Here is a 72,089-nt window from a genome sequence, read left to right on the forward strand (position 1 = left end):
GTGATATCCAAATCCTTCCCCTTCCAAACCTTAGACCCTTCCTTTATCATGAGATGTGATATCCAACTCCTTCCCATTCCAATCCTGAGACCCTTCCGATATCATGAGATTTGTTATCTCAATGCTTCTAATATCAAACTTGAGACCCTCCCTATAGCATGAGATGTGACACCCAAGTCCTTCCCATTAGAATCCTGAGACCCTTCCGATAGCAGAGATGTGATATCTCAATGCTTATACCAAACCTGAGACCATTCCTATGGCCTGAGATGTCATATACAACTCCTTCTTATTAAAATCCTGAGACCCTTCCTATAGCATGAGATTTGATATCCAACTCCTTCCCATTCCAATCCTGAGACCCTTCCTATAACATGAGATGTGATGTCTCAATGCTTCTAATACCAAACCTGAGATCCTTCCTATAACATGAGATGTGATATCCAACTCCTTCCCATTCCAATCCTGAGACCCTTCCTATAGCATGAGAAGTGATATATCCATGCTTATACCAAACCTGAGACCCTTCCTATGGCCTGAGATGTCATATACAACTCCTTCCCATTCCAATCCTGAGACCCTTCCTATAGCATGAGATGTGATATCCAACTCCTTCCCATTCCAACCTGAGACCCTTCCTATAGCATGAGATGGGATATCCAACTCCTTCCAAATCCAATACTGATACCCTTCCGATAACATGAGATGTGATATCCCAATGCTTCTACCAAACCTGAGACCCATACTATGGCATGAGATGTGATATCAAACTCCTTCCCATTCCAATCCTGAGACCCTTCCTATAACTTGAGATGTGATATCCAACTCCTTCCCATTTCAATTCTGAGACCCTTCCTATACTATGAGACGTGATATCTCAATGCTTCTAATACCAAACCTGAGACCCGTCCTATAACATGAGATGTGATATCCAAATCCTTCCCCTTCCAAACCTTAGACCCTTCCTTTATCATGAGATGTGATATCCAACTCCTTCCCATTCCAATCCTGAGACCCTTCCGATATCATGAGATTTGTTATCTCAATGCTTCTAATATCAAACTTGAGACCCTCCCTATAGCATGAGATGTGACATCTAAGTCCTTCCCATTCCAATCCTGAGACCCTTCCTATAGCATGAGATGTGATATCTCAATGCTTCTAATACCAAACCTGAGACCCTTCCTATAACATGAGATGGGATATCCAACTCCTTCCCATTCCAATCCTGAGACCCTTCCGATAGCAGAGATGTGATATCTCAATGCTTATACCAAACCTGAGACCCTTCCTATGGCCTGAGATGTCATATAAAACTCCTTCCTATTCCAATCCTGAGACCCTTCCTATAACATGAGATGTGATGTCTCAATGCTTCTAATACCAAACCTGAGATCCTTCCTATAACATGAGATGTGATATCCAACTCCTTCCCATACCAATCCTGAGACCCTTCCTATAGCATGAGAAGTGATATCTCCATGCTTATACCAAACCTGAGACCCTTCCTATGGCCTGAGATGTCATATACAACTCCTTCCCATTCCAATCCTGAGACCCTTCCTATAGCATGAGATGGGATATCCAACTCCTTCCAAATCCAATACTGATACCCTTCCGATAGCATGAGATGTGATATCCCAATGCTTCTACCAAACCTGAGACCCATACTATGGCATGAGATGTGATATCAAACTCCTTCCCATTCCAATTCTGAGACCCTTCCTATAACTTGAGATGTGATATCCAACTCCTTCCCATTTCAATTCTGAGACCCTTCCTATACTATGAGACGTGATATCTCAATGCTTCTAATACCAAACCTGAGACCCGTCCTATAACATGAGATGTGATATCCAAATCCTTCCCCTTCCAAACCTTAGACCCTTCCTTTATCATGAGATGTGATATCCAACTCCTTCCCATTCCAATCCTGAGACCCTTCCGATATCATGAGATTTGTTATCTCAATACTTCTAATATCAAACTTGAGACCCTCCCTATAGCATGAGATGTGACATCTAAGTCCTTCCCATTCCAATCCTGAGACCCTTCCTATAGCATGAGATGTGATATCTCAATGCTTCTAATACCAAACCTGAGACCCTTCCTATAACATGAGATGGGATATCCAACTCCTTCCCATTCCAATCCTGAGACCCTTCCGATAGCAGAGATGTGATATCTCAATGCTTATACCAAACCTGAGACCCTTCCTATGGCCTGAGATGTCATATACAACTCCTTCCCATTCCAATCCTGAGACCCTTCCTATAGCATGAGATGTGATATCTCAATGCTTATACCAAATCTGAGACCCTTCCTATAGCATGAGATGTGATATCCAACTCCTTCCCATTCCAATCCTGAGACCCTTCCTATGGCATGAGATGTGATGTCTCAATGCTTCTAATACCAAACCTGAGATCCTTCCTATAACATGAGATGTGATATCCAACTCCTTCCCATTCCAATCCTGAGACCCTTCCTATAGCATGAGAAGTGATATCTCCATGCTTATACCAAACCGGAGACCCTTCCTATAGCATGAGATGTGATATCCAAATCCTTCCCATTCCAATCCTGAGACCCTTCCTATAGCATGAGATGTAATATCTCAATGCTTATCCCAAACCTGAGAGCCTACCTATAGCATGAGATGTGATATCCAAGTCCATCCCATTCCAATCCTTAGACCCTTCCTACAGCATGCGATGTGATATCTCAATGATTCTAATACCAAACCTGAGACCCTTCCTATAACATGAGATGTGATATCCAACTCCTTCCCGTTCCAAACCTGAGACACTTCCTATAGCATATGTGATATCCAACTCCTTCCCATTCCAAACATTAGACCCTTCCTATAGCAAGAATGTAATATCCAACTCCTACCCATTCCAATCCTGAGACCATTCCTATAGCATGAGATTTGATATATCAATGCTTCTAATACCAAACCTGAGATCCTTCCTATGACATGAGATGTGATATCCAAATCCTTCCCATTCCAATCCTGAGACCCTTCCTATAGCAAGAGATGTGATATCCAAATCCTTCCCATTCCAATCCTGAGACCCTTCCTATAACATGAGTTGTGATATCCAACTCCTTCCCATTCCAACCTGAGACCCTTCCTATAGCATGAGAAGGGATATCCAACTCCTTCCCAATCTAATCCTGAGACCCTTCCGATAGCAGAGATGTGATATCACAATGCTTATACCAAACCTGAGACCCTTCCTATGGCATGAGATGTGATATCCAACTCCTTGCCATTCAAATCCTGAGACCCCTACTATAGCATGAGATGTGATATCTCAATGCTTCTACCAAACCTGAGACCCTTCCTTTAGCATGAGATGTGATATCCAAATCCTTCCCATTCCAATTCTGAGACCCTTCCTATACCATGAGACTTGATATCTCAATGCTTCTAATACCAAACCTGAGACCCATCCTATAACATGGGATGTGATATCCAAATCCTTCCCCTTCCAAACCTTAGACCCTTCCTTTATCATGAGATGTGATATCCAACTCCTTCCCATTCCAATCCTGAGACCCTTCCGATATCATGAGATTTGTTATCTCAATGCTTCTAATATCAAACTTGAGACCCTCCCTATAGCATGAGATGTGATACCCAAGTCCTTCCCATTAGAATCCTGAGACCCTTCCGATAGCAGAGATGTGATATCTCAATGCTTATACCAAACCTGAGACCCTTCCTATGGCCTGAGATGTCATATACAACTCCTTCTTGTTAAAATCCTGAGACCCTTCCTATAACATGAGATGTGATGTCTCAATGCTTCTAATACCAAACCTGAGATCCTTCCTATAACATGAGATGTGATATCCAACTCCTTCCCATTCCAATCCTGAGACCCTTCCTATAGCATGAGAAGTGATATCTCCATGCTTATACCAAACCTGAGACCCTTCCTATAGCTTGAAATGTGATATCCAACTCCTTCCCATTCCAATTCTGAGACCCTTCCTATACCATGAGACTTGATATCTCAATGCTTCTAATACCAAACCTGAGACCCATCCTATAACATGGGATGTGATATCCAAATCCTTCCCCTTCCAAACCTTAGACACTTCCTTTATCATGAGATGTGATATCCAACTCCTTCCCTTTCCAATCCTGAGACCCTTACGATATCATGAGATTTGTTATCTCAATGCTTCTAATATCAAACTTGAGACCCTCCCTATAGCATGAGATGTGACATCCAAGTCCTTCCCATTAAAATCCTGGGACACGTCCGATAGCAGAGATGTGATATCTCAATGCTTATACCAAACCTGAGACCCTTCCTATGGCCTAAGATGTCATATACAACTCCTTCCCATTAAAATCCTGAGACCCTTCCTATAGCATGAGATGTGATATCTCAATGCTTATACCAAATCTGAGACCCTTCCTATAGCATGAGATGTGATATCCAACTTCTTCCCATTCCAATCCTGAGACCCTTCCTATAGCATGAGATCTGATGTCTGAATGCTTCGAATACCAAACCTGAGATCCTGCCTATAACATGAGATGTGATATCCAACTCCTTCCCATTCCAATCCTGAGACCCTTCCTATAGCATGAGAATTGATATCTCCATGCTTATACCAAACCTGAGACCCTTCCTATGGCCTGAGATGTCATATACAACTCCTTCCCATTCCAATCCTGAGACACTTCCTATAGCATGAGATGTGATATCCAACTCCTTCCCATTCCAACTTGAGACCCTTCCTATAGCATGAGATGGGATATCCAACTCCTTCGCATTCCAATTCTGAGACCCTTCCTATAGCATGAGATGTGATGTCTGAATGCTTCTAATACCAAACCTGAGATCCTTCCTATAACATGAAATGTGATATCCAACTCCTTCCCCTTCCAAACCTGAGAGCCTTCCCATAGCATGAGATATGATATCCAAGTCCTTCCCATTCCAATCCTGAGACCCTTCCTATAACATGAGATGTGATATCCAACTCCTTCCCATTCCAACCTGAGACCCTTCCGATAGCATGAGATGTGATATCCCAATGCTTCTACCAAACCTGAGACCCATACTATGGCATGAGATGTGATATCAAACTCCTTCCCATTCCAATCCTGAGACCCTTCCTATAGCTTGAGATGTGATATCCAACTCCTTCCCATTCCAATTCTGAGACCCTTCCTATACCATGAGACTTGATATCTCAATGCTTCTAATACCAAACCTGAGACCCATCCTATAACATGGGATGTGATATCTGTAGGGTATTTTGTGGAGATTTGGGGCCTGACGGTATTTTATTACCGCCGAAAAATAACTTAGCAATAATCACTCTTTGTATTCAGATTTGGCCATGTGCAACAATAATACAATGGACATGCATTATTTCAGCACCCAGACCTGCTTATTTGGTATACGTGGTTGGTGGTATTTTGGTGAGCATAATTCCCTTGTTTTATTTGTGGCCCCAATGTCCAGAATCCCTTATCTTCGCTTAGATTTTTCGTGTGATCACTAGAGAGACCTCAGACCTGCATTCTAGAGATACCACATTTTCCAGTGATAGTGTTGGTGCGCCACCATGGGCAAACTCACTGACTTATTTACGACAGAGAGCTATATGTGGTAGTCTTGTGGTAATTTCCACTACCTTATATACGGTAGGGAGCTATGTTCAGAGAGTCTCTCTTCCCGTTGGCTCATGTACCTCCAACAAGTTATACTACAGTCACTCACAATTATTCATACTGATTCTGACATGCACACATCTGTCTTAAAATGACCATTGCACTTTTTAAAATCCCCCCACATCATCAGCATTGTAATGATAAACAGTAAATACACCATCCGTCTGTTTTCAAATATTTTTCTGTATTATAAAAGTTGTATTTAACACGATCTCATTCTTTACAGCAATAAAATGGCACAATCAAAGCATTTTCTATGACACACTGCAAATAGAGTGGCGGAGAACAGAACTCAAATTGCAACATTAGCACTTGATTAAGACACGCACGGGACTTTCATTTTTTCTACACTGACTGCATATCTTCGTGCACACACACAGCTCCCCCAGTTATGTAATTACCTTATCTGTTCAGAGGCTTCTCTTTGTGAATGTGGCTCTCTTGGATTAACTCCAGCAAAAAGGAACGCTTGCCTTCTCAAGCCGGGGTCATTGCCTGGAATTCTCAGCTTTTTCAGATAGGAATGCCTCAGCCAGTGGAAAGGTTTTTCTTTCAGCTCTCCCCAATGTCGACTGCAGCAGGACACCGGAATCTGCATTCAGTCAGGACCCCACAGCCAGGTCTTCTCCCCAGTAGTGCAGAAAGATGTCTGCCTGTCTTTTTCCCTGATACTGCCCACTAAATCTTTCCTCTCAGCCCTCTTTATGACGTGTCCCAATGAAATCCATCATCTCTCATCCTCCTACTCTTCAACAATAGCTTCGCTTATACATTTGCAATTGTTGCAAATCTGACTTCCTCCTTCCTGCAGTTACTGTGCACAACAACACGGAGAATCAGGCAGAGAAGAGAATAGAAAAATCTGCACACTCATTTAAATGGTTTTCAGAGTATGCCTAATTCTGCATTAGAGAACACATTTTATTAGTGGGTTATATTACAATAAGGTTTTATTAGTCAGGTTAATGGTTAATAGGTTAGCTGTTAATTTTCAAATGTGTCTCTAGCAATATAGGCATTTCAGGTGAAAAATAGTGTGCATTTTTAAATGAACACGTGTGCTTTTAACTGTAAAAATAGATTTGCATCTTATATGTTAAAATCGTTTTTTACTGAATAGTCTGTCTTTCCTTGTTAATCTGCTAACCCATATAGCAATGCACCGCACCCTTGTGGTGGTGGTGCTGCAAAAAATTGTGCTACTTGTGCAGTATTGCTGTACTGTGTACTGTAACACGCCAAATATCCTTACATGTACCCTCCTTTTGTTTTTAGAACTTGGCTATAATCCAAGCCAATTCCTAAAAACAACTTGTTCTATTTTGTTTTACAATATAGCAATCCAACAAAATGAATATTCATGTGCATCAATGAAAATTTGCAATCAACATTTCATCTGAGTCCATCAGTTCATAAAATGTTCCACATTTGCCTTCTCAGTGGAAGTGGCATTACTTTAAGTTTAAATTTTCCAAGTCAATTAAAAACAATGAAATAAAACAACTAACTAAAACAAATAAGTAATATAACAAGTTAAAATAAATAATTAAAATAATAAATACGTGGAACTTCATATGCCGGAACTTTTGCTTTGTCTCTTTTGGTATGTCCCGACCAGCGATGTTATTCGGTTCATTCGAGTACTCTTTCATCTTGGCAATCTTGAATCCACAGTAGTCATCTCTTTTGGCATTCCGGTTATTTTGTCTTCACCTCCACCTGGAGGCAGGCATCTTTTGGTCTTCATCCAGGGGACTCCAGGACTCCATCGTCTCCCGTGGCCTCTGATCCCGGAACCTCCGACCAAATAATGTTAATTGTCTAAATCAAAATAGAAAATAAACAGATTAAGTACATAGCACAATACTAACTTCATCCTTTTGCCAAAAATAAAACATGCTTGGTAAAAATACTTCGTTTTTTTTTTCTTTTTTCTGAAATTAAACACAAGTTAAAAGAAAACAAACACATATAAAACAGCATTCAATATTTAATACACTTTCTCTCTGCACACCAACCACGAGCTTCCGTTATATGTGCATTTATTTATTTATTTATTTATTTATTTATTTATATTATATATTTTTACATATATTACAGTGTTTATGTGCCATCATAACAATCAACTTTTTTTTAACTTCTTTGTCACTGCCTCCTGATTACACCCATTTATTTTCTCAAGGGACTCTATCCGTTTCCACATGCTCAAGCTGCCTGATCTCATGTCTGGGATGGCATGGTTTGATTTGATTTACATGGACAAACTGCTCTATTGCTGTTTCACCTTCATTTTTCAAAATTTTATACACTACAGGAGAGACTTTATCTATAATTCGAAATGGCCCCTGCCAGGCTGCCAGAAATTTAGAATTTTTCTGTTTACTTTTTCCAAAATGAAACTTGTACACCTGATCCCCTACATTGTATTCCTTTACTGATGTCTTTTTGTCATAATATGACTTAGCACTTTCAGCAGCTCTTTCCAGATTTCTCTGCACAAAAGCAAATGCATGTTGCAAATGCCTCCTCAGTTCATCAATATATTCATGAACTGTGGATGCACTCACTAGAGTTTGCTCATGTGTTCTGTATAGTAGGTGTTGTGGTAACACCATTTTCCTACCTGTTAAGACCTCATGGGGGCTAACACCTGTTGCTTTGGCAGGAGTCGACCTGATTGCCATCAAAACCAATGGTAAACGCAAATCCCAGCTGGAACCTGCTTCTGCCGCAAATTTCTTTAAAATATCCACAACAGACCTATTGCTTCTTTCAACTGTACCTGAAGACGCCGCCCGATATGCGATATGTAGTTTCCTTTTCACACCTAGTATTTGCCATACCTTACTCATTAGAGTACTTGTGAAATGACTTCCTCTGTCTGACTCAATTCTTTGTGGCAACCCAAACCTTGAGAATACATGGTTCACCAGCAATGTGGCTGCTGTTTGCGCACTACAATCTGGTGCGGGAATGCACTCAATCCACTTTGACATCAAACATACCACACTCAAAATATAGCGGTGTCCCCTGCTCGACCTTTTTAAAGGACCTACATAGTCTATTTGCAAATCTGACCATGGGAGAGTTAGGCCTCTTTTCATCAATGGTGCTCTATGCATTGGTGAAGCAGGTTTAAATTGGGCGCATACTAGACATCCTCTAGTATATAGTTCCACATCTTGGGACATATGAGGCCAGTAAGCATAATCTTTTAGTATTTCTAATGTTTTTTGTGAACCTCTATGGCCTGCAGTTATGGCATCGTGTGCATGGTGTAGCATTAGTCCTCTGAATGAAAGGGGTACTACCCACTGTATTTGCCCTGTTATGGACTCTCTAATCATGAGTCCATCCTGTAATCTAATTCGTGTTTTGTTCTTTAATAACACCCTCAACTCTTCTTTTCCCATACAATCATTTTCTGTTAAAGGATTTTGTTCAGGATCTATCAAATGATTATAATAGATTCCCAAAATTTGATCATTCTTTTGTGCCTCAATCAAATCTTGGTCTGGCGTGTCATGACTCCACTGCACCACCGGTTGATCTACCTCCTTTGGTGCTTTAGAACGTGTGACTGCATCAATTTGTATTTCACCCATTAAATAATCAATAGGTAGCAATTCTCCCATCACAGCCCCAATCTTAGCCAGATGGTCTGCCTTATCATTTCCCTCCTTATCCTCTCCTGGTGTTTTTAAATGCCCACGAATTTTTCTCCAGTATATTGTTAAATTATTTTCTGACACCAATTTGTCTATGGCTTGTATCATTTTTCCATGTTTAAGTGGCTTTTTGTTGTATGTAACCATGCCTCTTGCTTTCCAACCAGGCAAATACTCCACAAAGCTATTCCGTGCATAGTCAGAATCAGTCACCAGGACAATTTCACTGAACTTTTTATCAACTGCAGTAGCAATTGCTTTATAGATGGCTGCCAATTCCGCCACCTGACTGCTCCTATCTCCAATCCTCATCCCTATACTAGGAACGCCTTCACATTTCAACCAGACATTTCCTATTCCTGCCACTAATTGTTTATTACTGTCATTTTCAATGTGAAAAGCACAACCATCCACATATACAGTTGGCAAATCCTTGCATGTTTTTTCATCAAAAGCTTTGTGTGGTGATTGTTCAAATCCCTGTAAACTAGCTTCCACATCCATTTCATTTGTTATTTGTTCAGCTGCACAGTCATGTAAGTCAGCTAACCCTTGAGCAATTGGGCTCTTTTTATTTTGTCCATATCTTACTTCTACGGGAAAACCTTGTAATGCCAGCGTCCATGAAGTGATTCTGGATTGCGCTAGATTGCCTGATCTAATTCTTTTACTCTCTAAAAATTGCAAAGGTTGATGATTTGTTTCAATAATCACCTTTTCTCCCTGAACAATGGGGCGGAAATGTTGTAGCGCCCACACAGTGGTTAATAGGGCCTTTTCGCATTCATTAAATTTCATTTCAACTTGGGAAAATGCCTTACTTGCATATGCAATGGTTTTGTGATTCAAATCGTGTTTTTGTGATAACACTGCTGACATACAATGTTCAGAAAAGCCTATTTCTATAAAGAAATCCCTGTCCTTTATGGGGTATGCTAAACATGGTGCCTTTACAAGACATTCCTTCAATCTAGCCACTGCATCAGACTGCTCTCTTTCCCATCTCCAGGGAGTATTTAGTTTAAGCAGTTTAGTCAATGGTTGAGTGATTTCTGCATAATTCTCAATGAACTTTCTGTTATAGCCTGTCATCCCTAATAAACTTTTTACTCCTTTCACATTTTTAGGATCTTTTAATCTTTGTATGGCCTCTATTTTCTTCCTTTGTGGATTTAGCCCATGTTCAGTCACTTCATGCCCTAGAAAGTTCACTTTTTTCTTGCACCATTGTGCTTTTTGCAAAGATACTTTGGCGCCTGCTTTCTGCAATTGGCCAAGCACATGTCTTATTTCATCAAAATGGCTTTTAAGGTTTTCATTTTTTATCAAGACATCATCCACATAAACTATTGTTCCTCTTTCCGCTGCATCTGGCATGGCCTTTCTCAAAAATATGCCAAATTCACTCCCACTATTGATGTACCCGAACGGAGCTCTAAGCCAGGCATATTGAGTCCTGTCAAATGTAAAGGAAAATAGGTGTTGTATCTCCTCTGCCAATGGCACACACCAATATCCAGATGTGAGATCTAACGTGGTAAATACATTTGAACCATGTATCTGAGCTAGGCCCTGATCAATGAATGGTAGTGGCCATCTAGATACTGGTACTCTTTTATTTAACTCTCTTAAGTCTGCACACAGCCGCCATTGACCATTTGGCTTTAACACACCTAAAATAGGCGTATTGGATGTGCTATGAATGGGCCTAATTATTCCCCGTGATTCCAAATTTTTAATAATCTCTGCCAATGATTCTAAACATGCCAGCGGTAGTCTATACTGGCGTACAAACACTGGATTTCTGCTACAACCTTCTGGTAGTGTGGCCACATGTAAATCAGTTAAACCACAATCATAAGCATCTTTTGCAAATACATCCTTAAACTCCATAAATATTTCCCTCAGATTGCGTCGATCCTCATCGCTGTCACATGCATCCGCTAAGGAGATCTGCTCTTCTACCATTCTGGAAAATTCTGGAAACTCTTCTGGTAAAGGAATCTCAGCGCTTTCCTCTAACTGTGTGGCTGTGTCTTTTTGTAGAGCTGCCACTTTCAAATATTTTGGCAGATCAGCTTCCACTTCAATGGGCTGATTTCCTGTTTCATTTTCATTTAAATTAAATATTATGCAATCCTCTTGATGGCAGCACACTGTCTCATTTGAATCATAAGGATACACAGAATGAATTTTAAATATTCCTTTGGGCTGAGAGTCCAGGTGTTCTGGCAACTCGCCCTTGGCATCTACATATTTTTCAGGAATTTTCCCAATCACCATGTTATTTAAATCTGCCGTATAATGTGATTTTTGTATGGCCATTCCTAATGGGGAGTTTTCCTCTAAATGAATGTCCTGACAACCTTTATTATTTACCATGATTTTTACAGATCCTTCACCAATATCTACCAATGGAATGTATTCATAATCCAGGCCTTGCTGTTTTATGGATTCATTCAGGCATACAAATGCATCAGAGCCTTTCATCTGCTGTCCATTTTTGCATTTCAGTGTTATTGCAAACTGTTTTGTAAATGCAGGAACAATAGTATTTTTCCTCATCTGTAATTCGACCGCATAAGGAACTAGTTGTGCACAATGATAAGCCCTTCTTTTGTCTTCAAATTCAGGCGCCGGCCCACCTAGGCGTGACCATATTTTTTGATTAAGGAAATCTAACACCATACACATTCTGTGCATGATGTCATTGCCCATGTAAAATTCATTTTGTGCTCCACTCACTATCCATACATTATGGTAAATTGTTTTCTGCCCAATGCTAATTTTAAGCATGCATCTGCCTGTAATTCGGTTTTCAAAGTCTGGACTGTCCAACCCAGAAACATATTGGTTTTTAATCCTAAATTTCGGGATTTCTTCCCTCTCCATAATTTTTTGCAACAATTTCTCATTAATGAAACTCCTTTCATGTTCAAGCGCTAAAGTGGCTTTTATTGTTTTAAGATAATCATTTATACCAACGTGAACCCATGGTTGCTCATCTTCCATGTGTATCTCTGCCAGAGTGGTAATGTGTTTTTCTGAATCTGTTTTAGGAACAATATTCTGTTTGCATGTATTCTCTTTTAAGTAAAAACGTAATGTGTGCTCATCTATAGCAGTCTGCCAATCTTTCCTTGGGTCCAAGTATATTTGTACAGGTAGTTTTTCATTGTCGCTCTGATCTTTGTCTTGACACATTAATATAACAGTGACACTAGGTATGCAGCTATTCTGGAGATATACCTCCACAGCATCATTTGTTTTGGCAACGGTGTGACATTCTTTTATATTGCTGTTTTGTGATTTTAGTTTCTTAGGCCTCAATGGTTTTTTGGTTAAGGACCACAGCACTCCATTCACCCCATCTATGAGAGGAGACAATCTTTTCAGGCAATCTGTCCCCATCAGAAATGGAATTTCACAAATAGATGTGATCAATACCTCTTGTTTCATTCTGTGCTTTCCTATTTTTATGTCAACCTCAGTTACACCTATGATGGGCACCTCCTCCCCATTAAAGTTATGCACTGGGCCTTGATTTGCCTTCACTGTGATCTGACTCTGTGGAGGCCTCCCTTCATTGATACTCTTTACCAGCTCCTTGGACATAATTGTGGCCTGTGCGCCAGTGTCAATCATAGCGAAGGTGTGGCATTTTTCTTCTACAGTGATGGGTGCATAATATCTGTCCTCAACTTCCTCTAATACACATAAGAAATGTGAATTCTTACTGATTTCAGGGCTCACCTTTCTCAGGTCTTTTTCACTTTTGGCTAAGCACATTGGTAAATGAAAAGACATTTTTCCCTCCTGTTTACCCATTTCTGTGCGAGATATTTTATTCATTTCTCCATGTTCAGAGGTTTTTTGGAGTGTGGCCACCGTTCGCCCATCCATCTGGGTAACATCAGAGACCACATTACAACCTTCCAACTGAACATGTGTAACAACATCATTCAGCAATTTGTCATTTTTTAATTCTGTGCATTTGTGATCATTTAGTGTAATACCAGCCCTTTCAGCCTCTTCAAAAATATGTGGCTCAAAGAATTTTTCAGGCGATTGACTTGTACCCTCCTTGTGAGTATTTCCTTTTTCTGTCTGTGTTTGGTCATTGTTTTGCTTGCCCAGGGAAGGAGTTATGGCATCCCCACTTACTCCCTGTTCACTGGTATTCCCCATGCATGAGTTATTTTTCTTAAATCTGTCCCTTTGTTCTTTTGGAATTCCTAATGTTTCTTTTTCATTTGTGCAAATCTTTACTGTTTTATTTAGCTCTAAGTTAAACCGTACCTCTTTTTTAGAAGTATTTACACTTTCTATCACAATTTCATTTACTGGTACTTTCATTTTTAATCCATTAGTCACCTCAGAGTTGTCATGCAAAATTATATCAGAGCAATCTGTCATTTTGGCACTGCAGTTATCATGAGTACTTAGTCACTTTTCGGAAGCCCCCCGGTCATTGCTATGGCCATCAGCCCCCTCTTTGGAAGGTTGTTTTTGCGCTGTATAGAGCTTTCCTATTTGCTCAGCTAACATTTTCACTTGGGCCTCAAGGCACTGGAACCTTTCCATCTCTCTAGGATCCTCTTTCTGTGGCCTAGGTCGATATTGGTTGTTTTCCCCCTGATTGGATCTATTCTGATACCTCTCAGGTGATTGATACCGGTTGGGATGGTTTCTGAACTCTTGATTCATTTGTGGAGGGGAGCGGGTTGCACCCATCCTTTGATTATAGTCCCCTGGTGGGGAATCATTGTACTGGCGTGGACTGTAGTTCACGTTTTGCCTCATGTCCTGTCTCTCAGATTGTGGGTACTGGCCCCTATGTTGATTTCCATTATCAGTAAATCGATCCACATATCGGGGCCTATCCTGATTACCATATATCATGGTGTTGGGATCAAACCTACTCTGTGTCCCCAATGACTGGTAGGGACCATCATTTCTTTGATCTTGATTTTGTCTCTGGTTATTGTTCATACCTGCCATATCAGACCGGTATCTTACCCGGGGTCTATCTCCTAAATATCTAGGGCTGATGTAGCTCTCTCTATTACTAGGATCATGTGATTGGAACATTGGTACAGGAAATGGCGATCTTTGTTGATTACCCCTTTGTTCAGGTGTCACATTATTTTTACCTTGGCTTTGAGCAGACTCAAGGGACATTTTGGCTGACCTGATTTCCATTACTGTGGCTGAGGGTTCTTTAGATTTAGGCCTAGTATCTTTCATTTTATCACTTTCTCTACCCTGACAATAGAGTACCTCATATAGCTTTGTGCTTTGATGTACAATCCATTCAAGGGACTTGTCACGGTCAAATTCACGGACCAATTGAGATATGATGTCTTTCTGTAGCCCATAGAAGTATGCGGTTTTAAACTCATTGGAATTTGAGTCAAAAGATACATCAAAGCGAGAGAATGCTCTTTTTAAGTCTTGTAAAAATTGGCGAGGTGATGTATTAGGTCCAGCAGTAATAGTGTACGCGACTTTCTTTGCCTCCTGCAATGACTGAAAAGGAGAAAAATGACGCCTAATTTCTTTTTCAAACTCCAGCCATGTCATATTTTGCTGTTCATTTAATCCCCTTATGATGCTGGCCGTCGGGGCATCTAAAGTTAAATGAAAATATTGTCTGTACTGTTCCTTAGGTATCTGGAGCGCTTTAAAAATGTCATGCACCGCTTCTAAGTGATCCTCAATGCAGCATTCACCTCCCTTTTTAAATGGTTTGATCAGGGCTTTAATGGATTTCATTATTTTTATGGGGCTACTTGTTGCAATGCATGGAATTGCACTATTTTGTGATTCAATCCTGTTTTCAGGTGTATGAGATTGGTGGCTGCCCCCAATGGGAGTATCAAATCCCCCAAAGGCGCTGCAACCAAGTTCAGTCACCGGCCCAGTCACTGGGGCACTAGCTCTTTGGGCAGAGCTAGAATTCACCTCCACTCCATTGAATGTGGTACCCTGCCGCCTCTCTTGGGACCTGGGAATGCACATTTGCTGTTCTAAGTCCTTACACTTTTTAAGGAGTCTAGTTGCTTCATTCTGCAAATAATTATTTTCATCGCTCATTTTATTAATCGCCTCCTGCATATCGCACATTTGCATTTGGCATTCATTGAACTCTTTATTTCTCTTGTCTCTTTCTTGAATCATTTTAATCATTTCTTGTTCTACACTCTGGAGATCACCTTCTTTTTCGCAATGTTCTTTTTGTAAAATCTGCATTTCTGAAACAACCTCATCTTTATCCTGCCTAATGTGATCCACTAATGCTTTTAAGTGTGTCAATTCTTGCTCACTATCTTCAAATTGTTTCTTGCTTTTGGATAACTGAGTATCAAAGTCTCTGCATTTTAATTGCATGTCTTTTTGGCATACATCCAATTCTGCTCTCAACATTTCCTGATTTTTACTTGCCCCGTCTAATTCAGTCTTTAACCTGTTAATTAGCTGAGTATCATTCTCTTGCATTCGCAGGGACTTGTTTAAAATAAACCATATTTTGCCGCATAGCCGTATTAAACAGTCTTTCTCTGCACTTTTATCGGCTGCATTCAATAATCTTGTAAGGCAGACCTGAATTATGCTGCCTTCTGCAAAAATATTGTCTAGTTTTTCTTTCTGCACCTCACCCTGAATGCGGTTACTCCATTCTAACGTGGTATTCGAAGACCAATTCCCATGTGCAAATAACTTTGCCTCTAAATATTGCACTAGATCTGAGAATGTGGTTTCCCTTTGTGACATTCTGAAATTCGTTTTTAGTGGCACACTGCTATTATAAAATGGGTTCCCTTTAATGTGCAAATGGCAGTGTGAGACACGCTTGCCACGCCCAGTAGGTACTCTATGATCACTTTCCCGGCCTGCAACGCACCATAAATATGTAGGGTATTTTGTGGAGATTTGGGGCCTGACGGTATTTTATTACCGCCGAAAAATAACTTAGCAATAATCACTCTTTGTATTCAGATTTGGCCATGTGCAACAATAATACAATGGACATGCATTATTTCAGCACCCAGACCTGCTTATTTGGTATACGTGGTTGGTGGTATTTTGGTGAGCATAATTCCCTTGTTTTATTTGTGGCCCCAATGTCCAGAATCCCTTATCTTCGCTTAGATTTTTCGTGTGATCACTAGAGAGACCTCAGACCTGCATTCTAGAGATACCACATTTTCCAGTGATAGTGTTGGTGCGCCACCATGGGCAAACTCACTGACTTATTTACGACAGAGAGCTATATGTGGTAGTCTTGTGGTAATTTCCACTACCTTATATACGGTAGGGAGCTATGTTCAGAGAGTCTCTCTTCCCGTTGGCTCATGTACCTCCAACAAGTTATACTACAGTCACTCACAATTATTCATACTGATTCTGACATGCACACATCTGTCTTAAAATGACCATTGCACTGTTTAAAATCCCCCCACATCATCAGCATTGTAATGATAAACAGTAAATACACCATCCGTCTGTTTTCAAATATTTTTCTGTATTATAAAAGTTGTATTTAACACGATCTCATTCTTTACAGCAATAAAATGGCACAATCAAAGCATTTTCTATGACACACTGCAAATAGAGTGGCGGAGAACAGAACTCAAATTGCAACATTAGCACTTGATTAAGACACGCACGGGACTTTCATTTTTTCTACACTGACTGCATATCTTCGTGCACACACACAGCTCCCCCAGTTATGTAATTACCTTATCTGTTCAGAGGCTTCTCTTTGTGAATGTGGCTCTCTTGGATTAACTCCAGCAAAAAGGAACGCTTGCCTTCTCAAGCCGGGGTCATTGCCTGGAATTCTCAGCTTTTTCAGATAGGAATGCCTCAGCCAGTGGAAAGGTTTTTCTTTCAGCTCTCCCCAATGTCGACTGCAGCAGGACACCGGAATCTGCATTCAGTCAGGACCCCACAGCCAGGTCTTCTCCCCAGTAGTGCAGAAAGATGTCTGCCTGTCTTTTTCCCTGATACTGCCCACTAAATCTTTCCTCTCAGCCCTCTTTATGACGTGTCCCAATGAAATCCATCATCTCTCATCCTCCTACTCTTCAACAATAGCTTCGCTTATACATTTGCAATTGTTGCAAATCTGACTTCCTCCTTCCTGCAGTTACTGTGCACAACAACACGGAGAATCAGGCAGAGAAGAGAATAGAAAAATCTGCACACTCATTTAAATGGTTTTCAGAGTATGCCTAATTCTGCATTAGAGAACACATTTTATTAGTGGGTTATATTACAATAAGGTTTTATTAGTCAGGTTAATGGTTAATAGGTTAGCTGTTAATTTTCAAATGTGTCTCTAGCAATATAGGCATTTCAGGTGAAAAATAGTGTGCATTTTTAAATGAACACGTGTGCTTTTAACTGTAAAAATAGATTTGCATCTTATATGTTAAAATCGTTTTTTACTGAATAGTCTGTCTTTCCTTGTTAATCTGCTAACCCATATAGCAATGCACCGCACCCTTGTGGTGGTGGTGCTGCAAAAAATTGTGCTACTTGTGCAGTATTGCTGTACTGTGTACTGTAACACGCCAAATATCCTTACATATCCAAATCCTTCCCCTTCCAAACCTTAGACCCTTCCTTTATCATGAGATGTGATATCCAACTCCTTCCCATTCCAATCCTGAGACCCTTCCGATATCATGAGATTTGTTATCTCAATGCTTCTAATATCAAACTTGAGACCCTCCCTATAGCATGAGATGTGACACCCAAGTCCTTCCCATTAGAATCCTGAGACCCTTCGGATAGCAGAGATGTGATATCTCAATGCTTATACCAAACCTGAGACCCTTCCTATGGCCTGAGATGTCATATACAACTCCTTCTTATTAAAATCCTGAGACCCTTCCTATAGCATGAGATTTGATATCCAACTCCTTCCCATTCCAATCCTGAGACCCTTCCTATAACATGAGATGTGATGTCTCAATGCTTCTAATACCAAACCTGAGATCCTTCCTATAACATGAGATGTGATATCCAACTCTTTCCCATTCCAATCCTGAGACCCTTCCTATAGCATGAGATGGGATATCCAACTCCTTCCAAATCCAATACTGATACCCTTCCGATAGCATGAGATGTGATATCCCAATGCTTCTACCAAACATGAGACCCATATTATGGCATGAGATGTGATATCAAACTCCTTCCCATTCAAATCCTGAGACCCTTACTATAGCTTGAGATGTGATATCCAACTCCTTCCCATTCCAATTCTGAGACCCTTCCTATACCATGAGACTTGATATCTCAATGCTTCTAATACCAAACCTGAGACCCGTCCTATAACATGAGATGTGATATCCAAATCCTTCCCCTTCCAAACCTTAGACCCTTCCTTTATCATGAGATGTGATATCCAACTCCTTCCCATTCCAATCCTGAGACCCTTCCGATATCATGAGATGTGATATCTCAATGCTTCTAATATCAAACTTCAGACCCTCCCTATAGCATGAGATGTGATATCCAAGTCCTTCCCATTCCAATCATGAGACCCTTCCTATAGCATGAGAAGTGATATCTCAATGCTTCTAATACCAAACCTGAGACCCTTCCTATAACATGAGATGGGAATATCCAACTCCTTTCCATTCCAATCCTGAGACCATTCCGATAGCAGAGATGTGATATCTCAATGCTTATACCACACCTGAGATCCTTCCTATAACATGAGATGTGATATCCAACTCCTTCCCATTCCAATCCTGAGACACTTCCTATAGCATGAGATGTGATATCTCACTGCTTATACCAAACCTGAGACCCTTCCTATAGCATGAGATGTGATATCCAACTCCTTCCCATTCTAATCCTGAGACCCTTCCTATAGCATGAGATGTGATATCTCAATGCTTCTAATATCAAACTTGAGACCCTCCCTATAGCATGAGATGTGATATCCAAGTCCTTCCCATTCCAATCCTGAGACACTTCCTATAGCATGAGATGTAATATCTCAATGCTTCTAATACCAAACCTGAGACTCTTCCTATAACATGAGATGGGATATCCAACTCCTTCCCATTCCAATCCTGAGACCCTTTCAATTGCAGAGATGTGATATCTCAATGCTTATACCAAACCTGAGACCCTTCCTACGGCATGAGATGTCATATACAACTCCTTCCCATTCCAATCCTGAGACCCTTCCTATAGCATGAGATGTGATATCTCAATGCTTATACCTAACCTGAGACCCTTCCTATAGCATGAGATGTGATATCCAACTCCTTCCCATTCCAATCCTAAAACCCTTCCTATAGCATGAGATGTGATGTCTCAATGCCTCTAATACCAAACCTGAGATCCTTCCTCTAACATGAAATGTGATATCCAACTCCTTCCCTTTCCAAACCTGAGAGCCTATCTATAGCATGAGATGTGATATCCAAGTCCTTCCCATTCCAATACTTAGACCCTTCCTACAGCATGCAATATGATATCTCAATGATTCTAATAACAAACCTGAGACCCGTCCTATAACATGAGATGGGATATCCAACTCCTTCCCATTCCAATCCTGAGACACTTCCGATAGCAGAGATATGATATTTCAATGCTTATACCAAACCTGAGACCCTTCCTATAACATGAGATGTGATATCCAACTCCTTCCCGTTCCAAACCTGAGACCCTTCCTTTAGCATGAGATGTGATATCCAGCTCCTTCCCATTCCAATCCTGAGACATTTCCGATAGCATGAGATGTGATATCTCAATGATTCTACCAAACCTGAGACTTTTCCTTTAGCATGAGATGTGATATCTCAATGCTTCTAATATCAAACTTGAGACCCTCCCTATAGCATGAGATGTGACATCCAAGTCCTTCCCATTAAAATCCTGAGATCCTTCCGATAGCAGAGATGTGATATCTCAATGCTTATACCAAACCTGAGACCCTTCCTATGGCCTGAGATGTCATATACAACTCCTTCCCATTCCAATCCTGAGACCCTTCCTATAGCATGAGATGTGATATCTCAATACTTCTAATACCAAACCTGAGATCCTTCCGATAACATGAGATGTGATATCCAAATCCTTCCCCTTCCAAACCTGAGACCCTCCCTTTAGCATGAGATGTGATATCCAACTCCTTCCCATTCCAATCCTGAGACCCTTCTGATAGCATGAGATGTGATATCTCAATGCTTCTAATACCAAACCTGAGATCATTCCGATAGCATGAGATGTGATATCTCAATGCTTCTAATATCAAACTTGAGACCCTCCCTATAGCATGAGATGTGACATCCAAGTCCTTCCCATTAAAATCCTGAGACCCTTCCGATAGCAGAGATGTGATATCTCAATGCTTATACCAAACCTGAGACCCTTCCTATGGCCTGAGATGTCATATACAACTCCTTCCCATTCCAATCCTGAGACCCTTCCTATAGCATGAGATGTGATATCTCAATGCTTATACCAAATCTGAGACCCTTCCTATAGCATGAGATGTGATATCCAACTCCTTCCCATTCCAATCCTGAGACCCTTCCTATAGCATGAGATGTGACGTCTCAATGCTTCTAATACCAAACCTGAGATCCTTCCTATAACATGAGATGTGATATCCAACTCCTTCCCATTCCAATCCTGAGACCCTTCCTGTAGCATGAGAAGTGCTATCTCCATGGTTATACCAAACCTGAGACCCTTCCTATAGCATGAGATGTGATATCCAAATCCTTCCCATTCCAATCCTGAGACCCTGCCTATAGCATGAGATGTGATATCTCAATGCTTATACCAAACCTGAGAGCCTACCTATAGCATGAGATGTGATATCCAAGTCCATCCCATTCCAATCCTTAGACCCTTCCTACAGCATGCGATGTGATATCTCAATGATTCTAATACCAAACCAGAGACCCGTCCTATAACATGAGATGGGATATCCAACTCCTTCCCATTCCAATCCTGAGCCACTTCCGATAGCAGAGATGTGATATCTCAATGCTTATACCAAACCTGAGACCCTTCCTGTAACATAAGATGTGATATCCAACTCCTTCCCGTTCCAAACCTGAGACACTTCCTATAGCATATGTGATATCCAACTCCTTCCCATTCCAAACATGAGACCCTTCGTATAGCAAGAATGTAATATCCAACTCCTACCCATTCCAATCCTGAGACCATTCCTATAGCATGAGATGTGATATATCAATGCTTCTAATACCAAACCTGAGATCCTTCCTATGACATGAGATGTGATGTCTCAATGCTTCTAATACCAAACCTGAGATCTTTCCTATAACATGAGATGTGATATCCAACTCCTTCCCATTCCAATTCTGAGACCCTTCCAATAGCATGAGATGTGATATCTCAATGCTTATACCAAACCTGAGACCCTTCCTATAGCTTGAGATGTGATATCCAACTCCTTCCCATTCCAATCCTGAGACCCTTCCTATAGCGTGAGATGTGATATCTCAATGCCTCTAATACCAAACCTGAGATCCTTCCTCTAACATGAAATGTGATATCCAAATCCTTCCCCTTCCAAACCTGAGAGCCTTCCCATAGCATGAGATATGATATCCAAGTCCTTCCCATTCCAATCCTGAGACCCTTCCTATAAAATGAGATGTGATATCCAACTCCTTCCCATTCCAACATGAGACCCTTCCTATAGCATGAGATGGGATATCCAACTCCTTCCAAATCCAATCCTGATACCCTTCCGATAGCATGAGATGTGATATCCCAATGCTTCTACCAAACCTGAGACCCATACTATGGCATGAGATGTGATATCAAACTCCTTCCCATTCCAATACTGAGACCCTTCCTATAGCTTGAAATGTGATATCCAACTCCTTCCCATTCCAATTCTGAGACCCTTCCTATACCATGAGACTTGATATCTCAATGCTTCTAATACCAAACCTGAGACCCATCCTATAACGTGGGATGTGATATCCAAATCCTTCCCCTTCCAAACCTTACACCCTTCCTTTATCATGAGATGTGATATCCAACTCCTTCCCTTTCCAATCCTGAGACCCTTACGATATCATGAGATTTGTTATCTCAATGCTTCTAATATCAAACTTGAGACCCTTCCTATGGCCTGAGATGTGATATCTCAATGCTTATACCAAATCTGAGACCCTTCCTATAGCATGAGATGTGATATCCAACTCCTTCCCATTCCAATCCTGAGACCCTTCCTATAGCATGAGATCTGATGTCTGAATGCTTCTAATACCAAACCTGAGATCCTTCCTATAACATGAGATGTGATATCCAACTCCTTCCCATTCCAATCCTGAGACCCTTCCTATAGCATGAGAAGTGATATCTCCATGCTTATACCAAACCTGAGACCCTTCCTATGGCCTGAGATTTCATATACAACTCCTTCCCATTCCAATCCTGAGACCCTTCCTATAGCATGAGATGTGATATCCAACTCCTTCCCATTCCAACCTGAGACCCTTCCTATAGCATGAGATGGGATATCCAACTCCTTCCCATTCCAATCCTGAGACCCTTCCTATAGCATGAGATGTGATGTCTGAATGCTTCTAATACCAAACCTGAGATCCTTCCTATAACATGAAATGTGATATCCAACTCCTTCCCCTTCCAAACCTGAGAGCCTTCCCATAGCATGAGATATGATATCCAAGTCCTTCCCATTCCAATCCTGAGACCCTTCCTATAACATGAGATGTGATATCCAACTCCTTCCCATTCCAATCCTGAGACCCTTCCTATAACATGAGATGTGATATCCAAATCCTTCCCCTTCCAAACCTTAGACCCTTCCTTTATCATGAGATGTGATATCCAACTCCTTCCCATTCCAATCCTGAGACCCTTCCGATATCATGAGATTTGTTATCTCAATGCTTCTAATATCAAACTTGAGACCCTCCCTATAGCATGAGATGTGACATCTAAGTCCTTCCCATTCCAATCCTGAGACCCATCCTATAGCATGAGATGTGATATCTCAGTGCTTCTAATACCAAACCTGAGACCCTTCCTATAACATGAGATGGGATATACAACTCCTTCCCATTCCAATCCTGAGACCCTTCCGATAGCAGAGATGTGATATCTCAATGCTTATACCAAACCTGAGACCCTTCCTATGGCCTGAGATGTCATATACAACTCCTTCCCATTCCAATCCTGAGACCCTTCCTATAGCATGGGATGTGATATCTCAATGCTTATACCAAATCTGAGACCCTTCCTATAGCATGAGATGTGATATCCAACTCCTTCCCATTCCAATCCTGAGACCCTTCCTATAGCATGAGATGTAATATCTCAATGCTTATCCCAATCCTGAGTGCCTATATATAGCATGAGATGTGATATCCAAGTCCATCCCATTCCAATCCTTAGACCCTTCCTACAGCATACGATGTGATATCTCAATGATTCTAATACCAAACCAGAGACCCGTCCTATAACATGAGATGGGATATCCAACTCCTTCCCATTCCAATCCTGAGCCACTTTCAATAGTAGAGATGTGATATCTCAATGCTTATACCAAACCTGAGACCCTTCCTATAACATGAGATGTGATATGCAACTCCTTCCCGTTCCAAACCTGAGACACTTCCTATAGCATATGTGATATCCAACTCCTTCCCATTCCAAACATTAGACCCTTCCTATAGCAAGAATGTAATATCCAACTCCTACCCATTCCAATCCTGAGACCATTCCTATAGCATGAGATGTGATATATCAATGCTTCTAATACCAAACCTGAGATCCTTCCTATGACATGAGATGTGATATCCAAATCCTTCCCATTCCAATCCTGAGACCCTTCCTATAGCAAGAGATGTGATATCCAAATCCTTCCCATTCCAATCCTGAGACCCTTCCTATAACATGAGTTGTGATATCCAATTTCTTCCCATTCCAACCTGAGACCCTTCCTATAGCATGAGAAGGGATATCCAACTCCTTCCCAATCCAATCCTGAGACCCTTCCGATAGCAGAGATGTGATATCACAATGCTTATACCAAACCTGAGACCCTTCTTATGGCATGAGATGTGATATCCAACTCCTTGCCATTCAAATCCTGAGACCCCTACTAAAGCATGAGATGTGACATCTCAATGCTTCTACCAAACCTGAGACCCTTCCTTTAGCATGAGATGTGATATCCAAATCCTTCATATTCCAATCCTGAGGCCCTTCCTATAGCATGAGATGTGATATCTCAATGCTTCTAATACCAAACCTGAGATCCTTCCTATAACATGAGATGTGATAGCCAATTCCTTCCCATTCCAAACCTGAGACCCTTCCTATTGGATGAGATGTGATCTCCAACTCCTTCCCATTCCAACCCTGAGACCCTTCCTATACCATGAGATGTGATATCTCAATGCTTCTAATACCAAACCTGGGACCCGTCCTATAACATGAGATATGATATCCAAATCCTTCCCCTTCCAAACCTGAGACCCTTCCTTTAGCATGAGATGTGATATCCAAATCCTTCCCATTCCAATCCTAAAACCCTTCCTATAGCATGAGATGTGATATCTCAATGTTTCTAATAAAAAACCTTAGACCCTTCCTATAGCAAGAGATGTGATATCCAAATCCTTCCCATTCCAATCCTGAGACCCTTCCTATAACATGAGATGTGATATCCAACTCCTTCCCATTCCAACCTGAGACCCTATAGTATGAGAAGGGATATCCAACTCCTTCCCAATCCAATCCTGAGACCCTTCCCATAGCAGAGATGTGATATCTCAATGCTTATACCAAACCTGAGACCTGTAGGGTATTTTGTGGAGATTTGGGGCCTGACGGTATTTTATTACCGCCGAAAAATAACTTAGCAATAATCACTCTTTGTATTCAGATTTGGCCATGTGCAACAATAATACAATGGACATGCATTATTTCAGCACCCAGACCTGCTTATTTGGTATACGTGGTTGGTGGTATTTTGGTGAGCATAATTCCCTTGTTTTATTTGTGGCCCCAATGTCCAGAATCCCTTATCTTCGCTTAGATTTTTCGTGTGATCACTAGAGAGACCTCAGACCTGCATTCTAGAGATACCACATTTTCCAGTGATAGTGTTGGTGCGCCACCATGGGCAAACTCACTGACTTATTTACGACAGAGAGCTATATGTGGTAGTCTTGTGGTAATTTCCACTACCTTATATACGGTAGGGAGCTATGTTCAGAGAGTCTCTCTTCCTGTTGGCTCATGTACCTCCAACAAGTTATACTACAGTCACTCACAATTATTCATACTGATTCTGACATACACACATCTGTCTTAAAATGACCATTGCACTGTTTAAAAATCTCCCCACATCATTGGCATTGTAATGGTAAATAGAAAATAAACCACCCGTCTGTTTTCAAATATTTTCTGTATTATAAAAGTTGCACTTAGACATGATCTCATTCTTTACAGAAATAAATAAAATGGTACAGTAAAAGCATTTTCTATGTCACACTGCAAAGAGCGTGGCGGAGAACAAAACTCAAATTGCAACATTGGTATTTGATTAAGACACGCACAGGAATCCTACACTGACTGCATAATTTCGTGCACACACCCGGCTCCCACGCTTAGGTAATTACCTTATCTGAGTGTTCTTCAGTTGTTCTCTTTGTGAATGTGGCTCTCTTGGATTAACTCCAGCAAAAAGGAACGCTTGCCTTCTCAAGCCGGGGTCATTGCCTGGAATTCTCAGCTTTTTCAGATAGGAATGCCTCAGCCAGTGGAAAGGTTTTTCTTTCAGCTCTCCCCAGTCTCGACTGCAGCAGGACACCGGAATTTGCATTCAGTCAGGACCCCACAGCCAGGTCTTCTCCCCAGTAGTGCAGAAAGATGTCTGCCTGTCTTTTTCCCTGATACTGCCCACTAAAACTTTCCTCTCAGCCCTCTTTATGACGTGTCCCAATGAAATCCATCATCTCTCATCCTCCTACTCTTCAACAATAGCTTCGCTTATACATTTGCAATTGTTGCAAATCTGACTTCCTCCTTCCTGCAGTTATTGTGCACAAAAACACGGAGAATCAGGCAGAGAAGAGAAGAGAAAAATCTGCACACTCATTTAAATGGTTTTCAGAGTATGCCTAATTCTGCAGTAGAGAACACATTTTATTAGTGGGTTATATTAAAATAAGGTTTTATTAGTCAGGTTAATGGTTAATAGGTTAGCTGTTAATTTTCAAATGTGTCTCTAGCAATATAGGCATTTCAGGTGAAAAATAGTGTGCATTTTTAAATGAACACGTGTGCTTTTAACTGTAAAAATAGATTTGCATCTTATATGTTAAAATCGTTTTTTACTGAATAGTCTGTCTTTCCTTGTTAATCTGCTAACCCATATAGCAATGCACCACACCCTTGTGGTGGTGGTGCTGCAAAAAAATTGTGCTACTTGTGCAGTATTGCTGTACTGTGTACTGTAACACGCCAAATATCCTTACATATACCCTCCTTTTGTTTTTAGAACTTGGCTATAATCCAAGCCAATTCCTAAAAACAACTTGTTCTATTTTTTTTTACAATATAGCAATCCAACAAAATGAATATTCATGTGCATCAATGACAATTTGCAATCAACATTTCATCTGAGTCCATCAGTTCATAAAATGTTCCACATTTGCCTTCTCAGTGGAAGTGGCATTACTTTAAGTTTAAATTTTCCAAGTCAATCAAAAACAATGAAATAAAACAACTAACTAAAACAAATAAGTAATATAACAAGTTAAAATAAATAATTAAAATAATAAATACGTGGAACTTCATATGCCGGAACTTTTGCTTTGTCTCTTTTGGTATGTCTCGACCAGCGATGTTATTCGGTTCATTCGAGTACTCTTTCATCTTGGCAATCTTGAATCCACAGTAGTCATCTCTTTTGGCATTCCGGTTATTTTGTCTTCACCTCCACCTGGAGGCAGGCATCTTTTGGTCTTCATCCAGGGGACTCCAGGACTCCATCGTCTCCCGTGGCCTCTGATCCCGGAACCTCAGACCAAATAATGTTAATTGTCTAAATCAAAATAGAAAATAAACAGATTAAGTACATAGCACAATACTAACTTCATCCTTTTGCCAAAAATAAAACATGCTTGGTAAAAATACTTCGTTTTTTTTTTTCTTTTTTCTGAAATTAAACACAAGTTAAAAGAAAACAAACACATATAAAACAGCATTCAATATTTAATACACTTTCTCTCTGCACACCAACCACGAGCTTCCGTTATATGTGTATTTATTTATTTATTTATTTATTTATTTATTTATATTATATATTTTTACATATATTACAGTGTTTATGTGCCATCATAACAATCAACTTTTTTTTAACTTCTTTGTCACTGCCTCCTGATTACACCCATTTATTTTCTCAAGGGACTCTATCCGTTTCCACATGCTCAAGCTGCCTGATCTCATGTCTGGGATGGCATGGTTTGATTTGATTTACATGGACAAACTGCTCTATTGCTGTTTCACCTTCATTTTTCAAAATTTTATACACTACAGGAGAGACTTTATCTATAATTCGAAATGGCCCCTGCCAGGCTGCCAGAAATTTAGAATTTTTCTGTTTACATTTTCCAAAATGAAACTTGTACACCTGATCCCCTACACTGTATTCCTTTACTGATGTCTTTTTATCATAATATGACTTTGCACTGTCAGCAGCTCTTTCCAGATTTCTCTGCACAAAAGCAAATGCATGTTGCAAATGCCTCCTCAGTTCATCAATATATTCATGAACTGTGGATGCACTCACTAGAGTTTGCTCATGTGTTCTGTATAGTAGGTGTTGTGGTAACACCATTTTCCTACCTGTTAAGACCTCATGGGGGCTAACACCTGTTGCTTTGGCAGGAGTCGACCTGATTGCCATCAAAACCAATGGTAAACGCAAATCCCAGCTGGAACCTGCTTCTGCCGCAAATTTCTTTAAAATATCCACAACAGACCTATTGCTTCTTTCAACTGTACCTGAAGACGCCGCCCGATATGCGATATGTAGTTTCCTTTTCACACCTAGTATTTGCCATACCTTACTCATTAGAGTACTTGTGAAATGACTTCCTCTGTCTGACTCAATTCTTTGTGGCAACCCAAACCTTGAGAATACATGGTTCACCAGCAATGTGGCTGCTGTTTGCGCACTACAATCTGGTGCGGGAATGCACTCAATCCACTTTGACATCAAACATACCACACTCAAAATATAGCGGTGTCCCCTGCTCGACCTTTTTAAAGGACCTACATAGTCTATTTGCAAATCTGACCATGGGAGAGTTAGGCCTCTTTTCATCAATGGTGCTCTATGCATTGGTGAAGCAGGTTTAAATTGGGTGCATACTAGACATCCTCTAGTATATAATTCCACATCTTGGGACATATGAGGCCAGTAAGCATAATCTTTTAGTATTTCTAATGTTTTTTGTGAACCTCTATGGCCTGCAGTTATGGCATCGTGTGCATGGTGTAGCATTAGTCCTCTGAATGAAAGGGGTACTACCCACTGTATTTGCCCTGTTATGGACTCTCTAATCATGAGTCCATCCTGTAATCTAATTCGTGTTTTGTTCTTTAATAACACCCTCAACTCTTCTTTTCCCATACAATCATTTTCTGTTAAAGGATTTTGTTCAGGATCTATCAAATGATTATAATAGATTCCCAAAATTTGATCATTCTTTTGTGCCTCAATCAAATCTTGGTCTGGCGTGTCATGACTCCACTGCACCACCGGTTGATCTACCTCCTTTGGTGCTTTAGAACGTGTGACTGCATCAATTTGTATTTCACCCATTAAATAATCAATAGGTAGCAATTCTCCCATCACAGCCCCAATCTTAGCCAGATGGTCTGCCTTATCATTTCCCTCCTTATCCTCTCCTGGTGTTTTTAAATGCCCACGAATTTTTCTCCAGTATATTGTTAAATTATTTTCTGACACCAATTTGTCTATGGCTTGTATCATTTTTCCATGTTTAAGTGGCTTTTTGTTGTATGTAACCATGCCTCTTGCTTTCCAACCAGGCAAATACTCCACAAAGCTATTCCGTGCATAGTCAGAATCAGTCACCAGGACAATTTCACTGAACTTTTTATCAACTGCAGTAGCAATTGCTTTATAGATGGCTGCCAATTCCGCCACCTGACTGCTCCTATCTCCAATCCTCATCCCTATACTAGGAACGCCTTCACATTTCAACCAGACATTTCCTATTCCTGCCACTAATTGTTTATTACTGTCATTTTCAATGTGAAAAGCACAACCATCCACATATACAGTTGGCAAATCCTTGCATGTTTTTTCATCAAAAGCTTTGTGTGGTGATTGTTCAAATCCCTGTAAACTAGCTTCCACATCCATTTCATTTGTTATTTGTTCAGCTGCACAGTCATGTAAGTCAGCTAACCCTTGAGCAATTGGGCTCTTTTTATTTTGTCCATATCTTACTTCTACGGGAAAACCTTGTAATGCCAGCGTCCATGAAGTGATTCTGGATTGCGCTAGATTGCCTGATCTAATTCTTTTACTCTCTAAAAATTGCAAAGGTTGATGATTTGTTTCAATAATCACCTTTTCTCCCTGAACAATGGGGCGGAAATGTTGTAGCGCCCACACAGTGGTTAATAGGGCCTTTTCGCATTCATTAAATTTCATTTCAACTTGGGAAAATGCCTTACTTGCATATGCAATGGTTTTGTGATTCAAATCGTGTTTTTGTGATAACACTGCTGACATACAATGTTCAGAAAAGCCTATTTCTATAAAGAAATCCCTGTCCTTTATGGGGTATGCTAAACATGGTGCCTTTACAAGACATTCCTTCAATCTAGCCACTGCATCAGACTGCTCTCTTTCCCATCTCCAGGGAGTATTTAGTTTAAGCAGTTTAGTCAATGGTTGAGTGATTTCTGCATAATTCTCAATGAACTTTCTGTTATAGCCTGTCATCCCTAATAAACTTTTTACTCCTTTCACATTTTTAGGATCTTTTAATCTTTGTATGGCCTCTATTTTCTTCCTTTGTGGATTTAGCCCATGTTCAGTCACTTCATGCCCTAGAAAGTTCACTTTTTTTCTTGCACCATTATGCTTTTTGCAAAGATACTTTGGCGCCTGCTTTCTGCAATTGGCCAAGCACATGTCTTATTTCATCAAAATGGCTTTTAAGGTTTTCATTTTTTATCAAGACATCATCCACATAAACTATTGTTCCTCTTTCCGCTGCATCTGGCATGGCCTTTCTCAAAAATATGCCAAATTCACTCCCACTATTGATGTACCCGAACGGAGCTCTAAGCCAGGCATATTGAGTCCTGTCAAATGTAAAGGAAAATAGGTGTTGTATCTCCTCTGCCAAAGGCACACACCAATATCCAGATGTGAGATCTAACGTGGTAAATACATTTGAACCATGTATCTGAGCTAGGCCCTGATCAATGAATGGTAGTGGCCATCTAGATACTGGTACTCTTTTATTTAACTCTCTTAAGTCTGCACACAGCCGCCATTGACCATTTGGCTTTAACACACCTAAAATAGGCGTATTGGATGTGCTATGAATGGGCCTAATTATTCCCCGTGATTCCAAATTTTTAATAATCTCTGCCAATGATTCCAAACATGCCAGCGGTAGTCTATACTGGCGTACAAACACTGGATTTCTGCTACAACCTTCTGGTAGTGTGGCCACATGTAAATCAGTTAAACCACAATCATAAGCATCTTTTGCAAATACATCCTTAAACTCCATAAATATTTCCCTCAGTTTGCGTCGATCCTCATCGCTGTCACATGCATCCGCTAAGGAGATCTGCTCTTCTACCATTCTGGAAAATTCTGGAAACTCTTCTGGTAAAGGAATCTCAGCGCTTTCCTCTAACTGTGTGGCTGTGTCTTTTTGTAGAGCTGCCACTTTCAAATATTTTGGCATATCAGCTTCCACTTCAATGGGCTGATTTCCTGTTTCATTTTCATTTAAATTAAATATTATGCAATCCTCTTGATGGCAGCACACTGTCTCATTTGAATCATAAGGATACACAGAATGAATTTTAAATATTCCTTTGGGCTGAGAGTCCAGGTGTTCTGGCAACTCGCCCTTGGCATCTACATATTTTTCAGGAATATTCCCAATCACCATGTTATTTAAATCTGCCGTATAATGTGATTTTTGTATGGCCATTCCTAATGGGGAGTTTTCCTCTAAATGAATGTCCTGACAACCTTTATTATTTACCATGATTTTTACAGATCCTTCACCAATGTCTACCAATGGAATGTATTCATAATCCAGGCCTTGCTGTTTTATGGATTCATTCAGGCATACAAATGCATCAGAGCCTTTCATCTGCTGTCCATTTTTGCATTTCAGTGTTATTGCAAACTGTTTTGTAAATGCAGGAACAATAGTATTTTTCCTCATCTGTAATTCGACTGCATAAGGAACTAGTTGTGCACAATGATAAGCCCTTCTTTTGTCTTCAAATTCAGGCGCCGGCCCACCTAGGCGTGACCATATTTTTTGATTAAGGAAATCTAACACCATACACATTCTGTGCATGATGTCATTGCCCATGTAAAATTCATTTTGTGCTCCATTCACTATCCATACATTATGGTAAATTGTTTTCTGCCCAATGCTAATTTTAAGCATGCATCTGCCTGTAATTCGGTTTTCAAAGTCTGGACTGTCCAACCCAGAAACATATTGGTTTTTAATCCTAAATTTCGGGATTTCTTCCCTCTCCATAATTTTTTGCAACAATTTCTCATTAATGAAACTCCTTTCATGTTCAAGCGCTAAAGTGGCTTTTATTGTTTTAAGATAATCATTTATACCAACGTGAACCCATGGTTACTCATCTTCCAGGTGTATTTCTGCCAGAGTGGTAATGTGTTTTTCTGAATCTGTTTTAGGAACAATATTCTGTTTGCATGTATTCTCTTTTAAGTAAAAACGTAATGTGTGCTCATCTATAGCAGTCTGCCAATCTTTCCTTGGGTCCAAGTATATTTGTACAGGTAGTTTTTCATTGTCGCTCTGATCTTTGTCTTGACACATTAATATAACAGTGACACTAGGTATGCAGCTATTCTGGAGATATACCTCCACAGCATCATTTGTTTTGGCAACGGTGTGACATTCTTTTATATTGCTGTTTTGTGATTTTAGTTTCTTAGGCCTCAATGGTTTTTTGGTTAAGGACCACAGCACTCCATTCACCCCATCTATGAGAGGAGACAATCTTTTCAGGCAATCTGTCCCCATCAGAAATGTCATGCAAAATTATATCAGAGCAATCTGTCATTTTGGCACTGCAGTTATCATGAGTACTTAGTCACTTTTCGGAAGCCCCCCGGTCATTGCTATGGCCATCAGCCCCCTCTTTGGAAGGTTGTTTTTGCGCTGTATAGAGCTTTCCTATTTGCTCAGCTAACATTTTTACTTGGGCCTCAAGGCATTGGAACCTTTCCACTTCTCTAGGATCCTCTTTCTGTGGCCTAGGTCGATATTGGTTGTTTTCCCCCTGATTGGATCTATTCTGATACCTCTCAGGTGATTGATACCGGTTGGGATGGTTTCTGAACTCTTGATTCATTTGTGGAGGGGAGCGGGGTGCACCCATCCTTTGATTATAGTCCCCTGGTGGGGAATCATTGTACTGGCGTGGACTGTAGTTCACGTTTTGCCTCATGTCCTGTCTCTCAGATTGTGGGTACTGGCCCCTATGTTGATTTCCATTATCAGTAAATCGATCCACATATCGGGGCCTATCCTGATTACCATATATCATGGTGCTGGGATCAAATCTGCTCTGTGTCCCCAATGACTGGTAGGGACCATCATTTCTTTGATCTTGATTTTGTCTCTGGTTATTGTTCATACCTGCCATATCAGACCGGTATCTTACCCGGGGTCTATCTCCTAAATATCTAGGGCTGATGTAGCTCTCTCTATTACTAGGATCATGTGATTGGAACATTGGTACAGGAAATGGCGATCTTTGTTGATTACCCCTTTGTTCAGGTGTCACATTATTTTTACCTTGGCTTTGAGTAGACTCAAGGGACATTTTGGCTGACCTGATTTCCATTACTGTGGCTGAGGGTTCTTTAGATTTAGGCCTAGTATCTTTCATTTTATCACTTTCTCTACCCTGACAATAGAGTACCTCATATAGCTTGGTGCTTTGATGTACAATCCATTCAAGGGACTTGTCACGGTCAAATTCACGGACCAATTGGGATATGATGTCTTTCTGTAGCCCATAGAAGTATGCGGTTTTAAACTCATTGGAATTTGAGTCAAAAGATACATCAAAGCGAGAGAATGCTCTTTTTAAGTCTTGTAAAAATTGGCGAGGTGATGTATTAGGTCCAGCAGTAATAGTGTACGCGACTTTCTTTGCCTCCTGCAATGACTGAAAAGGAGAAAAATGACGCCTAATTTCTTTTTCAAACTCCAGCCATGTCATATTTTGCTGTTCATTTAATCCCCTTATGATGCTGGCCGTCGGGGCATCTAAAGTTAAATGAAAATATTGTCTGTACTGTTCCTTAGGTATCTGGAGTGCTTTAAAAATGTCATGCACCGCTTCTAAGTGATCCTCAATGCAGCATTCACCTCCCTTTTTAAATGGTTTGATCAGGGCTTTAATGGATTTCATTATTTTATGGGGCTACTTGTTGCAATGCATGGAATTGCACTATTTTGTGATTCAATCCTGTTTTCAGGTGTATGAGATTGGTGGCTGCCCCCAATGGGAGTATCAAATCCCCCAAGGGCGCTGCAACCAAGTTCAGTCACCGGCCCAGTCACTGGGGCACTAGCTCTTTGGGCAGAGCTAGAATTCACCTCCACTCCATTGAATGTGGTACCCTGCCGCCTCTCCTGGGACCTGGGGATGCACATTTGCTGTTCTAAGTCCTTACACTTTTTAAGGAGTCTGTTGGCTTCATCATGCAAGTAATTATTTTCATCACTCATTTTATTAATTGCCTCCTGCATATCGCACATTTGCATTTGGCATTCATTGAACTCTTTATTTCTCTTGTCTCTTTCTTGGATCATTTTAATCATTTCTTGTTCTGCACTCTGGAGATCACCTTCTTTTTCGCAATGTTCTTTTTGTAAAATCTGCATTTCTGAAACAACCTCATCTTTATCCTGCCTAATGTGATCCACTAAGGCTTTTAAGTGTGTCAATTCTTGCTCACTATCTTCAAATTGTTTCTTGCTTTTGGATAACTGAGTATCAAAGTCTCTGCATTTTAATTGCATGTCTTTTTTGCATACATCCAATTCTGCTCTCAACATTTCCTGATTTTTACTTGCCCCGTCTAATTCAGTCTTTAACCTGTTAATTAGCTGAGTATCATTCTCTTGCATTCGCAGGGACTTGTTTAAAATAAACCATATTTTGCCGCATAGCCGTATTAAACAGTCTTTCTCTGCACTTTTATCGGCTGCATTCAATAATCTTGTAAGGCAGACCTGAATTATGCTGCCTTCTGCAAAAATATTGTCTAGTTTTTCTTTCTGCACCTCACCTTGAATGCGGTTACTCCATTCTAACGTGGTATTCGAAGACCAATTCCCATGTGCAAATAACTTTGCCTCTAAATATTGCACTAGATCTGAGAATGTGGTTTCCCTTTGTGACATTCTGAAATTCGTTTTTAGTGGCACACTGCTATTATAAAATGGGTTCCCTTTAATGTGCAAATGGCAGTGTGAGACACACTTGCCACGCCCAGTAGGTACTCTATGATCACTTTCCCGGCCTGCAACGCACCATAAATATGTAGGGTATTTTGTGGAGATTTGGGGCCTGACGGTATTTTATTACCGCCGAAAAATAACTTAGCAATAATCACTCTTTGTATTCAGATTTGGCCATGTGCAACAATAATACAATGGACATGCATTATTTCAGCACCCAGACCTGCTTATTTGGTATACGTGGTTGGTGGTATTTTGGTGAGCATAATTCCCTTGTTTTATTTGTGGCCCCAATGTCCAGAATCCCTTATCTTCGCTTAGATTTTTCGTGTGATCACTAGAGAGACCTCAGACCTGCATTCTAGAGATACCACATTTTCCAGTGATAGTGTTGGTGCGCCACCATGGGCAAACTCACTGACTTATTTACGACAGAGAGCTATATGTGGTAGTCTTGTGGTAATTTCCACTACCTTATATACGGTAGGGAGCTATGTTCAGAGAGTCTCTCTTCCTGTTGGCTCATGTACCTCCAACAAGTTATACTACAGTCACTCACAATTATTCATACTGATTCTGACATACACACATCTGTCTTAAAATGACCATTGCACTGTTTAAAAATCTCCCCACATCATTGGCATTGTAATGGTAAATAGAAAATAAACCACCCGTCTGTTTTCAAATATTTTCTGTATTATAAAAGTTGCACTTAGACATGATCTCATTCTTTACAGAAATAAATAAAATGGTACAGTAAAAGCATTTTCTATGTCACACTGCAAAGAGCGTGGCGGAGAACAAAACTCAAATTGCAACATTGGTATTTGATTAAGACACGCACAGGAATCCTACACTGACTGCATAATTTCGTGCACACACCCGGCTCCCACGCTTAGGTAATTACCTTATCTGAGTGTTCTTCAGTTGTTCTCTTTGTGAATGTGGCTCTCTTGGATTAACTCCAGCAAAAAGGAACGCTTGCCTTCTCAAGCCGGGGTCATTGCCTGGAATTCTCAGCTTTTTCAGATAGGAATGCCTCAGCCAGTGGAAAGGTTTTTCTTTCAGCTCTCCCCAGTCTCGACTGCAGCAGGACACCGGAATTTGCATTCAGTCAGGACCCCACAGCCAGGTCTTCTCCCCAGTAGTGCAGAAAGATGTCTGCCTGTCTTTTTCCCTGATACTGCCCACTAAAACTTTCCTCTCAGCCCTCTTTATGACGTGTCCCAATGAAATCCATCATCTCTCATCCTCCTACTCTTCAACAATAGCTTCACTTATACATTTGCAATTGTTGCAAATCTGACTTCCTCCTTCCTGCAGTTATTGTGCACAAAAACACGGAGAATCAGGCAGAGAAGAGAAGAGAAAAATCTGCACACTCATTTAAATGGTTTTCAGAGTATGCCTAATTCTGCAGTAGAGAACACATTTTATTAGTGGGTTATATTAAAATAAGGTTTTATTAGTCAGGTTAATGGTTAATAGGTTAGCTGTTAATTTTCAAATGTGTCTCTAGCAATATAGGCATTTCAGGTGAAAAATAGTGTGCATTTTTAAATGAACACGTGTGCTTTTAACTGTAAAAATAGATTTGCATCTTATATGTTAAAATCGTTTTTTACTGAATAGTCTGTCTTTCCTTGTTAATCTGCTAACCCATATAGCAATGCACCGCACCCTTGTGGTGGTGGTGCTGCAAAAAAATTGTTCTACTTGTGCAGTATTGCTGTACTGTGTACTGTAACACGCCAAATATCCTTACAGACCCTTCCTATGGCATGAGATGTGATATCCAACTCCTTGCCATTCAAATCCTGAGACCCTCCCTATAACAAGAGATGTCATATCCAACTCCTTCCCATTCCAAACCTGAGACCCTTCCTTTAGCATGAGATGTGATATCCAAATCCTTCACATTCCAATCCTGAGACCCTTCCTATAGCATGAGATGTGATATCTCAATGCTTCTAATACCAAACCTGAGATCCTTCCTATAACATGAGATGTGATATCCAACTACTTCCCATTCCAAACCTGAGACCCTTCCGATAGCATGAGATGTAATATCTCAATGCTTCAAAAACCAAACATGAGAACCATCCTATAACATGAGATGTGAAATCCAAATCCTTTCCTTCCCAAACCTGAGACTCTTCCTATAGCATGAGATGTGATATCTCAATGCTTCTACCAAACCTGAAACCCTTCCTATAGCATGAGATGTGATATCCAACTCCTTCCCATTCCAATCCTGAGACCCTTCCTATAGCATGAGATGTGATATCTCAATGCTTCTAATACCAAACCTGAGACCCGTCCTATATCATGAGATGTGATATCCAAATCCTTCCCCTTCCAAACCTGAGACCCTTCCATTAGCATGAGATGTGATATCCAGCTCCTCCCATTCCAATCCTGAGACCCTTCCGATAGCATGAGATGTGATATCTCAATGCTTCTAATATCAAAATTGAGACCCTCCTTATAGCATGAGATGTGATATCTAAGTCCTTCCCATTCCAATCCTGAGACCCTTCCGATAGCAGAGATGTGATATCTCAATGCTTATACCAAACCTGAGACCCTTCCTATAGCATGAGATGTGATATCCAACTCCTTCCCATTCCAATCCTGAGACCCTTCCTATAGCATGAGATGTGATATCTCAATGCTTCTACCAAAACTGAGACCCTTCCTTTAGCATGAGATGTGATATCCAACTCCTTCCCATTCCAATCCTGAGACCCTTCCTATAGCATGAGATGTGATATCTCAATGCTTCTAATACCAAACCTGAGACCCTTCCTATAACATGAGATGTGATATCCAACTCCTTCCCATTCCAATCCTGAGACCCTTCCTATAGCATGAGATGTGATATCTCAATGCTTCTAATACCAAACCTGAGATCCTTCCGATAGCATGAGTTGTGATATCTCAATGCTTCTAATACCAAACCTGAGATCCTTCCTATAACATGAGATGTGATATCCAAATCCTTCCCCTTCCAAACCTGAGACCCTCCCTTTAGCATGAGATGTGATATCCAACTCCTTCCCATTCCAATCCTGATACCCTTCTGATAGCATGAGATGTGATATCTCAATGCCTCTAATACCAAACCTGAGATCCTACCTCTAACATGAAATGTGATAGCCCACTCCTTCCCTTTCCAAACCTGAGAGCTTTCCTACAGCATGAGATGTGATATCCAACTCCTTCCCATTCCAATCCTGAGACCCTTCCGATAGCATGAGATGTGATATCTCAATGCTTCTAATATCAAAACTGAGACCCTCCCTATAGCATGAGATGTGATATCTAAGTCCTTCCCATTCCAATCCTGAGACCCTTCCGATAGCAGAGATGTGATATCTCAATGCTTATACCAAACCTGAGACCCTTCCTATAGCATGAGATGTGATATCCAACTCCTTCCCATTCCAATCCTGAGACCCTTCCTATAGCATGAGATGTGATATCTCAATGCTTCTACCAAAACTGAGACCCTTCCTTTAGCATGAGATGTGATATCCAACTCCTTCCCATTCCAATCCTGAGACCCTTCCTATAGCATGAGATTTGATATCTCAATGCTTCTAATACCAAACCTGAGATCCTTCCTATAACATGAGATGTGATATCCAACTCCTTCCCATTCCAATCCTGAGACCCTTCCTATAGCATGAGATGTGATATCTCAATGCGTCTAATACCAAACCTGAGATCCTTCCGATAGCATGAGTTGTGATATCTCAATGCTTCTAATACCAAACCTGAGATCCTTCCTATAACATGAGATGTGATATCCAAATCCTTCCCCTTCCAAACCTGAGACCCTCCCTTTAGCATGAGATGTGATATCCAACTCCTTCCCATTCCAATCCTGATACCCTTCTGATAGCATGAGATGTGATATCTCAATGCCTCTAATACCAAACCTGAGATCCTACCTCTAACATGAAATGTGATAGCCCACTCCTTCCCTTTCCAAACCTGAGAGCCTTCCTACAGCATGAGATGTGATATCCAAGTCCTTCCCATTCCAATCCTGAGACCCTTCCTATAACATGAGATGTGATATCCAACTCCTTCCCATTCCAACCTTAGACCCTTCCTATAGCATGAGATGGGATATCCAACTCCTTCCAAATCCAATCCTGATACCCTTCCGATAGCATGAGATGTGTTATCCCAATGCTTCTACAAAACCTGAGACCCATACCATGGCATGAGATGTGATATCAAACTCCTTCCCATTCCAATCCTGAGACTCATCCTATAGCTTGAGATGTGATATCCAACTCCTTCACATTCCAATCCTGAGACCCTTCCTATAGCTTGAGATGTGATATCCAACTCCTTCCCATTCCAATTCTGAGACCCGTCCTATACCATGAGACTTGATATCTCAATGCTTCTAATACCAAACCTGAGACCCTTCCTATAACATGTCGATGTGATATCCAAGTCCTTCCCATTACAATCCTGAGACCCTTCCTATAGCTTGAGATGTGATATCCAACTCCTTCCCATTCCAATTCTGAGACCCGTCCTATACCATGAGACTTGATATCTCAATGCTTCTAATGCCAAACCTGAGACCGGTCCTACACCATGAGATGTGATATACAAATCCTTCCCCTTCCAAACCTTAGACCCTTCCTATAGCATGAGATGTGATATCGCAATGCTTCTAATACCAAACCTGAGACCCTTCTTATAACGAGATGGGATATCCAACTCCTTCCCATTCCAATCCTGAGACCCTTCCGATAGCAGAGATGTGATAACTCAATGCCTATACCAAACCTGAGACCCTTCCTATGGCATGAGATGTCATATACAACTCCTTTCGATTCCAATCCTGAGACCCTTCCTAGAGCATGAGATGTGATATCCAACTCCTTCCCATTCAAATCCTGAGACCCTTCCTATAGCATGAGATGTGATATCTCAATGCTTCTAATACCAAACCTGAGATCCTTCCTATAACATGAGATGTGATATCAAACTCCTTCCCCTTCCAAACCTGAGACCCTCCCTTTAGCATGAGATGTGATATCCAAATCCTTCCCCTTCCAAACCTGAGACCCTCCCTTTAGCATGAGATGTGATATCCAACTCCTTCCCATTCCAATCCTGAGACCCTTCTGATAGCATGAGATGTGATATCTCAATGCCTCTAATACCAATCCTGAGACCCTTCCTATAACATGAGATGTGATATCCAACTCCTTCCCATTCCAACCTGAGACCCTTCCTATAGCATGAGATGGGATATCCAACTCCTTCCAAATCCAATACTGATACCCTTCCGATAGCATGAGATGTGATATCCCAATGCTTCTACCAAACCTGAGACCCATACTATGGCATGAGATGTGATATCAAACTCATTCCCATTCCAATCCTGAGACCCTTCCTATAGCTTGAGATGTGATATCCAACTCCTTCCCATTCCAATTCTGAGATCCTTCCTATACCATGAGACTTGATATCTCAATGCTTCTAATACCAAACCTGAGACCCGTCCTATAACATGAGATGTGATATCCAAATCCTTCCCCTTCCAAACCTAAGACCCTTCCTTTATCATGAGATGTGATATCCAACTCCTTCCTATTCCAATCCTGAGACCCTTCCGATATCATGAGATGTGATATCTCAATGCTTCTAATATCAAACTTGAGACCCTCCCTATAGCATGAGATGTGATATCCAAGTCCTTCCCATTCCAATCCTGAGACCCTTCCTATAGCATGAGATGTGATATCTCAATGCTTCTAATACCAAACCTGAGACCCTTCCTATAACATGAGATGGGAATATCCAACTCCTTCCCATTCCAATCCTGAGACCCTTCCGATAGCAGAGATGTGATATCTGAATGCTTATACCAAACCTGAGATCCTTCCTATAACATGAGATGCAATATCCAACTCCTTCCCATTCCAATCCTGAGACACTTCCTATAGCATGAGATGTGATATCTCACTGCTTATACCAAACCTGAGACCCTTCCTATAGCATGAGTTGTGATATCCAACTCCTTCCCATTCCAATCCTGAGACCCTTCCTATAGCATGAGATGTGATATCTCAATGCTTCTAATATCAAACTTGAGACCCTCACTATAGCATGAGATGTGATATCCAAGTTCTTCCCATTCCAATCCTGAGACACTTCCTATAGCATGAGATGTGATATCTCAATGCTTCTAATACCAAACCTGAGACTCTTCCTATAACATGAGATGGGATATCCAACTCCTTCCCATTCCAATCCTGAGACCCTTCCGATAGCAGAGATGTGATATCTCAATGCTTATACCAAACCTGAGACCCTTCCTATGGCATGAGATGTCATATACAACTCCTTCCCATTATAATCCTGAGACCCTTCCTATAGCATGAGATGTGATGTCTCAATGCTTCTAATACCAAACCTGAGATCCTTCCTATAACATGAGATGTGATATCCAACTCCTTCCCATTCCAATCCAGAGACCCTTCCTATAGTATGAGATGTGATATCTCAATGCTTATACCAAACCCGAGACCCTTCCTATAGCATGAGATGTGATATCCAACTCCTTCCCATTCCAATCCTGAGACCCTTCCTATTGCATGAGATGTGATATCTCAATGCCTCTAATACCAAACCTGAGATCCTTCCTCTAACATGAAATGTGATATCCAACTCCTTTCCTTTCCAATCCTGAGAGCCTACCTATAGCATGAGATGTGATATCCAAGTCCTTCCCATTCCAATCCTTAGACCCTTCCTACAGCATTGTTAAGACGGATTTCTGAACTCTGTCCTGGTGGCGCAGAGGTTCAGAAGGCCAACCTAATTACTTGGAACAGGGTAACCTCTGGACAAGCCAGACCAATCAAGGTAGCGATCGCGGCGGTCAAGACTAGGTCTCAAGAGGGGTGAGGGTGACTGAAAGCCCGCAATGAGCACACAAAGCAAGAGCGCTTACAAACTACTCCAAACAGTTGTTTATATCAAAAATAGATACACATTTATTATAAGGCCTTGAAACTAATAACTACAGTAAAAGCAGCAATATACAACGATATTAAACCAACACATACACTATCCACCCAATATATATACAGAATACACAGTTTCACAGCATTAGCAGCACGAAATATGTTATCCACCTGCAGGGGAAGGAAAACAGGCAGTGCGAACCAATGCGTGTGATATGTCCGCCTTCTGAGGCCCCTAACTAGATGGTAGTCCAATCCCTACGAAGAGTGGAGCCTAGCGCTCAAAAGTACCTGCACACGCCGGTGCCAATGGGCAGAAGGTGAAGCTCTTCGGAGGACGTTGAACAGCTCTGTAGGGAGCTCTAATGAAGGAGAACACGGTCCGCGACTCTAGCGCAGCCTCCACTGTGAGGCAGAAGCAGGGCGCGAGTACGGACAAGGGGTGCTGTATTTACAGCGGGGAAAAGCAAGGGGCACTGCAGGAGGGCGACCAGATCCTAGCTAATCTACTCACCGGTCCCCGAAGCAAGCAGGCCCGAGCTTCTCCTCGATAGATACAGCTTCTGGCAGGTTCTGAAGAGCAGGGAACGTCTCGTCGTCGTGCAGAGTAAAAAGACGTCCCGATCGAAGAAACAAGCACAGTTTTGTCGCCACAGCAGGGCAACGGAACGGCCGGGTGTATTCAAGCCAAACGAGCACTGCTCACCTCTAGCTTAGGACTGCTAAGCAAACGAAGCGTGTGAGCATGCCCCGGACTCAGAATACCACCCAACCTGTCGGCGATTACAGAGCAGGCCTCCTTAGTAAGCTGGTCAGTCAACTGGATGGCCCAGAGACACTTCCGAAGGCTTACAGCAGGAGTTGATGAAGGTGCCGGGAATAGCTGGTCCTGCTATTCCAATAGGTCGAAGCGCCAGTACAGGCCTTCTTGTTCGATCTTAGGTGGAAAGGGCTTCACCGGACGACAGCAATGAGGAGCAGAAGTTCTTCAGGGGGTCACCAGCGATTCCTCGGTCCAGCCTCGTGTTCGCAGGATACTTGGCTCCTGTATCCCTGGGTTCGTAAGAACTCAGGAGATCGACATGGTAGTGGTGTTTCCAGCTCCCTCTTATCCACGGTTCCCTTCGCGCCAAAACGGAGGGGAGCCAATGGGAGATCCGCTCATCAACACACATACCATACGTGGACCAATCACGGACCACAGTGGTCCCAGGCATTCACACCACCCTAGACTCTCTGGCACCCAGGATGTGTATTGGGACCAGACAGCCCAGCCCACATCCTGGGGGCACTCAAACGACAGGTAGAAGCCCGCGAAAGCAACCGTGTTTCGCGGGAAACTACATGCCCAAATAAGGAAGGCCCCGGGTCGCCTGACCCGGGGGAAGGTAAAGGGAGCAAGACGGACAGTGGACGAGACAAAGGAGCCTCGTGGTCCGGCCATTTTGGGTAGCCGGGCCACCCTTTTGTGTTCGCGGCAAAAAGGTGCTCAGAACGGCAAAAGGAGCTCAAAATAAACCAAATGATCGCTGCCACCAGCCCAGTCCCTGAATGACTTGCACCGATCCAAAAACCATCCTATAAGAGTGTCTAGGGTCTGTAGAAGGCTAGAGACCCAAGAGAGCTGTAACTTAGCTTACAGTGCCCTCTTGTGTCGTGTTGCACTAAAATGGCGACACGATAAAAGAAACTACGGGAAACAGCGTTCCCCGGTACTGACTGTCTTAAGGGCATGTCAGTTTCCCCGTAAGAAAGGAGCGAAAGCCCAGAGGAGTACAGCAGAAGGCTGCACTTCTCTGGCAAAGTCAAGAAAACAGGTTGAAAACAATAGCAAAAAGTTTAGGGGTTGCCACATGGAAGGAAAGTTCCCTACAATAACGAAATCTTTCCTAACACTCGCCCCTCCCAGACTATGGACAGGGGGAACTAATCCACCCCTGGATGAGTCTCTTGTTCAGGTCGGTAAAACATTCTGGACAACCCATCAGCATTGCTATGTTGGACACCTGGCCTATGCTCAATAGTGAAGTCGAAGCCTTGTAGACTTATGGACCACCTAAGCAACTTTGGATTCTCCCCCTTCATGTTCATTAGCCACTTTAACGGCTTATGGTCAGTCTGCACAGTGAAGTGGGTCCCATAGAGGTAGGGCCGCAGCTTCCTTAGGGCCCACACAACAGAGAAACATTCTTTCTCTACCGTGGACCATCTGAGCTCTCTGTCCTTAAGCTGGCGACTAATAAAACCGATAGGGTGTTCCTTACCCTTCTCATCTACTTGTGATAGTACAGCTCCTATCCCAGTGTCAGAGGCATCCGTCTGCACGATAAAAGGTCTTTGATAATCAGGGGCCCTGAGCACAGGGGCCTGGCACAAGGAGTCTTTCAAGCCATTGAAGGCCTTCTCACACTCGTCAGTCCAAGTTACCTTCTTGGGTTTCTTCGGAGTTGTGAGGGCAGTCAGAGGAGCAGCTATGGTGCCATAGTCTGCCATAAAATTGCGGTAATAACCCGTGAGTCCTAAGAAGGCTCTCACTTGGGTTTGTGTAGTGGGGGTAGGCCAGTCTTGTACTGCTTGTACTTTACTGGGGAGAGGCTGTATCCTTCCTCCACCTACTTCATGCCCAAGGTAAACCACTGAGCCTTGTCCAATCTGGCATTTACTCGCCTTTATGGTCAAGTGGGCTTTCTGAAGAGCCTGGAGCACAATCCCGAGGTGTTTCACATGGTCTTCCCAGGTGGCACTGAAAACTGCTATATCGTCCAGATATGCAAGACAGAATTCGTCCAACCCATTCAACACATGATTCACAAGCCTCTGGAAAGTGGCAGGTGCATTCTTCAATCCGAACGGCATTACCCGGAATTGGTAAAGCCCGTCGGGAGTTGAAAATGCTGTCTTCTCCTTGGCATGTTCTGCTAAAGCTATTTGCCAATAGCCCGCAGTCAGGTCAAACGTGCTGAGGTACTTGGAGGCACCCAAGGTATCCACCAGCTCGTCAGTTCGAGGCAAGGGGTGAGCGTCTGTCTTGGTGACAGCATTCAGAGCCCTGTAATCCACGCAGAACCTCAATTCAGAAGTGCCTGCTTTTGGAACCAGAACCACAGGACTGGACCAAGGACTACTAGAGGGTTCAATCACCCCAAGGTCTAACATCTTGTTGACCTCGGTCTTAATATAAGACCGTACTTTATCCGACATCCTGTATCCCCTACTTTTGGTAGGTACACTGTCTCCTGTGTCAATGTTATGTTTGCACCAAGGTGTCAAACCAGGCGACTGTGAAAACAGGGGGGAAAACTGCCTAAGCAAAGTTTTCACCTCAGCCTGCTGATCAGAAGTCAGGTGAGGGGCCACTCGGACACCCTCAACGGAGCTATCTGAAGGACCGCTTTGGAACAGGTCGGGAAGAGGTTCTGACTCCTCTTCCTCAACGTCTGACGCCAGTAGCAGTGCTGCGATTTCGACTCTTGGGACGAAAGCCTTCAGCCTATTTACGTGGAACACTTTTGGAGCCTGTCCAGGCCTTCCAAGGTCCACTAAATAGTTCACCTCACCCAGGGGCTCCACCACTGTGTAAGGGCCTGACCATTTGTCCTGTAAAGCGCGAGGCCTTATAGGGTTCATGATCAGGACTTGCTGACCAGGGGTAAAGTGAATTAAGGAAGCTTTCTGGTCGTACCAATGTTTCACCAGCGCTTGTCCTGCCTTCAACTTTTCACTAGCCAAGCCCATCAGGAGTACCATCCGTTTTCTGAGCCCTAGCACATAGTCAACTACATTGGTAGTAACAGGGGGAGTGGGCATCTCCCATCCCTCTTTGACGATGGCTAAGGGTCCCCGTACGGGATGACCGAACAGAAGTTCGAAGGGGCTGAAGCCAACACCCTCCTGTGGTACCTCTCTGTAGGCAAACAACAAGCATGGTAAAAGAAGGTCCCATTTCCTCCTCTGGGGCTCCTCCAGAGCCCCAATCATGCTCTTTAGCGTTCTGTTGAAACGCTCCACCAGACCATTGGTCTGGGGGTGGTATGCAGAAGAGAACTTGTAGGTGACCCCACATTCTTTCCACATAGCCTGCATATACTTCGACATAAAGTTGCTGCCACGATCTGACACAACTTCTTTAGGGAAGCCAACCCTAGTAAATATGCCGAGTAACGCTTTTGCAACTGACTTGGCAGTTACAGTCTTTAATGGGATGGCCTCAGGATACCTGGTTGCATGGTCGACCAGCACCAGGATAAACCTATTGCCTGAGGATGTTTGCGGGTCAAGGGGACCAACGATGTCGATCCCTACCCTTTCAAATGGTACCCCCACAACTGGGAGCGGTACCAATGGAGCTTGGATTGTCGCGCCAACCTTACCAGACAACTGGCAGGAGGCACAACTCCTGCAGTGACTTTCTACTTGCACCCCCATCTTGGGCCAGTAGAAGTGCATAGATAACCTTTGCTTGGTCCTCTTCATTCCAAGGTGACCAGCAAGGGGAACTTCATGCGCCAACTGCAGGAGGAAGGGTCTAACAGAAAGGGGGACCACCAACCTCCTATGGTCTCCTTCTGTAGACTCTGTGGGCTCACTGTACAGGAGTCCACCTTCCCAATAAATCCGATGCTTCCCAGGAGGTTCACCCTCAAGCTGGGAGCAGGCCTGTCTCCTTAGGCCTTCCAGAGATGGGCACTCACGTTGGCCCTTACTGAAGTCGTCCCTATCAGGACCTCCTTCAACTAACAAGTCTTTTAGTTCAGGATGGTCGTTGGGGTCGAACACTTCAGGCATCGCCACCTCCTCGTCAGGCTCGGGCGATTGACCAACTCCCTCCACCGCAGTGGTAGGCGAGCTCGGGGGAATATTCTCTTTCCCCCGTCGGGACTTGTTGACTCCTTTCGCCTTGGGTTTCCCCTTCGGCTGGGGCGGCGTATTGGACTTGGCCAATGCTGCCCGTGCTTGAGACCGTGTGTAGGGTCTTTCGGCAGTGTCTCCTACGAGCCCTAGAGCTCTGAGATCATTGCCCAACAAGACCTTTCCCGGGACGTTTCTCTGAATGCTCACTGGAATCCTAACTGCTGTACCATTTAAAGTTAGATTAACAGGGATCACGGGAAACATACGGAGGGGGCCGTCAGCCAACTTAGTGGGCATCAGAGTAGCTCTGGCAACTTCCTCTGAGTCTACCAAGGTAGAATCCACTACAGTTCGACTGCACCCACTATCCCTAAGAGCTGGAGTATCCACTCCATTGATCAGCACACTGTCTTTAAAGTAGTGCTTGGTATTATCCGGAATCCTAGCATACGCCTCTGCGACTTTAGGCTCCCAGGAACCCAGGGACACTAAAACTACCTCAGCCTCTATTCCGCTGGGAAATGAGTCTGAGGAGAAGGATGCTCCTGTAATCTCTTCTTCCTCGTAGGAGGAGAAGGCCAGATTAGCGGAGTGGACCCCCAAAGGTCTAACCTTACAACGGGGATCCCCCTTCACATGGTCAGTTGCTCCACAAGAAAAACAAGCCCCATTGGGTCTGTTTACGTAGGGAGGCTTATTATAACCAGAGTTCTGTTTCGGAGGCGAACCTCCACTACCCTGTGAGTTCTCGGATGGCTTACCCTTATTTTTCTTTTTGTGGCCCTTATGGGAAGATGATTTAGCAGATTCCCCACCCTCCATATCTTTGGTCTTTTTCCCTTCCTCCTGCTTACCAGGATGAGTTTTGTCCTTATGGGACACTCGATGTGACACCCATAAGTCTGCTGCAATGGCCAGCTTCTTAGGATCTATCTCCTTCGAATCGGCCAAATGCTGCTTAAGCTCCGGGGAAGAAGAAGCAAAAATGTGTTCCAGCATGACCAGATTGATCATGCCTTCGAAGGTAGAAACCTTATAACCTTCAACCCAGCCAGTCAAGTTTTTCAGGGACTCAGCTACATACGACACCCAAGTACCACCTTCCTTTTTCTTATACTCTCTAAACCTTTTTAAATATTGGGTCGGAGTCTTCCCAAACTTTAAAATGAGAGTCTGCTTCAACATTGCAAAATCAGCGCGCTCAGCCTTCGACATTTCCATAATGGCACTGCAACCAGAATGGGGCAGTCTGCTGAGTAACCATGCAATCTTATCCGCATTATCAACCTCTTGAACCTCGCATGCATACTCAAACGCATTTAACCAGTCCATAATGTCATTTCGTTCCTCATACATACTGAGCAGATCTTTTGGAAACCGTGGATGAGAGGAAGCCCCAGAACCATGTCCAGGACCCTTGGACCCATTTGCGAACTGAAGCTTGGCCAGTTCCAACTGGTGATCCCTGTCTTTTTGTTTTTCTGCCTGGTCGATTTTCAGTTTGGCTATGCTGAATTCAAGCTCCTGCTGCCTAAACCGCAGCTCTTGCTTCTTGAATTCAAGCATAGCCTCCCCATCAACACTGGCAGAGGAAACGTTAGACATTACATCCTCCCTGTCCTCGTGGTCGTGATGGATCAGTGCAGCGGCAGAACCGTCGGTTCTGCCAGTGAGAGCAGCCCCACCACCTTCTGCACTGTCCTCGGAAGTTATAGCGTCAAGCTGCGCTTCTTGCCACGCCACGATTCTCTGGATCATTTCCAATTTAGTGCCTTGAGAGGAAACCCCTCTCTCCGCACACATCTTCTTCAATGTTTCAGATTTCGAAGCATTTAAGGTTAATAAAGTATTCGTTTCCATACTGTTGATAGGACTATGGCCTTTTTAACGTTATATTCAATACTTTACTGCGTGTCCTGGTTGGAATAACCTGAAAACGCCTTAGCTCGTGCGCAACACTGGATACCTTCAGTCGTATCCCACCGCTGTACACCAATTTGTTAAGACGGATTTCTGAACTCTGTCCTGGTGGCGCAGAGGTTCAGAAGGCCAACCTAATTACTTGGAACAGGGTAACCTCTGGACAAGCCAGACCAATCAAGGTAGCGATCGCGGCGGTCAAGACTAGGTCTCAAGAGGGGTGAGGGTGACTGAAAGCCCGCAATGAGCACACAAAGCAAGAGCGCTTACAAACTACTCCAAACAGTTGTTTATATCAAAAATAGATACACATTTATTATAAGGCCTTGAAACTAATAACTACAGTAAAAGCAGCAATATACAACGATATTAAACCAACACATACACTATCCACCCAATATATATACAGAATACACAGTTTCACAGCATTAGCAGCACGAAATATGTTATCCACCTGCAGGGGAAGGAAAACAGGCAGTGCGAACCAATGCGTGTGATATGTCCGCCTTCTGAGGCCCCTAACTAGATGGTAGTCCAATCCCTACGAAGAGTGGAGCCTAGCGCTCAAAAGTACCTGCACACGCCGGTGCCAATGGGCAGAAGGTGAAGCTCTTCGGAGGACGTTGAACAGCTCTGTAGGGAGCTCTAATGAAGGAGAACACGGTCCGCGACTCTAGCGCAGCCTCCACTGTGAGGCAGAAGCAGGGCGCGAGTACGGACAAGGGGTGCTGTATTTACAGCGGGGAAAAGCAAGGGGCACTGCAGGAGGGCGACCAGATCCTAGCTAATCTACTCACCGGTCCCCGAAGCAAGCAGGCCCGAGCTTCTCCTCGATAGATACAGCTTCTGGCAGGTTCTGAAGAGCAGGGAACGTCTCGTCGTCGTGCAGAGTAAAAAGACGTCCCGATCGAAGAAACAAGCACAGTTTTGTCGCCACAGCAGGGCAACGGAACGGCCGGGTGTATTCAAGCCAAACGAGCACTGCTCACCTCTAGCTTAGGACTGCTAAGCAAACGAAGCGTGTGAGCATGCCCCGGACTCAGAATACCACCCAACCTGTCGGCGATTACAGAGCAGGCCTCCTTAGTAAGCTGGTCAGTCAACTGGATGGCCCAGAGACACTTCCGAAGGCTTACAGCAGGAGTTGATGAAGGTGCCGGGAATAGCTGGTCCTGCTATTCCAATAGGTCGAAGCGCCAGTACAGGCCTTCTTGTTCGATCTTAGGTGGAAAGGGCTTCACCGGACGACAGCAATGAGGAGCAGAAGTTCTTCAGGGGGTCACCAGCGATTCCTCGGTCCAGCCTCGTGTTCGCAGGATACTTGGCTCCTGTATCCCTGGGTTCGTAAGAACTCAGGAGATCGACATGGTAGTGGTGTTTCCAGCTCCCTCTTATCCACGGTTCCCTTCGCGCCAAAACGGAGGGGAGCCAATGGGAGATCCGCTCATCAACACACATACCATACGTGGACCAATCATGGACCACAGTGGTCCCAGGCATTCACACCACCCTAGACTCTCTGGCACCCAGGATGTGTATTGGGACCAGACAGCCCAGCCCACATCCTGGGGGCACTCAAACGACAGGTAGAAGCCCGCGAAAGCAACCGTGTTTCGCGGGAAACTACATGCCCAAATAAGGAAGGCCCCGGGTCGCCTGACCCGGGGGAAGGTAAAGGGAGCAAGACGGACAGTGGACGAGACAAAGGAGCCTCGTGGTCCGGCCATTTTGGGTAGCCGGGCCACCCTTTTGTGTTCGCGGCAAAAAGGTGCTCAGAACGGCAAAAGGAGCTCAAAATAAACCAAATGATCGCTGCCACCAGCCCAGTCCCTGAATGACTTGCACCGATCCAAAAACCATCCTATAAGAGTGTCTAGGGTCTGTAGAAGGCTAGAGACCCAAGAGAGCTGTAACTTAGCTTACAGTGCCCTCTTGTGTCGTGTTGCACTAAAATGGCGACACGATAAAAGAAACTACGGGAAACAGCGTTCCCCGGTACTGACTGTCTTAAGGGCATGTCAGTTTCCCCGTAAGAAAGGAGCGAAAGCCCAGAGGAGTACAGCAGAAGGCTGCACTTCTCTGGCAAAGTCAAGAAAACAGGTTGAAAACAATAGCAAAAAGTTTAGGGGTTGCCACATGGAAGGAAAGTTCCCTACAATAACGAAATCTTTCCTAACAAGCATGCAATATGATATCTCAATGATTCTAATAACAAACCTGAGACCCGTCCTATAACATGAGATGGGATATCCAACTCCTTCCCATTCCAATCCTGAGACACTTCCGATAGCAGAGATGTGATATCTCAATGCTTATACCAAACCTGAGACCCTTCCTATAACATGAGATGTGATATCCAACTCCTTCCCGTTCCAAACCTGTGACCCTTCCTATAGCATATGTGATATCCAACTCCTTCCCATTCCAAACATGAGACCCTTCCTATAGCAAGAATGTAATATCCAACTCCTTCCCATTCCAATCCTGAGACCATTCCTATAGCATGAGATGTGATATCTCAATGCTTCTAATACCAAACCTGAGATCCTTCCTATGACATGAGATGTGATATCCAATTCCTTCCCATTCCAAACCTGAGACCCTTCCTATAGCATGAGATGTGATATCCAACTCCTTCCCGTTCCAAACCTGAGACCCTCCCTTTAGCATGAGATGTGATATCCAACTCCTTCCCGTTCCAATCCTGAGACCCTTCTGATAGCATGAGATGTGATATCTCAATGCCTCTAATACCAAACCTGAGATCCTACCTCTAACATGAAATGTTATATCCAACTGCTTCCCTTTCCAAACCTGAGACCCTGCCTAAAGCATGAGATGTGATATCCAAGTCCTTCCCATTCCAATCCTGAGACCCTTCCTATAGCATGTGATGTGATATCTCAATGCTTATACCAAACCTGATACCCTTCCTATGGCATGAGATGTCATATACAACTCCTTCCCATTCCAATCCTGAGACCCTTCCTATAGCATGGGATGTGATATCTCAATGCTTATACCAAACCTGAGACCCTTCCTATAGCATGAGATGTGATATCCAACTTCTTCCCATTCCAATCCTGAGACCCTTCCTATAACATGAGATGTGATGTCTCAATGCTTCTAATACCAAAACTGAGATCTTTCCTATAACATGAGATGTGATATCCAACTCCTTCCCATTCCAATTCTGAGACCCTTCCTATAGCATGAGATGTGATATATCAATGCTTATACCAAACCTGAGACCCTTCCTATAGCTTGAGATGTGATATCCAACTCCTTCCCATTCCAATCCTGAGACCCTTCCTATAGCATGAGATGTGATATCTCAATGCCTCTTATACCAAACCTGAGATCCTTCCTCTAACATGAAATGTGATATCCAACTCCTTCCCCTTCCAAACCTGAGAGCCTTCCTATAGCATGAGATATGATATCCAAGTCCTTCCCATTCCAATCCTGAGACCCTTCCTATAACATGAGATGTGATATCCAACTCCTTTCCCTTCCAAACCTGAGAGCCTTCCTATAGCATGAGATATGATATCCAAGGCCTTCCCATTCCAATCCTGAGACCCTTCCTATAACATGAGATGGGATATCCAACTCCTTCCAAATCCAATACTGATACCCTTCCGATAGCATGAGATGTGATATCCCAATGCTTCTACCAAACCTGAGACCCATACTATGGCATGAGATGTGATATCCAACTCCCTCCCATTCCAATCCTGAGACACTTCCTATAGCATGAGATGTGATATCTCACTGCTTATACCAAACCTGAGACCCTTCCTATAGCATGAGATGTGATATCTCAATGCCTCTTATACCAAACCTGAGATCCTTCCTCTAACATGAAATGTGATATCCAACTCCTTCCCCTTCCAAACCTGAGAGCCTTCCTATAGCATGAGATATGATATCCAAGTCCTTCCCATTCCAATCCTGAGAATCTTCATATAACATGAGATGTGATATCCAACTCCTTCCCATTCCAACCTGAGACCCTTCCTATAGCATGAGATGGGATATCCAACTCCTTCCAAATCCAATACTGATACCCTTCCGATAGCATGAGATGTGATATCCCAATGCTTCTACCAAACCTGAGACCCATACTATGGCATGAGATGTGATATCAAACTCCTTCCCATTCCAATCCTGAGACCCTTACTATAGCTTGAGATGTGATATCCAACTCCTTCCCATTCCAATTCTGAGACCCTTCCTATACCATGAGACTTGATATCTCAATGCTTCTAATACCAAACCTGAGACCCTTCCTATAACATGAGATGTGATATCCAAATCCTTCCCCTTCCAAACCTTAGACCCTTCCTTTATCATGAGATGTGATATCCAACTCCTTCCCATTCCAATCCTGAGACCCTTCCGATATCATGAGATGTCATATCTCAATGCTTCTAATATCAAACTTCAGACCCTCCCTATAGCATGAGATGTGATATCCAAGTCCTTCCCATTCCAATCCTGAGACCCTTCCTATAGCATGAGAAGTGATATCTCAATGCTTCTAATACCAAACCTGAGACCCGTCCTATAACATGAGATGTGATATCCAAATCCTTCCCCTTCCAAACCTTAGACCCTTCCTTTATCATGAGATGGGAATATCCAACTCCTTCCCATTCCAATCCTGAGACCATTCCGATAGCAGAGATGTGATATCTCAATGCTTATACCAAACCTGAGATCCTTCCTATAACATGAGATGTGATATCCAACTCCTTCCCATTCCAATCCTGAGACACTTCCTATAGCATGAGATGTGATATCTCACTGCTTATACCAAACCTGAGACCCTTCCTATAGCATGAGAAGTGATATCCAACTCCTTCCCATTCTAATCCTGAGACCCTTCCTATAGCATGAGATGTGATATCTCAATGCTTCTAATATCAAACTTGAGACCCTCCCTATAGCATGAGATGTGATATCCAAGTCCTTCCCATTCCAATCCTGAGACACTTCCTATAGCATGAGATGTAATATCTCAATGCTTCTAATACCAAACCTGAGACTCTTCCTATAACATGAGATGGGATATCCAACTCCTTCCCATTCCAATCCTGAGACCCTTTCGATTGCAGAGATGTGATATCTCAATGCTTATACCAAACCTGAGACCCTTCCTACGGCATGAGATGTCATATACAACTCCTTCCCATTCCAATCCTGAGACCCTTCCTATAGCATGAGATGTGATATCTCAATGCTTATACCTAACCTGAGACCCTTCCTATAGCATGAGATGTGATATCCAACTCCTTCCCATTCCAATCCTGAGACCCTTCCTATAGCATGAGATGTGATGGCTCAATGCCTCTAATACCAAACCTGAGATCCTTCCTCTAACATGAAATGTGATATCCAACTCCTTCCCTTTCCAAACCTGGGAGCCTATCTATAGCATGAGATGTGATATCCAAGTCCTTCCCATTGCAATACTTAGACCCTTCCTACAGCATGCAATATGATATCTCAATGATTCTAATAACAAACCTGAGACCCGTCCTATAACATGAGATGGGATATCCAACTCCTTCCCATTCCAATCCTGAGACACTTCCGATAGCAGAGATATGATATCTCAATGCTTATACCAAACCTGAGACCCTTCCTATAACATGAGATGTGATATCCAACTCCTTCCCGTTCCAAACCTGAGACCCTTCCTTTAGCATGAGATGTGATATCCAGCTCCTTCCCATTCCAATCCTGAGACATTTCCGATAGCATGAGATGTGATATCTCAATGATTCTACCAAACCTGAGACCCTTCCTTTAGCATGAGATGTGATATCCAACTCCATCCCATTCCAATCCTGAGACCCTTCTTATAGCATGAGATGTGATATCTCAATACTTCTAATACCAAACCTGAGATCCTTCCGATAACATGAGATGTGATATCCAAATCCTTCCCCTTCCAAACCTGAGACCCTCCCTTTAGCATGAGATGTGATATCCAACTCCTTCCCATTCCAATCCTGAGACCCTTCTGATAGCATGAGATGTGATATCTCAATGCTTCTAATACCAAACCTGAGATCCTTCCGATAGCATGAGATGTGATATCTCAATGCTTCTAATACCAAACCTGAGATCCTTCCTATAACATGAGATGTGATATCCAAATCCTTCCCCTTCCAAACCTGAGACCCTCCCTTTAGCATGAGATGTGAAATCCAACTCCTTCCCATTCCAATCCTGAGACCCTTCTGATAGCATGAGATGTGATATCTCAATGCCTCTAAAACGAATCCTGAGACCCTTCCTATAACATGAGATGTGATATCCAACTCCTTCCCATTTCAACCTGAGACCCTTCCTATAGCATGAGATGGGATATCCAACTCCTTCCAAATCCAATTCTGATACCCTTCCGATAGCATGAGATGTGATATCCCAATGCTTCTACCAAACCTGAGACCCTTCCTTTAGCATGAGATGTGATATCCAACTCCATCCCATTCCAATCCTGAGACCCTTCTTATAGCATGAGATGTGATATCTCAATGCTTCTAATACCAAGCCTGAGATCCTTCCTATAACATGTGATGTGATATCCAAATCCTTCCCCTTCCAAACCTGAGACCCTCCCTTTAGCATGAGATGTGAAATCCAACTCCTTCCCATTCCAATCCTGAGACTCTTATGATAGCATGAGATGTGATATCTCAATGCCTCTAATACCAAACCTGAGATACTTCCGATAGCATGAGATGTGATATCTCAATGCTTCTAATACCAAACCTGAGATCCTTCCTATAACATGAGATGTGATATCCAAATCCTTCCCCTTCCAAACCTGAGACCCTCCCTTTAGCATGAGATGTGATATCCAACTCCTTCCCATTCCAATCCTGAGACCCTTCTGATAGCATGAGATGTGATATCTCAATGCCTCTAATACCAAACCTGAGATCCTACCTCTAACATGAAATGTGATATCCAACTCCTTCCCTTTCCAAACCTGAGACCCTGCCTATAGCATGAGATGTGATATCCAAGTCCTTCCCATTCCAATCCTGAGACCCTTCCTATAGCATGTGATGTGATATCTCAATGCTTATACCAAACCTGAGACCCTTCCTATGGCATGAGATTTCATATACAACTCCTTCCCATTCCAATGCTGAGAGCCTTCCTATAGCATGAGATGTGATATGTCAATGCTTATACCAAACCTGAGACCCTTCATATAGCATGAGATGTGATATCCAACTTCTTCCCATTCCAATCCCGAGACCCTTCCTATAACATGAGATTTGATGTCTCAATGCTTCTAATACCAAACCTGAGATCTTTCCTATAACATGAGATGTGATATCCAACTCCTTCCCATTCCAATTCTGAGACCCTTCCTATAGCATGAGATGTGATATCTCAATGCTTATACCAAACCTGAGACCCTTCCTATAGCTTGAGATGTGATATCCAACTCCTTCCCATTCCAATCCTGAGACCCTTCCTATAGCATGAGATGTGATATCTCAATGCTTCTAATACCAAACCTGAGACCCTTCCTATAGCTTGAGATGTGATATCCAACTCCTTCCCCTTCCAAACCTGAGAGCCTTCCCATAGCATGAGATATGATATCCAAGTCCTTCCCATTCCAATCCTGAGACCCTTCCTATAACATGAGATGTGATATCCAACTCCTTCCCATTCCAACCTGAGACCCTTCCTATAGCATGATGGGATATCCAACTCCTTCCAAATCCAATACTGATACCCTTCCGATAGCATGAGATGTGATATCCCAATGCTTCTACCAAACCTGAGACCCATACTATGGCATGAGATGTGATATCAAACTTCTTCCCATTCCAATCCTGAGACCCTTCCTATAGCTTGAGATGTGTTATCCAACTCCTTCCCATTTCAATTCTGAGACCCTTCCTATACCATGAGACTTGATATCTCAATGCTTCTAATACCAAACCCGAGACCCGTCCTATAACATGAGATGTGATATCCAAATCCTTCCCCTTCCAAACCTTAGACCCTTCCTATATCATGAGATGTGATATCCAACTCCTTCCCATTCCAATGTGAGACTATTCCGATATCATGAAATTTGTTATCTCAATGCTTCTAATATCAAACTTGAGACCCTCCCTTATAGCATGAGATGTGACATCCAAGTCCTTCCCATTCCAATCCTGAGACCCTTCCGATAGCAGAGATGTGATATCTCAATGCTTATACCAAACCTGAGACCCTTCCTATGGCCTGAGATGTCATATACAACTCCTTCCCATTCCAATCCTGAGACCCTTCCTATAGCATGAGATGTGATATCTCAATGCTTATACCAAATCTGAGACCCTTCCTATAGCATGAGATGTGATATCCAACTCCTTCCCATTCCAATCCTGAGACCCTTCCTATGGCATGAGAAGTGATATCTCCATGCGTATACAAAACCTGAGACCCTTCCTATAGCATGAGATGTGATATCCAAATCCGTCCCATTCCAATCCTGAGACCCTTCCTATAGCATGAGATGTGATATCTCAATGCTTATACCAAACCTGAAAGCCTACCTATAGCATGAGATGTGATGTCCAAGTCCATCCCATTCCAATCCTTAGACCCTTCCTACAGCATGCGATGTGATCTCTCAATGATTCTAATACCAAACCAGAGACCCGTCCTATAACATGAGATGGGATATCCAACTCCTTCCCATTCCAATCCTGAGCCACTTCCGATAGCAGAGATGTGATATCTCAATGCTTATACCAAACCTGAGACCCTTCCTATAACATGAGATGTGATATCCAAATCATTCCCATTCCAATCCTGAGACCCTTCCGATAGCATGAGATGTGATATCTCAATGCTTCTAATACCAAACCTGAGATCCTTCCTATAGCATATGTGATATCCAACTCCTTCCCATTCCAAACATGAGACCCTTCCTATAGCAAGAATGTAATATCCAACTCCTACTCATTCCAATCCTGAGACCATTCCTATAGCATGAGATGTGATATATCAATGCTTCTAATACCAAACCTGAGATCCTTCCTATGACATGAGATGTGATATCCAAATCCTTCCCATTCCAATCCTGAGACCCTTCCGATAGCATGAGATGTGATATCTCAATGCTTCTAATACCAAATCTGAGATCCTTCCTATAGCATGAGATGTGATATCCAACTTCTTCCCATTCCAATCCTGAGACCCTTCCTATAGCATGAGATGTGATAACTCAATGCTTATACCAAACCTGAGACTCTTCCTATAGCATGAGATGTGATATCCAACTTCTTCCCATTCCAATCCTGAGACCCTTCTTATAACATGAGATGTGATGTCTCAATGCTTCTAATACCAAACCTGAGATCTTTCCTATAACATGAGATGTGATATCCAACTCCTTCCCATTCCAATTCTGAGACCCTTCCTATAGCATGAGATATGATATCCAAGTCCTTCCCATTCCAATCCTGAGACCCTTCCTATAACATGAGATGTGATATCCAACTCCTTCCCATTCCAACCTGAGACCCTTCCTATAGCATGAGATGGGATATCCAACTCCTTCCAAATCCAATACTGATACCCTTCCGATAGCATGAGATGTGATATCCCAAAGCTTCTACCAAACCTGAGACCCATACTATGGCATGAGATGTGATATCAAACTCCTTCCCCTTCCAAACCTGGGACCCTCCCTTTAGCATGAGATGTGATATCCAACTCCTTCCCATTCCAATCCTGAGACCCTTCTGATAGCATGAGATGTGATATCTCAATGCCTCTAATACCAAACCTGAGATCCTACCTCTAACATGAAATGTGATATCCAACTCCTTCCCTTTACAAACCTGAGACCCTGCCTATAGCATGAGATGTGATATCCAAGTCCTTCCCATTCCAATCCTGAGACCCTTCCTATAGCATGTGATGTGATATCTCAATGCTTATACCAAACCTGAGACCCTTCCTATGGCATGAGATGTCATATACAACTCCTTCCCATTCCAATCCTGAGACCCTTCCTATAGTATGAGATGTGATATCTCAATGCTTATACCAAACCTGAGACCCTTCCTATAGCATGAGATGTGATATCCAACTTATTCCCATTCCAATCCTGAGACCCTTCCTATAACATGAGATTTGATGTCTCAATGCTTCTAATACCAAACCTGAGATCTTTCCTATAACATGAGATGTGATATCCAACTCCTTCCTATTCCAATTCTGAGACCCTTCCTATAGCATGAGATATGATATCCAAGTCCTTCCCATTCCAATCCTGAAACCCTTCCTATAACATGAGATGTGATATCCAACTCCTTCCCATTCCAACCTGAGACCCTTCCTATAGCATGAGATGGGATATCCAACTCCTTCCAAATCCAATACTGATACCCTTCCGATAGCATGAGATGTGATATCCCAATGCTTCTACCAAACCTGAGACCCATACTATGGCATGAGATGTGATATCAAACTCCTTCCCCTTCCAAACCTGAGACCCTCCCTTTAGCATGAGATGTGATATCCAACTCCTTCCCATTCCAATCCTGAGACCCTTCTGATAGCATGAGATGTGATATCTCAATGCCTCTAATACCAAAACTGAGATCCTACCTCTAACATGAAATGTGATATCCAACTCCTTCCCTTTCCAAACCTGAGACCCTGCCTATAGCATGAGATGTGATATCCAAATCCTTCCCATTCCAATCCTGAGACCCTTCCTATAGCATGTGATGTGATATCTCAATGCTTATACCAAACCTGAGACCCTTCCTATGGCATGAGACGTCATATACAACTCCTTCCCATTCCAATCCTGAGACCCTTCCTATAGCATGAGATGTGATATCCAACTTCTTCCCATTCCAATCCTGAGACCCTTCCTATAACATGAGATTTGATGTCTCAATGCTTCTAATACCAAACCTGAGATCTTTCCTATAACATGAGATGTGATATCCAACTCCTTCCCATTCTAATTCTGACACCCTTCCTATAGCATGAGATGTGATATCTCAATGCTTATACCAAACCTGAGACCCTTCCTATAGCTTGAGATGTGATATCCAACTCCTTCCCATTCCAATCCTGAGACCCTTCCTATAGCATGAGATGTGATATCTCAATGCTTCTAATACCAAACCTGAGACCCTTCCTATAGCTTGAGATGTGATATCCAACTCCTTCCCCTTCCAAACCTGAGAGCCTTCCCATAGCATGAGATATGATATCCAAGTCCTTCCCATTCCAATCCTGAGACCCTTCCTATAACATGAGATGTGATATCCAACTCCTTCCCATTCCAACCTGAGACCCTTCCTATAGCATGATGGGATATCCAACTCCTTCCAAATCCAATACTGATACCCTTCCGATAGCATGAGATGTGATATCCCAATGCTTCTACCAAACATGAGACCCATACTATGGCATGAGATGTGATATCAAACTTCTTCCCATTCCAATCCTGAGACCCTTGCTATAGCTTGAGATGTGTTATCCAACTCCTTCCCATTCCAATTCTGAGACCCTTCCTATACCATGAGACTTGATATCTCAATGCTTCTAATACCAAACCTGAGACCCGTCCTATAACATGAGATGTGATATCCAAATCCTTCCCCTTCCAAACCTGAGACCCTTCATATATCATGAGATGTGATATCCAACTCCTTCCCATTCCAATCCTGAGACCCTTCCGATATCATGAGATTTGTTATCTCAATGCTTCTAATATCAAACTTGAGACCCTCCCTATAGCATGAGATTTGACATCCAAGTCCTTCCCATTCCAATCCTGAGACCCTTCCGATAGCAGAGATGTGATATCTCAATGCTTATACCAAACCTGAGACCCTTCCTATGGCCTGAGATGTCATATACAACTCCTTCCCATTCCAATCCTGAGACCCTTCCTATAGCATGAGATGTGATATCTCAATGCTTATACCAAATCTGAGACCCTTCCTATAGCATGAGATGTGTTATCCAACTCCTTCTCATTCCAATCCTGAGACCCTTCCTATAGCATGAGAAGTGATATCTCCATGCGTATACCAAACCTGAGACCCTTCCTATAGCATGAGATGTGATATCCAAATCCGTCCCATTCCAATCTTGAGACCCTTCCTATAGCATGAGATGTGATATCTCAATGCTTATACCAAACCTGAGAGCCTACCTATAGCATGAGATGTGATGTCCAAGTCCATCCCATTCCAATCCTTAGACCCTTCCTACAGCATGCGATGTGATATCTCAATGATTCTAATACCAAATCAGAGACCCGTCCTATAACATGAGATGGGATATCCAACTCCTTCCCATTCCAATCCGGAGCCACTTCCGATAGCAGAGATGTGATATCTCAATGCTATACCAAACCTGAGACCCTTCCTATAACATGAGATGTGATATCCAAATCATTCCCATTCCAATCCTGAGACCCTTCCGATAGCATGAGATGTGACATCTCAATGCTTCTAATACCAAACCTGAGATCCTTCCTATAGCATATGTGATATCCAACTCCTTCCCATTCCAAACATGAGACCCTTCCTATAGCAAGAATGTAATATCCAACTCCTACCCATTCCAATCCTGAGACCATTCCTATAGCATGAGATGTGATATCTCAATGCTTATACCAAACCTGAGACTCTTCCTATAGCATGAGATGTGATATCCAACTCCTTCCCCTTCCAAACCTGAGAGCCTTCCTATAGCATGAGATATGATATCCAAGTCCTTCCCATTCCAATCCTGAGACCCTTCCTATAACATGAGATGTGATATCCAACTCCTTTCCCTTCCAAACCTGAGAGCCTTCCTATAGCATGAGATATGATATCCAAGGCCTTCCCATTCCAATCCTGAGACCCTTCCTATAACATGAGATGGGATATCCAACTCCTTCCAAATCCAATACTGATACCCTTCCGATAGCATGAGATGTGATATCCCAATGCTTCTATCAAACCTGAGACCCATACTATGGCATGAGATGTGATATCCAACTCCTTCCCATTCCAATCCTGAGACACTTCCTATAGCATGAGGTGTGATATCTCACTGCTTATACCAAACCTGAGACCCTTCCTATAGCATGAGATGTGATATCTCAATGCCTCTTATACCAAACCTGAGATCCTTCCTCTAACATGAAATGTGATATCCAACTCCTTCCCCTTCCAAACCTGAGAGCCTTCCTATAGCATGAGATATGATATCCAAGTCCTTCCCATTCCAATCCTGAGACCCTTCCTATAACATGAGATGTGATATCCAACTCCTTCCCATTCCAACCTGAGACCCTTCCTATAGCATGAGATGGGATATCCAACTCCTTCCAAATCCAATACTGATACCCTTCCGATAGCATGAGATGTGATATCCCAATGCTTCTACCAAACCTGAGACCCATACTATGGCATGAGATGTGATATCAAACTCCTTCCCATTCCAATCCTGAGACCCTTACTATAGCTTGAGTTGTGATATCCAACTCCTTCCCATTCCAATTCTGAGACCCTTCCTATACCATGAGACTTGATATCTCAATGCTTCTAATACCAAACCTGAGACCCGTCCTATAACATGAGATGTGATATCCAAATCCTTCCCCTTCCAAACCTTAGACCCTTCCTTTATCATGAGATGTGATATCCAACTCCTTCCCATTCCAATCCTGAGACCCTTCCGATATCATGAGATGTCATATCTCAATGCGTCTAATATCAAACTTCAGACCCTCCCTATAGCATGAGATGTGATATCCAAGTCCTTCCCATTCCAATCCTGAGACCCTTCCTATAGCATGAGAAGTGATATCTCAATGCTTCTAATACCAAACCTGAGACCCGTCCTATAACATGAGATGTGATATCCAACTCCTTCCCATTCCAACCTGAGACCCTTCCTATAGCATGATGGGATATCCAACTCCTTCCAAATCCAATACTGATACCCTTCCGATAGTATGAGATGTGATATCCCAATGCTTCTACCAAACATGAGACCCATACTATGGCATGAGATGTGATATCAAACTTCTTCCCATTCCAATCCTGAGACCCTTGCTATAGCTTGAGATGTGTTATCCAACTCCTTCCCATTCCAATTCTGAGACCCTTCCTATACCATGAGACTTGATATCTCAATGCTTCTAATACCAAACCTGAGACCCGTCCTATAACATGAGATGTGATATCCAAATCCTTCCCCTTCCAAACCTGAGACCCTTCATATATCATGAGATGTGATATCCAACTCCTTCCCATTCCAATCCTGAGACCCTTCCGATATCATGAGATTTGTTATCTCAATGCTTCTAATATCAAACTTGAGACCCTCCCTATAGCATGAGATTTGACATCCAAGTCCTTTCCATTCCAATCCTGAGACCCTTCCGTTAGCAGAGATGTCACTTTTCAATACGTCTAGAGGGTTACGGCTCTAAGTTGAATAAAGGGTGTTATAAAGCATTCTGAGCGCTGGATCTTATGGAGCTCATTTGTTATTTTGAAGGCATCGGGAAGAGGAGAGAAGGCAGGGAACACGCGTCTAAACCAGAGCTGGGAAGCAAGCACTTGCAACGCGAAACTGCAGGGAACAGGAAAAGAAAGGAAGAACGCCTCTGAGGAGGACCAACTGGATTAGCCTACTTTGGAGAGAACGAGATCACCAGGGGAGTGCAGCTTGTAAACTAGAAGGCACACATGGTGACTGGATTAACAGATGGCAAATACACGTTCCAGAACAGTAAGGAAAGCTGATAATGCATTGAAGATTTCAGCAGTATACCTTCAGCCTGTAAACAAAGTATATTTTGATCCCACTTGTATAGGAGACGAGTGGTTAAAAATATTAGGTTCGACTGAACAAACGCACGTACACTGACAAACAGGAAACTCAACACAATTAGCATTTACCAAAACGCGAGGAAAGTACATTTTCTAGCTGTTTTTGATAGTTTTTAGCACGTTTCAATAAGTCTAGCGGGTTACAGCTATAAGTTGAATAATGGGAGTTATAAAGCATTCTGAGCACTGTGTATTTTTTGGAGCTCATTTGTTGTTTTGAAGGCAGCGGGAAGAGGAGAGAAGGCAGGGAACTCGCGTCTAAATTAGAGGTCTGAGACCAGAAAATCCAGAGTATTCCCTGCAAAGTGTGGAGGGCCAGCGGCATGAAGAGTTGCAGATTTCGTTAGAGTCCAGGTCAGGAACCTGTAGGTTAATGAAAGAAGGAAGCCGAAGAAGGGAGAGACGAGACAGCGAACAGGATCAATCCGGGAGCTAGGAGTAGTGAGAAGTTAGGGAGATCTGAGTCTCAGGATTGGAAAGGGAAGGAGTTGGATATCACATGTCATGCCATAGGAAGGGTCTCAGGTTTGGTATTAGAAGCACTGAGGTATCACATCTCATGCTATCGGAAGGGTCTCAGGATTGGAATACGAAGGTGTTGAATATCAAATCTCATGCAATAGGAACAATATCAGGTTTGGTAGAAGCATTGAGATATCACATCTAATGCTATAGGAAGGGTCTCAGGATTGGAATGGGAAGCATTTGGATATCACATCTCTTGCAATAGGAAGGGTCTCAGGTTTGGTACTAGAAACATTGAGATATCACATCTCATGGTATAGGAAGTGTCTCAGGATTGGAATCGGAAGGAGTTGGATATCACATCTCATAGGAAGGGTCTCAGGTTTTGTATTAGAAGCACTGAGATATCAAATTCCATGCTATATGAAGAGACGCGGGATTGGAATGGGAAGAAGTTGGATATCACATCTCATGCTATAGGAAGGGTCTCAGGTTTGGAATGGGAAGGATTAGGATATCACATCTCTTGCAATAGGAAGGGTCTCAGGTTTGTTATTAGAAACATTAAGATATCACATCTCATGCCATAGGAAGGGTCTCAGGAGTGGAATCGGCAGAAGTTGGATATCACATCTCATGTTATAGGAAGTGTCTCAGGTTTGGTATTAGAAGCACTGAGATCTCAAATCCCATGCTAAATGAAGGGACGCAGGATTGGAATGGGAAGGAGTTGGATATCACATCTCATGGTATAGGAACGGTCCGACTTTGGTATTAGAAGCATTGAGATATCACATCTCATGGAAGGGGTTCAGGATTAGAATGGGAAGGAGGTGGATATCATCTCGTGTTATAGGAAAGATCCCAGGTTTGGTAATAAGAGCATTGAGATATCACATCTCATGCTATAGGAAGGGCCTCATGATTGGAATGCGAAGGAGTTGGATATCACATCTCATGTTATAGGAAGGGACTCAGGTTTGGTATTAGAAGCACTGAGATATCAGATCTCATCCTTTAGGAAGGGACTCAAGTTTGGTATTTGAAGGAGTGAGATAATAAATCTCATCCTATCGTAAGGGTCTCAGGATTGGAATGGGAAGGAGTTGAATATCACATCTCATGCTATAGGGAGGGTCTCAGGATTGGAATGGGAAGGAGTTGGATATCACATCTCATGCTATAGGGAGGGTCTCAGGATTGGATTGGGAAGGAGTTGGATATCACATCTCATGTTATAGGAAGGGTCTCAGGATTGGAATGGGAAGGAGTTGGATATCACATCTCATGCTATTGGAAGGGTCTCAGGATTGGAATGGGAAGGAGTTGGATATCACATTTCATGCTTTAGGAAGGGTCTCAGGATTGGAATGGGAGGGAGTTGGATATCACATCTCATGCCATGGGAAGGTCTCAGGTATGGTAGAAGCATTAAGATATCACATCTCATGCTATCGGAAGGGTCTCAGGATTGGATTGGGAAGGAGTTGGATATCCCATCTCATGCTATAGGAAGGGTCATAGGTTGGAATTGGAAGGAGTTGGATATCACATCTCATGCTATCGGAAGGGTCTTAGGATTGGATTGGGAAGGAGTTGGATATCACATCTCATGCTATAGGGAGGGTCTCAGGTTTGATATTAGAAGCATTGAAATATCACATCTAATGCTATCGGAAGGGTCTCAGGATTGGATTGGGAAGGAGTTGGATATCACATCATGCAATAGGAAAGGTCTCAGGTTTGGAATGGGAAGGGTTTGGATATCACATCTCTTGCAATAGGAAGGGTCTCAGGTCTGGTATTAGAAACATTGAGATATCACATCTCATGGTATAGGAAGGGTCTCAGGATTGGAATGGGAAGGAGTTGGATATCATCTCATGCTATAGGAAGGGTCTCAGGATTGGAATGGGAAGGTGTTGGATATCACTTCTCATCCTGTAGGAAGGGTCTCAGGTTTGGAATGGGAAGCATTTGGATATCACATCTCTTGCAATAGGAATGATCCAAGGTTTGGTATTAAGAGCCTTGAGATATCACATCTCATGCTATAGGAAGGGTCTCAGGATTGGAATGGGAAGGAGTTGGATATCACATCTCATGCTATAGGAAGGGTCTCAGGTTTGGTAGAAGCATTGAGATATCACATCTCATGCTATAGCAAGGGCCTCATGATTGAAATGGGAAGGAGTTGGATATCACATCTCTTGCAATAGGAAGGGTCTCAGGTTTGTTATTAGAAACATTGAGATATCACATCTCATGCCATAGGAAGGGTCTCAGGAGTGGAATCGGCAGGAGTTGGATATCACATCTCATGTTATAGGAAGTGTCTCAGGTTTGGTATTAGAAGCACTGAGATCTCAAATCCCATGCTAAATGAAGGGACGCAGGATTGGAATGGGAAGGAGTTGGATATCACATCTCATGGTGTAGGAACGGTCCGACTTTGGTATTAGAAGCAGTGAGATATCACATCTCATGAAAGGGGTTCAGGATTGGAATGGGAAGGAGGTGGATATCATCACGTGTTATAGGAATGATCCGAGGTTTGGTAATAAGAGCATTGAGATATCACATCTCATGCTATAGGAAGGGCCTCATGATTGGAATGGGAAGGAGTTGGATATCACATCTCATGTTATAGGAAGGGACTCAGGTTTGGTATTAGAAGCACTGAGATATCAGATCTCATCCTTTAGGAAGGGACTCAAGTTTGGTATTTGAAGGAGTGAGATAATAAATCTCATCCTATCGTAAGGGTCTCAGGATTGGAATGGGAAGGAGTTGAATATCACATCTCATGCTTTAGGAAGGATCTCAGGTTTGGTAGAAGCATTGAGATATCACATCTCATGCTAAAGGAAGGGTGTCAGGATTGGAATGGGAAGGAGTTGGATATCACACCTCATGCTATAGGAAGGGCCTCATGATTGGAATGGGAAGGAGTTGGATATCACATCTCAGGCTATGGGAAGGGTCAAAGGATTGGAATGGGAAGGAGTTGGATATCACATCTCATGCTATAGGGAGGGTCTCAGGATTGGATTGGGAAGGAGTTGGATATCACATCTCATGCCATAGGAAGGTCTCAGGTATGGTAGAAGCATTAAGATATCACATCTCATGCTATCGGAAGGGTCTCAGGATTTGATTGGGAAGGAGTTGGATATCCCATCTCATGCTATAGGAAAGTTCAGAGGTTGGAATTGGCAGGAGTTGGATATCACATCTCATGCTATCGGAAGGGTCTCAGGATTGGATTGGGAAGGAGTTGGATATCACATCTCATGCTATAGGGAGGGTCTCAGGTTTGATATTAGAAGCATTGAGATATCACATCTCATGCCATAGGAAGGGTCTCAGGAGTGGAATCGGCAGGAGTTGGATATCACATCTCATGTTATAGGAAGTGTCTCAGGTTTGGTATTAGAAGCACTGAGATCTCAAATCCCATGCTAAATGAAGGGACGCAGGATTGGAATGGGAAGGAGTTGGATATCACATCTCATGGTGTAGGAACGGTCCGACTTTGGTATTAGAAGCAGTGAGATATCACATCTCATGAAAGGGGTTCAGGATTGGAATGGGAAGGAGGTGGATATCATCACGTGTTATAGGAATGATCCCAGGTTTGGTAATAAGAGCATTGAGATATCACATCTCATGCTATAGGAAGGGCCTCATGATTGGAATGGGAAGGAGTTGGATATCACATCTCATGTTATAGGAAGGGACTCAGGTTTGGTATTAGAAGCACTGAGATATCAGATCTCATCCTTTAGGAAGGGACTCAAGTTTGGTATTTGAAGGAGTGAGATAATAAATCTCATCCTATCGTAAGGGTCTCAGGATTGGAATGGGAAGGAGTTGAATATCACATCTCATGCTTTAGGAAGGATCTCAGGTTTGGTAGAAGCATTGAGATATCACATCTCATGCTAAAGGAAGGGTGTCAGGATTGGAATGGGAAGGAGTTGGATATCACACCTCATGCTATAGGAAGGGCCTCATGATTGGAATGGGAAGGAGTTGGATATCACATCTCAGGCTATGGGAAGGGTCAAAGGATTGGAATGGGAAGGAGTTGAATATCACATCTCATGCTATAGGGAGGGTCTCAGGATTGGATTGGGAAGGAGTTGGATATCACATCTCATGCCATAGGAAGGTCTCAGGTATGGTAGAAGCATTAAGATATCACATCTCATGCTATCGGAAGGGTCTCAGGATTTGATTGGGAAGGAGTTGGATATCCCATCTCATGCTATAGGAAAGTTCAGAGGTTGGAATTGGCATGAGTTGGATATCACATCTCATGCTATCGGAAGGGTCTCAGGATTGGATTGGGAAGGAGTTGGATATCACATCTCATGCTATAGGGAGGGTCTCAGGTTTGATATTAGAAGCATTGAGATATCACATCTAATGCTATCGGATGGGTCTCAGGATTGGATTGGGAAGGAGTTGGATATCACATCTCATGCAATAGGAAATGTCTCAGGTTTGGAATGGGAAGGAGTTGGATATCATCTCATGCTATAGGAAGGGTCTCAGGATTGGAATGGGAAGGTGTTGGATATCACTTCTCATCCTATAGGAAGGGTCTCAGGTTTGGTATGAGCATTGAGATATCACATCTCATGCTATCGGATGGGTCTCAGGATTGGAACGGGAAAGAGTTGGATATCACATCTCATGCTATAGGGAGGGTCTCAGGTTTGGAAGGGGATTTGGATATCACATCTCATGTTATAGGAAGGATCTCAGGTTTGGTATTAGAAGCATTGAGATATCACATCTCATGCTATCGGATGGGTCTCAGGATTGGAACGGGATGGAGTTGGATATCACATCTCATGCTATAGGAAGGGTCTTAGGTTTGGAACTGGAAGGAGTTGGATATCACATCTCATGTTATAGGAAGCGTCTCAGGTTTGGTATAAGCATTGAGATATCACATCTCTGCTATCGGAAGTATCTCAGGATTGGAATGGGAAGGAGTTGGATATCCCATCTCATGTTATAGGACGGGTCTCAGGTTTGGTATTAGAATCATTGAGATATCACATTGCATGCTGTAGGAAGGGTCTAAGGATTGGAATGGGAAGGACTTGGATATCACATTTCATGCTACAGGTAGGCTCTCAGGTTTGGAAAGGGAAGGAGTTGGATATCACATTTCATGTTAGAGGAAGGATCTCAGGTTTGATATTAGAGGCATTGAGATATCACATCTCATGCTATAGGAAGGGTCTCAGGATTGGAATGGGAAGGAGTTGGATATCATATCTCATGCTATAGGAAGGGTCTCAGGTTTGGTATAAGCATTGAGATATCATATTGCATGCTGTAGGAAGGGTCTAAGGATTGGAATGGGAAGGACTTGGATATCACATCTCATGCTATAGGTAGGCTCTCAGGTTTGGAAAGGGAAGGAGTTGGATATCACATTTCATGTTAGAGGAAGGATCTCAGGTTTGGTATTAGAGGCATTGAGATATCACATCACATGCTATAGGAAGGGTCTCAGGATTGGAATGGGAAGGAGTTGGATATCACATCTCATGCTATAGGAAGGGTCTCAGGTTTGGTATAAGCATTGAGATATCACATCTCATGCTATAGGAAGGGTCTCAGGATTGGAATGGGATGGATTTGGATATCACATCTCATGCTAAAGGATGGGTCTCAGGTTTTTTATTAGAAACATTGAGATATCACATCTCTTGCCATAGGAAGGGTTTCAGGATTGGAATGGGAAGGATTTGGATATCACATCTCTTGCTATAGGAAGGGTCTCAGGTTTGGAATGGGAAGGATTTGTATATCACATCTCTTGCTATAGGAAGGGTCTCAGGTTTGGTAGAAGCATTGAGATATCACATCTCATGCTATAGGAAGGGTCCCAGGATTGGAATGGGAAGGAGTAGTATATGACATCTCATGTCATAGGAAGGGTCTCAGGTTTGGTATAAGCATTGATATATCACATCTCTGCTATCGGAAGGGTCTCGGGATTGGAATGGGAAGGAGTTGGATATCCTATCTCATGTTATAGGAAGGGTCTCAGGTTTGGTATTAGAAGCATTGAGATATCACATCTCATGTTATAGGAAGGGTTTCAGGATTGGAATGGAAAGGACTTGGATATCACATCTCATGCTATAGGGAGGGTCTCAGGTTTCATATTAGAATCATTGAGATATCACATCTCATGCTATCGGAAGGGTCTCAGGATTGGAATGGGAAGAAGTTGGATATCACATCTCATGCTAAAGGAAGGGTCTCAGGCTTGGAAGGGGAAGGATTAGGACATTACATCTCATGTTATAGGACGGGTCTCAGGTTTAGTATTAGAAGCATTGAGATATCACATCTCATGGTATAGGAAGGGTCTCAGGATTGGATTGGGAAGGAGTTGGATATCCCACCTCATGCTATAGGAAGGGTCTCAGGTTTGGTATTAGAAGCATTGAGATATCACATCTCATGCTATAGGAAGGGTCTCAGGTTTCGTATTAGAAGCATTGAGATATCAAGTCTCATGGTATAGGAAGGGTCTTAGAATTGGAATGGGAAGGAGTTGGATATCACATCCCAAGCTATAGGAAGGGTCTCAGGATTGGAATGGGAAGGAGTTTGATATCACATCTCATGCCATAATATGGGTCTCAGGTTTGGTAGAAGCATTGAGATATCACATCTCATGCTATCTGAAGGGTCTCAGGATTGGATTTGGATGGAGTTGGATATCCCATCTCATGCTATAGGAAGGGTCTCAGGTTGGAATGGGAAGGAGTTGGATATCACATCTCATGTTATAGGAAGGGTCTCAGGATTGGAATGGGAAGGACTTGGATATCACATCTCATGCTATAGGAAGGCTCTGAGGTTTGGAAAGGGAAGGAGTTGGATATCACATTTCATGTTAGAGGAAGGATCTCAGGTTTGGTATTAGAGGCATTGAGATATCACATCTCATGCTATCGGAAGGGTCTCAAGATTGGAATGGGAAGGAGTTGGATATCACATCTCATGGTATAGGAAGGCTCTCAGGTTTGGAAAGGGAAGGAGTTGGATATCACATTTCATGTTAGAGGAAGGATCTCAGGTTTGGTATTAGAGGCATTGAGATATCACATCTCATGCTATCGGAAGGGTCTCAGGTTTGGAACTGGAAGGAGTTGGATATCACATCTCATGCTATAGGGAGGGTCTCAGGTTTGGAAGGGGATTTGGATATCACATCTCATGTTATAGGAAGGATCTCAGGTTTAGTATTAGAAGCATTGAGATATCACATCTCATGCTATCGGATGGGACTCAGGATTGGAATGGGAAGGAGTTGGATATCACATCTCATGCTATAGGAAGGGTCTCAGGTTTGGAACTGGAAGGAGTTGGATATCACATCTCATGTTAAGGGAAGTGTCTCAGGTTTGGTATAAGCATTGAGATATCACATCTCTGCTATCGGAAGTGTCTCAGGATTGGAAAGGGAAGGAGTTGGATATCACATTTCATGTTAGAGGAAGGATCTCAGGTTTGGTATTAGAGGCATTGAGATATCACATCTCATGCTATAGGAAGGGTCTCAGGATTGGAATGGGAAGGAGTTGGATATCACATCTCATGCTATAGGAAGGGTCTCAGGTTTGGTATAAGCATTGAGATATCATATTGCATGCTGTAGGAGGGGTCTAAGGATTGGAATGGGAAGGACTTGGATATCACATCTCATGCTATAGGTAGGCTCTCAGGTT

This window comes from Ambystoma mexicanum, chromosome 13, assembly GCF_040938575.1.
Source record: "Ambystoma mexicanum isolate Mex_15411 chromosome 13, UKY_AmexF1_1, whole genome shotgun sequence".
NCBI lineage: Eukaryota > Metazoa > Chordata > Amphibia > Caudata > Ambystomatidae > Ambystoma > Ambystoma mexicanum.